This window comes from Bombina bombina, chromosome 8, assembly GCF_027579735.1.
Source record: "Bombina bombina isolate aBomBom1 chromosome 8, aBomBom1.pri, whole genome shotgun sequence".
In the NCBI taxonomy this organism is placed as follows: domain Eukaryota; kingdom Metazoa; phylum Chordata; class Amphibia; order Anura; family Bombinatoridae; genus Bombina; species Bombina bombina.
In genome coordinates, this window is record NC_069506.1 from 22,092,116 (window position 1) to 22,164,204 (window position 72,089).

Here is a 72,089-nt window from a genome sequence, read left to right on the forward strand (position 1 = left end):
TAGTAAACATATGTGTCTATAAATATTATAATAGACCTTAAAGGGGCATATTTCTTTGTTCCCTCTAAAAGAGAATATTTCATTGTGTAATACAGTGTTTTTGTGCTGAATAAACTATATTTTTCCTGTGGGATTTGTCACTTTCAGCCAGTGAGCAATAGATACCGAGATATTCATTGTACACAAAAATGTACTTTATGCTATTGTCACTTTTAATTCAAATGCCTTTTACTTAACCTTTTCCATGCAAAATTATTTTGCCTTGTTTAACTGTTGCTCTTTCATATACAAGTTACACAAATTGTGAATACAATGTGCCTTTAAGATACACAGCAATGGCGTAGTTCAGCGATCAATATCTTATTTTGCTATACTTGCTGGGTATATTGTGCTGTTATTTCAAAATCGCCGTACGGCTTCACAGTGCACAGTGTTTACAAGCTGTCTTTTTAATTTCTCAGATCAGCTACCTTTTTTCACAATTTCCTTTATGATTCCAATCACAATTTGCATTCCATCTAGGCAGGAAACATTGTTATGAAAATAAGAAAAAGAATATGTGACCGTGTGACTGTTCTCAGTGGCCCTAAGTCAAAAAGCAGAACGCAGTGCCAAAGACGTCAGACTGAGATGTGCCATGAAATTAGCCCGGCATTAGTCTTGTTCTATAAGACCTGTCACAGAAACCATATCATGCGCAAGCACAGCCGTTGCCCTCCGTGTAACCGAATAATCTCTTCCGTACTAAGCAGATAAAATGTTCACCCCCTACAGATTGAACTAGAATTGGAAGCGCGCTTCTGACTCCAGACTTAATATTCATAGCCTCAGTGCTTTATTTTTCAATCTAGTTGTGAACTTTATTTCACCCGTTTCGGAAAAAAAAAACACGTCTGGAATAAAAAAGCTTTGCGCCGCAGTGGGCTCGGGCCTGTGGCAGAGAAAAGATTATATAAAACGGATATTAATAACTAATTAAAGCTTGCTACAAATATATTAACAGGCACAATCCTCAGTGTGTATAGAACAGCTCACAGGAAGGTGAAATTTCTGTACATTTTTAGTTCGTTCTTTGGTTTTATGGACTCATTTGTGTGCTGCGTTGTATCTCGTCCCTCCCAGATACAGTAATCATTGACATAACATGTCGGGGGTCAGAGAGACGAAGAGAAAGGGTCAAGTCTTGTGCAATTTATATTTGAAAAGCACTTTAGAATCAATTAGTGTATCGTGCGCTGCATGTGCTCAAATGTGCACACAGCTCATGTATTTTAATGAGGGCTTCGTACCCAGCAGGGGTTCTCTACGTAGGAACTCATGAACAGTCATAAAAACATGCAAACAGATATATCCTGGTCACGCAATGGTGAGAGTTCAAGCTGGCTGAGGTGGGGAAGACTATAAGACTTACTGTACCACAAATGGGGGCTCATACATTAAATTATCTGTAGTCTGTCTCTTGAGTGACCCTGAGAAAAAAACTAAATCATCAAATTAGAAAAATAAGACAAAACTACGCTAAATAAACACATGTAAAAGTGTAAGGAATAAGATACATTTCTCATGACCATATCATCCAGTAGACAATTTTAGCACATTGTTTATATAGAGACTATGGGGCCTAGTTATCAAGCTGTCAACCTCAAATACGCTGGAATTCCGCAGCGTATTTGTGGCGAGGCTAATTCGCCTTAGTTATCAAAGGCTAGAGACCGGCAAAAGTAGAATTTTGTGACGTAAGCTTCGATCCGCCGGACTCAGTCCGACACAGATCGATTCTTATGTCACTACAGATGTTCCGCACACAAGTGCGGCACAATCTGACTACTTTTGCTAGTTATCAAAAAACTAGTAGGTACGCTCGGCACTTTTCTGGCCCAGCGTACCTGGTTTTCAATCCGCCGCCCTGGAGGCGGCGGATCCCATAGGAATCAATGGGAGTCTGACCATAGCGAAAGTACAAGTTCGCTGCTGCCAGATATCCCATTCATTCCTATGGGAGCTGTCTACACCTCACACCCTAATATGTACCCCGAGTCTAAACACCCCTAAGCTGTCCCCCCCCTACACCGCCGCAACTAAATAAAGTTATTACCCCCTAAACCGCCGCTCCCGGAGTCCACCGTAAGCTACTCTATACATATTAACCCCTAAACTGCCGCTCCCTGACCCCGCCGCAACTAAAATAAATGTATTAACCCCTAAACCGCCGCTCCCGGACACCGCCGCAACCTACATTATACCTAGTAACCCCATACTGCCCCCCCAATACCGCCGCCCTCTATAATAAAGTTATTAACCCCTATCCTGCTCATCCCGCACCTCGCCGCAACTAAATAAATAGTTTAACCCCTAAACTGCCGCTCCCGGACCCTGCCGCAACCTATATTAAATTTATTAACCCCTAATCTGCCCCCCCTACACCGTCGCCACCTATAATACATTTATTAACCCCTATCCTGCCCCCCACTACACCGCCGCCACTGTAATAAATTTATTAACCCCTAAACCTAAGTCTAACACTAACCCTAACACCCCCTAACTTAAATATTAATTAAATAAATCTAAATAATATTTCTATTATGAACTAAATTAATCCGATTTAAAACTAAATACTTATCTTTAAAATAAACCCTAAAATAGCTACACTATAAATAATAATTATATGGTAGCTATGTTAGGATTTATTTTTATTTTACAGGCAAATTTCAATTTATTTTAACTAGGTACAATAGCTATTAAATAGTTATTAACTATTTAATAGCTTACCTAGCTAAAATAAAGAGAAATTAACCTGTAAAATAAAAACTAACCTAAGTTACAATTACACCTAACACCACACTATACTTTAATAAATTATTCCTATTTAAAACTAAATACTTACCTGTAAAATAAACCCTAAGATAGCTACAATATAATTAATAATTACATTGTAGCTATCTTAGGATTTATATTTATTTTACAGGTAACTTTGTATTTATTTTAGCTAGTTAGAATAGTTATTAAATAGTTATTAACTATTTAATAACTACCTAGCTAAAAGAAATACAAAATTACCTGTAAAATAAATCCTAACCTAAGTTACAATTAAATCTAACACTACACTATCATTAAATTAATTAAATAAATTAACTACAAATACCTACAATTAAAAACAATTACATAAACTAACTAAAGTACAAAAAATAAAAAAAGCTAAGTTACAAAAAATAAAAAAAATAAGTTACAAACATTTTAAAAATATTACAACAATGTTAAGCTACTTACACCTAATCTAAGCCCCCTAATAAAATAACAAAGCCCCCAAAATAAAAAAATGCCCTACCCTATTCTAAATTTAAAAAAGTTCAAAGCTCTTTTACCTTACCAGCCCTTAAAAGGGCCTTTCGTGGGGCATGCCCCAAAGAATTCAGCTCTTTTGCCTGAAAAAGAAAAATACACCCCCAACATTAAAACCCACCACCCACATACCCCTAATGTAACCCAAACCCCCCTTAAAATAACCTAACACTAATCCCCTGAAGATCATCCTACCTTGAGTCGTCTTCACTCAGCCGAGCAGCGATGGAACCGAAGAGGAGTTCCGGAGCGGCAGAAGTTATCCTTCAAGGGGCGCTGAAGAAATCTTCCATCCGATGAAGTGATCCTCCAGTCGGCGCTGAAGAAGTCTTCCATCCGGGCGATGTCATCTTCCAAGCGGCGCTGAAGAAGTCTTCTATCCATGCGATGTCATCTTCCAAGCGGGGTCTTCAATCTTCAATCTTCATCCCGCCAACGCGGAACATCCTTCTTTCCCGACGGACTACCGACAAATGAAGGCTCCTTTAAGGGACGTCATCCAAGATGGCGTCCCTTCAATTCCGATTGGCTGATAGGATTCTATCAGCCAATCGAAATTAAGGTAGGAAAAATCTGATTGGCTGATTGAATCAGCCAATCAGATTGAAGTTCAATCCGATTGGCTGATCCAATCAGCCAATCAGATTGAGCTCGCATTCTATTGGCTGATCCGATCAGCCAATAGAATGCAGGCTCAATCTGATTGGCTGATTCAATCAGCCAATCAGATTTTTCCTACCTTAATTCCGATTGGCTGATAGAATCCTATCAGCCAATCGGAATTGAAGGGACGCCATCTTGGATGACATCCCTTAAAGGAGCCTTCATTTGTCGGTAGTCCGTCGGGAAAGAAGGATGAAGATTGAAGATTGAAGACCCCGCTTGGAAGATGACATCGCCCGGATAGAAGACTTCTTCAGCGCCACTTGGAAGATGACATCGCCCGGATGGAAGACTTCTTCAGCGCCGACTGGAGGATCACTTCATCGGATGGAAGATTTCTTCAGCGCCCCTTGGAGGATAACTTCTGCCGCTCCGGATCTCCTCTTCGGTTCCATCACTGCTCGGCTGAGTGAAGACGACTCAAGGTAGGATGATCTTCAGGGGATTAGTGTTAGGTTATTCTAAGGGGGGTTTGGGTTAGATTAGGGGTATGTGGGTGGTGGGTTTTAATGTTGGGGGGGTTGTATTTTTCTTTTACAGACAAAAGAGCTGAATTCTTTGGGGCATGCCCCACGAAAGGCCCTTTTAAGGGCTGGTAAGGTAAAAGAGCTTTGAACTTTTTTAATTTAGAATAGGGTAGGGAAGAGCAGCGAGATCGGATGAGTGATAACTCTCACAGTCCGCTGCTCATCGCCCCGTACTTGGTGCGTGGCTTTTTGACAGCTTTTTTGATAACTTAGGCGAATTTTTGCAGGTCCGCGGCGGCGATGTGAGGCGAGCTTAGGCGGGCGTATTGGTCCGGCGAAGGCAGGAAAAGTAGACGCGTTGATAACTACCCCCCATTGGCACCAATTTATCAAGGTCTGTCGAACCTGATCCGACAGTGCGGATCAGGTCCGACAGACCTCGCTGAATACGGCGAGCAATACGCTCGCCGTATTCAGCATTGCACCAGCAGCTCACAAGAGCTGCTGGTGCAACGCTGCCCCCTGCAGACTCGCGGCCAATAAGCCACCAGCAGGGGGGTGTCAATCAACCCAGATCGTACTCGATTGGGTTGATTTCCGGCGATATCTGTCCGGCTGCTCGGAGCAGGCAGACAGGTTATGGAGCAGCGGTCTTTGTGACCACTGCTTCATAACTGCTGTTTCTGGCGAGCCTGCAAGCTCACCAGAAACACGGGGCATCAAGCTCCATACGGAACTTGATACATATGCCCCATTATGCGTGTTGTTGTGGATATAGCGCCAGAGATCTGTAGCTCTGAACAAAGGCTGACTAGCTAGCCTAGAGGGGGATAGTGATGAGTGTATGTGTTCAAAGCACCTCAAAGGGGGCTAGGTGTCAAAGGAGAGGTGGTGTACTAAAAACAAGTTTAATTGCAAACTTTCCTAATTCAACAAATGGAATTAAAGGGACATGAAACCCACATTTTCTATTTAATGATTTAGAAAGAGCATGCAATTTTAAACAACTTTCCAATTTACTTTGATTATCTAATTGGCCTCATTCTCTTGATATCCTTTGTTGAAAAGCATATCTAAATAGGTTTAGTAGCTGCTGATTGGTGGTTGCACATAGATGCCTAATGTGATTGGCTCACCCATGCACATTGCTATTTCTTCAACAAAGAATATCTAAGGAATGATGCAAATTGGATAATAGAAGTGAATTGGAATGTTGTTTAAAATTGTTTTTTCTATCGGAATCATGAAAGAAAAATGTGGGGTTTCAGTTCCCTTTAAGGTAACATTAATAACACAGTTATAAAATCAAATACAATTAAAATACAATAAAAATGTGGATCCACAATCTCACAAATTAAACAATATTAAATATATTAAAAATGCTACATACATTAAAAAATACAGGCCTAGATTTAGAGTTCGGCGGTAGCCGTCAAAACCAGCGTTAGAGGCTCCTAACGCTGGTTTTGGGCGCCCGCTGGTATTTGGAGTCAGTGATTAAAGGGTCTTTTCAGCCGCGGCTTTTCCATACCGCAGATCCCCCTACGCCATTTGCGTAGCCTATCTTTTCAATGGGATCTTTCTAACGCTGGTATTTAGAGTCGTTTCTGCAGTGAGCGTTAGAGCTCTAACGACAAGATTCCAGCCGCCTGAAAATAGCAGGAGTTAAGAGCTTTCTGGCTAACGCCGGTTTATAAAGCTCTTAACTACTGTACCCTAAAGTACACTAACACCCATAAACTACCTATGTACCCCTAAACCGAGCTCCCCCCACATCGCCGCCACTCGATTAAAATTTTTAACCCCTAATCTGCCGACCGCCACCTACGTTATACTTATGTACCCCTAATCTGCTGCCCCTAACCCCGCCGACCCCTATATTATATTTCTTAACCCCTAACTTGCCCCCCACAACGTCGCCGCAAGCTACTTAAAATAATTAACCCCTAATCTTCCGACCGCAAATCACCGCCACCTACGTTATCCCTATGTACCCCTAATCTGCTACCCCTAACACCGCCGACCCCTATATTATATTTATTAACCCCTAATCTGCCCCCCTCAACGTCGCCGACACCTGCCTACACTTATTAACCCCTAATCTGCCGAGCGGACCTGAGCGCTACTATAATAAAGTTATTAACCCCTAATCCGCCTCACTAACCCTATCATAAATAGTATTAACCCCTAATCTGCCCTCCCTAACATCGCCGACACCTAACTTCAATTATTAACCCCTAATCTGCCGACCGGAGCTCACCGCTATTCTAATAAATGTATTAACCCCTAAAGCTAAGTCTAACCCTAACACTAACACCCCCCTAAGTTAAATATAATTTTAAGGTAACTTTGTAATTATTTTAACCAGGTACAATAGCTATTAAATAGTTAAGAACTATTTAATAGTTACCTAGTTAAAATAATAACAAATTTACCTGTAAAATAAATCCTAACCTAAGATATAATTAAACCTAACACTACCCTATCAATAAAATAATTAAATAAACTACCTACAATTACCTACAATTAACCTAACACTACACTATCAATAAATTAATTAAACACAATTCCTACAAATAAATACAATTAAATAAACTAGCTAAAGTACAAAAAATAAAAAAGATCTAAGTTACAGAAAATAAAAAAATATTTACAAACATAATAAAAATATTACAACAATTTTAAACTAATTACACCTACTCTAAGCCCCCTAATAAAATAACAAAGCCCCCCAAAATAAAAAATTCCCTACCCTATTCTAAATTAAAAAAGTTACAAGCTCTTTTACCTTACCAGCCCTGAACAGGGCCCTTTGCGGGGCATGCCCCAAGAAGTTCAGCTCTTTTGCCTGTAAAAAAAAACATACAATACCCCCCCCCAACATTACAACCCACCACCCACATACCCCTAATCTAACCCAAACCCCCCTTAAATAAACCTAACACTAAGCCCCTGAAGATCTTCCTACCTTGTCTTCACCATCCAGGTATCACCGATCCGTCCTGGCTCCAAGATCTTCATCCAACCCAAGGGGGGGTTGGCGATCCATAATCCGGTGCTGAAGAGGTCCAGAAGAGGCTCCAAAGTCTTCCTCCTATCCGGCAAGAAGAGGACATCCGGACCGGCAAACATCTTCTCCAAGCGGCATCTTCGATCTTCTTCCATCCGGTGCGGAGCGGGTCCATCTTGAAGCAGGCGACGCGGATCCATCCTCTTCTTCCGATGTCTCCCGACTAATGACTGTTCCTTTAAGGGACGTCATCCAAGATGGCGTCCCTCGAATTCCGATTGGCTGATAGGATTCTATCAGCCAATTGGAATTAAGGTAGGAATTTTCTGATTGGCTGATGGAATCAGCCAATCAGAATCAAGTTCAATCCGATTGGCTGATCCAATCAGCCAATCAGATTGAGCTCGCATTCTATTGGCTGTTCCGATCAGCCAATAGAATGCGAGCTCAATCTGATTGGCTGATTGGATCGGCCAATCGGATTGAACTAGATTCTGATTGGCTGATTCCATCAGCCAATCAGAAAATTCCTACCTTAATTCCGATTGGCTGATAGAATCCTATCAGCCAATCGGAATTCGAGGGACGCCATCTTGGATGACGTCCCTTAAAGGAACAGTCATTCGTCGTTCAGTCGTCGGTCCGGATGGATGTTCCGCGCTGGATGTCTTCAGGATCCTGCCGCTTCGCTCTGGATGGAAGAAGATCGAAGATGCCGCCTGGATGATGACTTCAATCGGATGGAAGATCCTCTTCTGCCCCGCTTGGATGAAGACTTTGACCGGATCATGGACCTCTTCAGCCCCCGCTTGGGCTTGGATCAGGACATCGGAGGAGCTCTTCAGGACGGATCGGTGAACCTGGATGGTGAAGACAAGGTAGGAAGATCTTCAGGGGCTTAGTGTTAGGTTTATTTAAGGGGGGTTTGGGTTAGATTAGGGGTATGTGGGTGGTGGGTTGTAATGTTGGGGGGGGGTATGGTATGTTTTTTTTTACAGGCAAAAGAGCTGAAATCCTTGGGGCATGCCCCGCAAAGGGCCCTGTTCAGGGCTGGTAAGGTAAAAGAGCTTGTAACTTTTTTAATTTAGAATAGGGTAGGGAATTTTTTATTTTGGGGGGCTTTGTTATTTTATTAGGGGGCTTAGAGTAGGTGTAATTAGTTTAAAATTGTTGTAATATTTTTATTATGTTTGTAAATATTTTTTTATTTTCTGTAACTTAGATCTTTTTTATTTTTTGTACTTTAGCTAGTTTATTTAATTGTATTTATTTGTAGGAATTGTGTTTAATTAATTTATTGATAGTGTAGTGTTAGGTTAATTGTAGGTAATTGTAGGTAGTTTATTTAATTATTTTATTGATAGGGTAGTGTTAGGTTTAATTATATCTTAGGTTAGGATTTATTTTACAGGTAAATTTGTTATTATTTTAACTAGGTAACTATTAAATAGTTCTTAACTATTTAATAGCTATTGTACCTGGTTAAAATAATTACAAAGTTACCTGTAAAATAAATATTAATCCTAAAATAGCTATAATATAATTATAATTTATATTGTAGCTATATTAGGATGTATTTTACAGGTAAGTATTTAGCTTTAAATAGGAATAATTTATTTAATAAGAGTTAATTTATTTCGTTAGATAAAAATTATATTTAACTTAGGGGGGTGTTAGTGTTAGGGTTAGACTTAGCTTTAGGGGTTAATACATTTATTAGAATAGCGGTGAGCTCCGGTCGGCAGATTAGGGGTTAATAATTGAAGTTAGGTGTCGGCGATGTTAGGGAGGGCAGATTAGGGGTTAATACTATTTATGATAGGGTTAGTGAGGCGGATTAGGGGTTAATAACTTTATTATAGTAGCGCTCAGGTCCGCTCGGCAGATTAGGGGTTAATAAGTGTAGGCAGGTGTCGGCGACGTTGAGGGGGGCAGATTAGGGGTTAATAAATATAATATAGGGGTCGGCGATGTTAGGGCAGCAGATTAGGGGTACATAGGGATAACGTAGGTTGCGGCGGTTTACGGAGCGGCAGATTAGGGGTTTAAAAAAATATGCAGGGGTCAGCGATAGCGTGGGCGGCAGATTAGGGGTTAATAAGTGTAAGGCTAGGGGTGTTTAGACTCGGGGTTCATGTTAGAGTGTTAGGTGCAGACGTAGGAAGTGTTTCCCCATAGGAAACAATGGGGCTGCGTTAGGAGCTGAACGCTGCTTTTTTGCAGGTGTTAGGTTTTTTTTCAGCTCAAACAGCCCCATTGTTTCCTATGGGAGAATCGTGCACGAGCACGTTTTTGATGCCGGCCGCGTCCGTAAGCAGCTCTGGTATCGAGAGTTGCATTTGCGGTAAAAATGCTCTACGCTCCTTTTTTGGAGCCTAACGCAGCATTTGTTTGAACTCTCGATACCAGAGTTAAATTTATGGTGCGGCCAGAAAAAAACCCGCGGAGCATTAACAGCCCTTTTACCGCCGAACTCCAAATCTAGGCCACAGTGTATGAATGTAGTGAAGATTGAGACTCCAAATTATGGATGGGATATCAGTGCTGCTTAAATTGCAAATATTGACTTGCAAAATGATAGGGTATTGTGAAGTTGCTTGAAAAAGAGGTGATGCTGTGTAAGCACCCCTAAAAAGTATTTTGGTGTTAAATGCCTTTGGATTGGGTTGGCCAGTTGTGGAAAAAATGTGTGACAAAAATGTGTGATGAAAAATTAAAAAACTTAAAGCGGAGCAAATTCGCAAAGATGCAAAATTCAAAATGGGAATGAAGAGTGGTGCTTCACCAAGATAAAAATGTGATAAAAAGTTGGTTAAAAATGAAAAACGCAAAAAAAAGATAGATTGTAAAAAATTTGCACAAAAAGGTTGACAGAAGAACAAAGTTGTATAATTGTAATCCAATAGACTAGTGGCCTGCACTCAGTCTAGGTTAGCAAATAGTGTGTGTAAAGTTTAAATCAGTTGTTTTATAATGACCTTATTTCCTGGCAGTGAGAATCCTTTATAATTCCTGGAGGTGAGAACCCACCCGACGGTCCTTAGGTGTCTCCCAGTGGGTAGGCTGAAACTCCTGTTCCTTGTGGTAAGAACCCTTGGGTTTGGATCTGAGATCCTGTTGGATATCTTGATCTTATATTTGTCAATGTCTTGGAAAGGTAAAAATCAAATAGTGTAGATGGTACAAAATCATGTGTAGAGATGAAATAGTGCTTACGAGCTGTGGTCAACGCGTTTTGGCCTCCTCAAGGCCTTTCTTAAGACATTCCAAGATACGTTAATAGAAAAATTTCAGGAAAAAAATTACAATAAATTTTCCATCTGTGATTTCTAGCCCATAACACATAGCTAAACTGTAAAAGGCTGGGCCCTCTGCTCACCTGGTGTAACAGGGCGAACTGTGGGTAAACCAAAAAATAAAAATAAACTGATGTTCAAAGTCAGCCAAGTCAACTATGATGATACACAAGATACAGCAAGACATGGTGCTGTGTAATTAAGACAGAGACAAACACAAAGGCAAAAACACAGAGACAGACAGATACAGCGGCAAACAGAGAGGCAAAAGCAGAAACAAACCCAGAGACAAACACATAGGCAAACACAAAGACAGACAGATACAGAGTAAACTGATGTACAAAGTCAGCCAAGTCAACTATGATGAGACACAAGATACAGCAAGACATGGTGCTGTGTAATTAACACAGAGACAAACACAGAAACAAACACAGAGGCAGACACTGACACAAACACAGAGACAAACTAATAGGCAAACACACAGATAAACACATAGGCAAACACAAAGACAGACAGATACAGAGGCAAAGACAGAGGCAAATACAAAGACAGACAAAGACAGAGGCAAACACAGAAACAAATGCAGAGGCAAACACAGAAAAACACAGAAAAAAACAGAGGCAAACACAAAGAAAGACAGATACAGAGGCAAACACTGAGGCAAACACAAAGACAGACAGATACAGAGGCAAACACAGAGGCAAACATATAAACAAACACAGAGGCAAACACAGCGACAAACAGGCACAGAGAAAAACACAGAAAGAAACACAGAAACAAACACAGAGGCAAACACAGAGACAGACAGACACAGAGGCAAACACCAAGACAAACACAGAGGCAAACACAGAGGCAAACACAGAAACAAACACAGAGGCAAACTAAAAGGCAAACACAGAGACAAACACAGAGGCAAACACAGAAAAAAACAGAGACAAACTTATAGGCAAACACAGATACAGAAGCAAACACAGAGGCAAACTAATAGGCAAACATAGAGGCAAACTAATAGGCAAACACAGAGACAAACACAAATGCGAAAACACAGAGACAGACAGATACAGAGGCAAACACAGAGACAAACACAGAGGCAAACACAAAGACAGACAGATACAGAGATAAACACAGAGACAAACACGGAGGCAAACACAAAGACAAACACAGAGACAAACAGAAACATAAACAAACACAGAGGCAATCTAAAAGACAAACACAGAGGCAAACTAATAGGCAAACATAGAGGCAAACTAATAGGCAAACACAGAGACAAACACAAAGGAAAAAACCCAGAGACAGACAGATACAGAGGCAAACAGAGAGGCAAAAGCAGAGACAAACCCAGAGACAAACACATAGGCAAACACAAAGACAGACAGATACAGAGTAAACTGATGTACAAAGTCAGTCAAGTCAACTATGATGAGACACAATATACAGCAAGACATTGTGCTGTGTAATTAACACAGAGACAAACACAGAGACAAGCACAGAAACAAACACAGAGGCAGACACTGACACAGACACAAACACAGAGACAAACTAATAGACAAACACACAGATAAACACATAGGCAAACTCAAAGACAGACAGATACAGAGGCAAAGACAGAGGCAAACACAAAGACAGACAAACACAGAGGCAAACACAGAAACAAATGCAGAGGCAAACACAGAAAAACACAGAAAAAAAACAGAGGCAAACACGAGGGGGCCCATTTATCAAAGGGCTTGCGGACCTGATCCGACACTGCGGATCAGGTCCGCAAGACCTCGCTAAATGCGGAGAGCAATACGCTCTCCACATTTAACATTGCACCAGCAGCTCACAAGAGCTGCTGGTGCAACGCCGCCCCCTGCTGACTCGCGGCCAATCGGCCGCCAGCAGGGAGCTGTCAATCAACCCGATCGTATTCGATCGGGTTGATTTCCGGCGGTTCCTGTCCACCTGCTCAGAGCAGGCGGACAGGGTTATGAAGCAGCGGTCTTTAGACCGCTGCTTCATAACTTGTGTTTCTGGCGAGTCTGAAGACTCGCCAGAAACACGGCCCTTCAAGCTCCGTACGGAGCTTGATAAATGGGCCTGAAAGAAAGACAGATACAGAGGCAAACACAGAGGCAAATACAAAGACAGACAGATACAGAGGCAAACACAGAGGCAAACATATAAACAAACACAGAGGCAAACACAGCGACAAACAGGCACAGAGACAAACACAGAAAGAAACACATAAACAAACACAGAGGCAAACACAGAGACAGACAGACACAGAGGCAAACACCAAGACAAACACAGAGGCAAACACAGAAACAAACACAGAAGCAAACACCAAGACAAACACAGAGGCAAACACAGAAACAAACACAGAGGCAAACTAAAAGGCAAACACAGAGACAAACACAGAGGCAAACACATAGGCAAACACAGAAAAAACAGAGACAAACTTATAGGCAAACACAGATACAGAAGCAAACACAGAGGCAAACTAATAGGCAAACATAGAGGCAAACTAATAGGCAAACACAGAGACAAACACAAAGGCAAACACAAAGACAGACAGATACAGAGATAAACACAGAGACAAACATGGAGGCAAACACAAAGACAAACACAGAGACAAACAGAAACATAAACAAACACAGAGGCAATCTAAAAGACAAACACAGAGGCAAACTAATAGGCAAACATAGAGGCAAACATAGAGGCAAACTAATAGGCAAACACAGAGACAAACACAAAGGAAAAAACACAGAGACAGACAGATACAGAGGCAAACAGAGAGGCAAAAGCAGAGACAAACCCAGAGACAAACACATAGGCAAACACAAAGACAGACAGATACAGAGTAAACTGATGTACAAAGTCAGTCAAGTCAACTATGATGATACACAAGATACAGCAAGACATTGTGCTGTGTAATTAACACAGAGACAAACACAGAGACAAACACAGAAACAAACACAGAGGCAGACACTGACACAGAAACAAACACAGAGACAAACTAATAGGCAAACACACAGATAAACACATAGGCAAACTCAAAGACAGACAGATACAGAGGCAAAGACAGAGGCAAACACAAAGACAGACAAACACAGAGGCAAACACAGAAACAAATGCAGAGGCAAACACAGAAAAACACAGAAAAAAAACAGAGGCAAACACAAAGAAAGACAGATACAGAGCCAAACACAGAGGCAAATACAAAGACAGACAGATACAGAGGCAAACACAGAGGCAAACATATAAACAAACACAGAGGCAAACACAGCGACAAACAGGCACAGAGACAAACACAAAAGAAACACATAAACAAACAGAGGCAAACACAGAGACAGACAAACACAGAGGCAAACACAGAAACAAACACAGAAGCAAACACCAAGACAAACACAGAGGCAAACACAGAAACAAACACAGAGGCAAACTAAAAGGCAAACACAGAGACAAACACAGAGGCAAACACATAGGCAAACACAGAGGCAAACACAAAGGCAAACACAGAAAAAAACTTATAGGCAAACACAGATACAGAGGCAAACTAATAGGCAAACATAGAGGCAAACTAATAGGCAAACACAGAGACAAACACAAAGGCAAAAACACAGAGACAGACAGATACAGAGGCAAACACAGAGAGAAACAGAGGCAAACACAAAGACAGACAGATACAGAGATAAACACAGAGACAAACACGGAGGCAAACACAAAGACAAACACAGAGACAAACAGAAACATAAACAAACACAGAGGCAATCTAAAAGACAAACACAGAGGCAAACACATAGGCAAACACAGAGACAAACACAGAGACAAACTCAGAGACAAACACAGAGGCAAACGAGACAAACAGACACAGAGGCAAACTAAAAAGACAAACACAGAGGCAAACTAAAAGACAAACACAGAGGCAAACACAGAGACAAACACAGAGACAAACAAAGAGGCAAACACAGAGGCAAACACAGCAGAGGCAAACACAGAGGCAAATACAGAGACAAACAAAGAGACAAACACAGAGGCAAACACAGAGACAAACAAAGAGACAAACACAGAGGCAAACACAGAGGCTAACACAGAGGCAAACACAGAGGCAAACACAGAGACAAACAAAGAGGCTAACACAGAGGCTAACACAGAGGCAAACACAGAGGCAAACATAGAGACAAACACAGAGACAAACACAGAGGAAAACACAGTGGCAAACGCAGAAACAAACACAGAGGCAAACACAGAAAAAACACAGAAAAAAAACAGTAACAAACACAGAAGAAAACACAGAGACATACACAGAGATAGACACAGTATCAAACAGAGACAAACACAGAGGGTACTTCTAAGCCCTTGAGGGCCGTCTCTTATCTCAATGCATTTTGACAGTTTTTCACAGGTAGACAGTGCTAGTTCATGTGTGCCATATAGATAACTATCCTCACTCCCATGGAGTTATTTATGAGTCAGCACTGATTGTCTAAAATGCAAGTCTGTCAAAAGAACTTAGATAAGGGGGCAGTCTGCAGAGTCTTAGATACAACACAGAGAATAAAAGTGTATTAATATAACCTTGGTTATGCAAAACTGGGGAATGGGCAATAAAGGTATTATCTCTCTCTCAAACAATAACATTTCTGGAGTAGACTGTCCCTTTAAGAACATACCTAGGTAGGCTCAGCAGCATGCACTATATAGAGCACTATATGGCAGTAGATTTCCAACATTGCTATACATTGTGCAAACACTGCGCAATGTATGTAGCATATAATGTTGGCAAGACTGGTGAACTACTTGTGCAATGCTGCCGTAGCAAGGGGTGCCAATCAATGTGATCGTATGTGATCGGGGGATTGATGTCCGCAGCCTCAGAGGTGGCAGACGAGTTTCCGGCGAGACTTAAACTCCTGTTTCCAGCAAGCCTGAAAGCTCGTGCAGAATCAGGGGTATTAAGGGGCATTCGGCCCTTGATAATTCGGCCCCTTAGAGCTGTTTATTTTGCTATGCGGGTTCTGTATGTGAAGAGAGAAACATGATGGGGCCCATTTTTCAATCTCCGTATGGAGCTTGTGGGCCCGTGTTTCTGGCGAGTCTTCAGAATCGCCAGAAACACTAGTTATGAAGCAGCGGTCTAAAGAGCTCTGAGCAGGCGGACAGGAATCGCCTGAAATCAACCCGATCGAGTACGATCGGGTTGATTGCCACCCCCCTGCTTGCGGCCAATCCCCCTGCTGGCCGAGAGTCAGCAGGGGGTGGCGTTGCACCAGCAGCTCTTGTGAGCTGCTGGTGCAATGTTAAATGCGGAGAGTGTATTGCTCTCCGCATTTAGCGAGGTGTTGCGGACCTGATCCGCACTGTCAGATCAGGTCCGCAACACCTTTGATAAATAGGAGCCACATCCTCAAAATAGAACCTCAAAGATTTTGTATTTTTCTCTCCATGCAGGCGAATGTTTAATTATCAGTTCCTAAGTGAGTTAAATTATTGATTATTAATATCTTTATTTGTAACTCATCAACAAATTCAGCAGCACTAGATCTGTATGTTACTGGCACAGAAATAACAAAACATCACTCCGCCTTTGTTGTTGGCAGCAAAAGAGGGCAAAACCACAAATCTGTTTGGAAAGGATGGCAGAACACAGCTCCTAATTTAGGACAGACCATCTTAAAGTGTTGATTGTTTTTTTTCTCTTGTGCATACATTTTGTATCTGTATTAAAGGGATATGAAACTCAATTTTTTTCTTCATGATTCAGATAGACCAGCAATTTTAAGCAACTTTCTAATTTAATCCTATTATTTTTCTTTGTTCTCTTGGTATATTGAAAAAGCAGGAATGTAAGCTTAGGAGCCAGACCATTTCTGGTTCAGAACCCTTGGGTAGCGTTTGATGATCGGTGGCTACATTTAGTGCTACCCAGGTGAGGAACCACAAATGGCCTAAGCTTTCATTCCTGCTTTTAAAATAAAGATACCAGGAGAACGAAGAACATTTGATAATAGAAGTAAATAAGAAAGTTGCTTAAAATCGCATGCGCTATCTGAAAGAAAAAAAAAATTGTGCTTAATATCCCTTTAAATAATCAAAGTTGCAGGAAATGTTGGATTCGTCTGGTAGACTGGGGATGGACACTAAACTATATCATAACATCCTTTTAACCTTTTTTCCAGCAAACTCTAACAAACAGAGTTTTATGCAAAAATATTCTGAGATAAACATTCTAATCTCCAACAAATCTGTGCCTGCTTGCAATGTAGTTCATTTTATGCAATGTTACAGTTTGCATTGCAATTTGCTGCATATAAATAAGGAAGGAAATAAATATGTGTCATATGACTGGGTTTGCCAATGTGTTTAACCTTTTGTTTTTTTTTGTTTTTAATAAACATCTGAATGATTATTATTCTCTATGGAATATTGCAGTATTTTGTCTCTTGCTCACTGTGATTACTGATGGGATAAAGAGAAAATAATGACAGCACATTGCTTCGCTGGGTGGGTCTGACTTCCGCCTCCTATGTCCCTGCAAAATTATGACCCGAGTCACACTAATCAACAAGTTTTCCCCCAGGTAATTATTTCTAATGTAACAAAATCTTTTTTTTTTTTTTACTGTATGGCAAACAGACAGTAGAAGTGGTCACTGGCAGGTGCAGAACTAGCATTGGGGCAGCAGGGAGGGGGGAAGGCCCATTGCAGTTAGTCTATACATAGCTATGTGCCTATGTCATCATTATCTGACTGTATAGATACTCACTTACATCATTATACAATGCTGCGTGTTTACTGCTAGTTTATAGATATTGGCCTCTAGTTATGAAGCCGTCTACTTACCTGCATTCGCCGGCCCAATACGCCCGACTAAGCTCGCCTCACATCGCCGCCGCAGACCTGAATACGCTCGCCAAAGTTATCAATAAATCTGTCAAAAAGACGCGCACCAAGTATGGGGCGATGAGCAGCGGACTGTGATAGTTATCAATCATCAATCTCGCTGCTCTTCGGCTTTTTTACAGCTTTATTTATACCCCTGTCACTAAGCACTCACACTATACTATACTGTTCTACCCCCTATACCGGCGCCCCCGGAGCCCCCCGCAACTAAATAAAGTTATTAACCTCTAAACCGCCGCTCCAAGACCCCGCCGCAACTATAATAAATATATTAACCCCTAAACCGCCGCTCCCGGACCCTGCCGCCACCTACTTTTATACCTATTAACCCCTAATCTGATGCCCCCTATACCACCGCCACCTACATAAACTAATTAACCCCATCCTGCCGATCCCAGGCCCCAGCCGCAACTAAATAAATTGTTTAACCCCTAAACCGTCGCTCCCGGACCCCGCCGCCACCTACATAATACCTATTACCCCTATCCTACCCCCCTATACCACCGCCACCTATAATACATTTATTAACCCCTATCCTGCCCCCCCTACACTGCCGCCACTATAATACAATTATTAACCTTAAACCTAAATCTAACACTAACCCTAACACCCCCTAACTTAAATATTAATTAAATAAATCTAAATAAAAATTTACTCTTATTAACTAAATTAATCCTATTTAAATCTAAATACTTACCTATAAAATAAACCCTAATATTGCTACAATATAACTAATAGTTACATTGTAGCTATTTTAGGATTTATTTTTATTTTGCAGGCAACTTCGTATTTTATTTTTTATTTTTTTTTAAATAGGTTTTTTATTGAGATTATTGACAAAACAACATCAAGTAAACATGTTACATAAGCATTCAGAAACATTCTTTTAAACCATGACAATATTTAGGAGTTCAAGACTGTACAATAAGCACATATAGGTAAAGAATATTCCCAACATGATATCGCTATATTCCTATGTAACTGGCAAAACTGAAACCTCATTTTCTACTTTTTAGTATTTCCCTCTCTTAATATAAGGAGCCACTTTTGGGCTCTTGTCGCCTATAATGATGTCTAGAGGGAGTAGGGTGATAAGAATAGTCTCTCTTGGACATATGTCTAATCAGAATAACATTGTCAACTGATTTAAAGGAGATATTTAGGGCGCGGAACAATAAGGGTTGTTGTGAAGTAAAGACATATGGTGCTATTGGGAAAGAACTATGATAGAGATGCGGCATAGAAAAGAGAAGCCGCGTAGTTAGTTCTCCTGTAAAAGGAGGTTCTTTATGGTGGTGGGGGGGAGGAGGTGATAATGATAGTAAGCTAAATGAAATCAGAGACTTAAGGGCTTAGAGATTTGTTGCGAATAAAAAGGAGGGTAGGCGAGTATATATAATAGATAACAGGTGCTTAGTGTACTGAGTAGACTGGCTTCAGTATTGCAGGGCAGCATAGACATGTATACATTCATAGAAACATATAGACTACTGGATGTATATCAAAATTACAACTCACATCGAAAGTCAACACTACTAAACAGGTATTGGATCTATGGAAATATATCTATCATTTAATACTATGTTGCCAGGCCTACAATATATGCTGAGTGAAAGCTTTATAAAGAATAGATCTTCAAATAATAATTCTGCATCATACAGTTACAAGCCACAGCCTAAGATAAGCCAATGTTAATATGTAGAGGTGACCAACTCAGTGAATAAGGAATCCCTGATTTGACAAAGCTATATGTATATGTCAATAGCAACTAAATCCTTTACTATCAGGCTAAAATGCCTTCCTGGTAAGAGAGAAATAAAAACAACTCCACTATGAGAAGTGTAGCTATTAGTTAGACATTACAGTAAAAGTAGTGAGTATGGTTTATTCACAAACTTTGAAGTGTTATACCCTGCCGTCCAAACATGGGCCCTATGTCTTAGCAGCAGGCAAAACAATTATATATATGGGTGTATAATTATCAAAGGATTGTACATTTCTAAAGAATATAAAATAAACCACCTTGCTTCCTGGTTTAAGGCAACCAAGCTGCAAATGAACTACATATATATGGGTTTTGGCAAACAAGCATAACTAAACAAGAAACTGGCAAGGTGTAAAAAGGGGCTTAGTTAGAAGAGCATGCTCTAACCAACACCGGACTTGTGAGACTGTAATATTCTTCTCTGCAGCGCTGTTCTTCTCTACAGCGTAAATATCAAAGATGAAATGGCTCTAAAGTTAATAGATATCAAAAGTGAGGTCCACTTAGAACTTATTTAAGTGAAGAGACTATATTTGCAGAAAAGCTCTGCAAACTGTGTCAAACCTAACCAGAAAACAAACTGGTGAAAAACAAGATAGTCAGTATCTTCATAATGCATTAAGTCCACGTAGGTATAAGGTGATCTGTCATAGAGCTAGGGCTGGGTTCCCGTGCAGTGCGGGTCTTCTAATTGTTTCTGGAGCCCCAAAAATGCCTGGTGTGGATTCTGAAGCAATGATCAAACTAACCAATGCCTGTCTGATCAATCGAACCCCACCTGTGAAAGAGTAGCTTCCCAGTAGGCAAGGGGCCCAGTACTCCCATGTTCATGGCCTCGGTACTGTCAGAGAGAGTCCCCCATGTATAGCTTGCTGGCGGCGACCGCTTGCCGTTTGAGCGCCAAGGATGGCCTGCAGTTAACTTGGTGAGTACAGTCATGCTAAGTTCCTCACCTGCAGTGTTGAGCGCAAGGGGTATTCTCTCTGCATGGCCGCCGGCTGCAATCACTGTGTGTCCCGCAGCTGTGGGTGAGTTCGGAATTGAGGTGCGATCTGTATCGATGTGTAGCTTTGCAGGCTGATCAGGGCAATCTACCGACTCAACCTCCATAATTATGCCCGCCTCATAGTCAGCTCGATCACTGCAGCAGCCAGTAGTAAGGTCGCCATATTGGGGAAGTGCAGGCGGGGAACACAGGGGCCTAGGGGTAGGCGACTCCGCATGGTCACCTTGGTCCAGGGTATTATGATCGGCCACCAAGTTAGGAGTGATATGTGCAAACGAGCCTGTCCCAGAATAGCACTCCACTAGAGTCGCTTCCATCTTCGCAAAATGTTCATGTAGGAGATGCGTCACGGCTAGTTCCCAGGCTTTGAGGGCCTTCATCTTGTTCAAATCTTTAAAGAGGTGCTCGTAGTCAGAGGCATCCATTGACACACCACTTGGGTCTGTGGTGACAGAGGGAGCAGAAAAAGCTTTTGTGGGATAAAAAATTATTATTTTAAAGGCAAATGGATAGTTTAAAGTTAGTTAAAGCCAGGAGCTGCACTCAAGAGCGTCTGTCTCCCTCAGTAGTTGGCTCCTCCCCCCAACTTCGTATTTATTTTAACTAGGTACAATAGCTATTAAATAGTTATTAACTATTTAATAGCTACCTAGTTAAAATAAAGACAAATTTACCTGTAAAATAAAAACTAACCTAAGTTACAATTACACCTAACACTACCACTATAATTAAATAAATTATTCCTATTTAAAACTAAATACTTACCTGTAAAATAAACCCTAAGATAGCTGCAATGTAATTAATAATTACATTGTAGCTATTTTAGGATTTATTTTTATTTTACAGGTAACTTTGTAATTATTTTAACTAGGTACAATAGTTATTAAATAGTTAACTAATTAATAACTACCTAGCTAAAAGAAATACAAAATTACCTGTAAAATAAATCCTAACCTAAGTTACAATTAAACCTAACACTACACTATCATTAAATTAATTAAATAAATTAGCTACAAATACCTACAATTAAATACAATTAAATAAACTAAACTAAATTACCAAAAAAAAACAAACACTAAATTACAGAAAAAAAAATATTACAAGAATTTTAAACTAATTACACCTAACCTAAGCCCCCTAATAAAATAATAAAAAAAATAATAATAAAAGTCCCTACCCTATTCTACATTAAAAAGTAACCAGCTCTTTTGCCAGACCTTAAAAGGGCTTTTTGCGAGGCATTGCCCCAAAGTAATCAGCACTTTTACCTGTAAAAAAATACAACCCCCCCAACATTAAAACCCACCACCCACATACCCCTACTCTAACCCACCATGAATCAGCCAATCAGATTTTTCCTACCTTAATTCCGATTGGCTGATAGAATTCGAGGGACGCCATCTTGGATTACTTCATTTAAAGGAACCATCATTCGTCGTTAGTCCGTCGGCCAAGAAGGATGCTCCGCACCGGAGGTCTTGAAGATGGAGACGCTCCTTGTCGGATGGATGAAGATAGAAGATGCTGCTTGGATGACGATGTCTGCCTGTCCGGATGTCCTCTTCTGCCCGGATAGGATGAAAACTTCTGCCGGTCTGGATGTCCTCTTCTTCTCCATCGGATGAAGACTTCGGCCCAGCTGGGTGAAGACGAATCAAGGTAGGGAGATCTTCAGGGGGTAAGTGTTAGGTTTTTTTAAGGGGGGTTTGGGTGGGTTAGAGTAGGGGTGTGTGGGTGGTGGGTTTTAATGTTGGGGGGTTGTATTTTTTTTACAGATAAAAGAGCTGATTACTTTGGGGCAATGCCCCGCAAAAAGCCCTTTTAAGGGCTGGTAAAAGAGCTGGTTACTTTGTAATGTAGAATAGGGTAGGGACTTTTATTATTTTTTTTATTTTATTTTGTTAGGGAGCTTAGATTAGGTGTAATTAGTTTAAAATTCTTGTAATATTATTTTTTTCTATAATTTAGTGTTTGTTTTTTTGGTAATTTAGTTTAGTTTATTTAATTGTATTTAATTGTAGGTTTTTGTAGTTAATTTATTTAATTTATTTAATGATAGTCTAGTGTTAGGTTTAATTGTAACTTAGGTTAGGATTTATTTTACATGTAATTTTGTATTTCTTTTAGCTAGGTAGTTATTAAATAGTTAATAACTATTTAATAACTATTGTACCTAGTTAAAATAAATACAAAGTTACCTGTAAAATAAAAATAAATCCTAAAATAGCTACAATGTAATTATTAATTACGTTGCAGCTATCTTAGGGTTTATTTTACAGGTAAGTATTTAGTTTTAAATAGGAATAATTTATTTAATTATAGTGTTAGTGTTAGGTGTAATTGTAACCTAGGTTAGTTTTTATTTTACAGGTAATTTTGTCTTTATTTTAACTAGGTAACTATTAAATAGTTAATTATTTAATAGCTATTGTACATAGTTAAAATAAATACAAAGTTGCCTGTAAAATAAAAATAAATCCTAAAATAGCTACAATGTAACTATTAGTTATATTGTAGCTATATTAAGGTTTATTTTATAGGTAAGTATTTAGTTTTAAATAGGATTAATTTAGTTAATAAGAGTAATTTTTATTTAGATTTATTTAATTAATATTTAAGTTAGGGGGGTGTTAGGGTTAGTGTTAGACTTAGGTTTAGGGGTTAATAATTTTATTATAGTGGCGACGGTGTAGGGGGGCAGGATAGGGGTTAATAGGTATTATGTAGGTGGCAGCGGGGTCCGGGAGCAGCGGTTTAGGGGTTAAACAATTTATTTAGTTGCGGCGGGGTCCGGGATCCACAGGATTGGGGTTAATTAGTTTATGTAGGTGGCGGCGGTATAGGGAGCGGCGGTTTAGGGGTTAACATGTGTATTATAGTTGTGGCAGGGTCCGGGAGCGGCAGTTTAGGGGGTAATAACTTTATTTTGTTGCGGCAGTGTAGGGGGCGGCAGATTAGGGGTTAATATGTATAATGTAGGTTGCGGCGGGGTCTGGGAGCGACGGTTTAGGGGTTAATAAATGTATTTAGTTGCGGCGGTGTAGGGGGGGCAAATTAGGGGTGTTTAGACTCGGGGTACATGTTAGGGTGTTAGGTGCAGACATCTCCCATAGGAATCAATGGTATATCGAGCAGCAGCGAACATGAGCTCTCGTTGCTGTCAGACTCCCATTGATTCCTATGGGATCCGCCGCCTCCAGGGCGGCGGATTGAAATCCAGGAACACTGGCCCGGAATAGTGGCGAGCGTACCTGCTAGTAGTTTGATAACTACCAAAAGTAGTCAGATTGTGCCGAACTTGCGTTCGGAACATCTGTAGTGATGTAAGCATCGATCTGTGTCGGACTGAGTCCGGCGGATCGAAGCTTACGTCACTAGATTCTACTTTTGCCGGGCAGTAGGGCTTGATAACTAAGGCGAATTCCAGCGTATTTGCGGTTGACGGCTTGATAACTAGAGGCCATTGTGTCATACAGCAGAGCATATTCATAAATACATACTCATCATGTTTATACAGAGCAGTGTACTAATTATACAGCACAGTGTGCTCATTGTGTGTGTGTGTGTATATATATATATATATATATATATATATATATATACACACAGAGTATATATATGTATCTATACACCCATAGTCATCTTACAGAGAAAAATGTATATTATTATTGCTCATTACCATGTTACATTAGCTGTGGACCTAAAAAACTTTTTGCACCTGGGCCCTCTGTTGAGTAGGGCCAATACTGGTTGCAGGCAAAAAAAGCTGATTGCTTTAAGGCTGTGACACACTGCAAGCAATGCAGCGCGAGGCGAAGCAGCTTCTTCGCACTGCGTCGCATCGCTTCTGAAGATCAAATATTTCATCTCTGAGCGCTCAACTACGCGGCCTGATGCAGAAGAGTGCTCAGAGATGAAAAGGCAGGGCACACTGAGCGTGTAGTGCCGTGCACAGCTGCATCTACATGCTGCGCGTTGCTCCGCTTGCAGTGTGTCACAGACTTTAGAATGGTGTTTTTCAAACTGCAGGGCGCACCTCTCCAGCGGGAATCTAGAGCAGATCGGGGGAGCAGGAGCAGATATACTTTTTTTTTTTCCTGTGCAACTTTTTTTTCTCAGGTGAGTACCTGCTAAATAGTGCAGGGCGGCGCTAAGGCAAGTGACTGGCTGGGCTTACTTAAAGTACCAACATTTATTTTTCATTCCTTGCTACTACTCTTTCCCCATCTGTCCTATCTCTAAAATCCTGCATGCAGTACAGTGATTGCTACAGTGCTTGGGCAGACAGGGTGGATGTGTAAGGAGCGTTGAAGGTGTGTAGCCCTGTCACGGTCCCATCGTGTGGCACAAATTAATGACAAGAATGAAGCAGGAACTGTGTGAGTCTCTATCATGGTCATGTTATGTATCTGTGTGAGACAATGGCCCCTATTTATCAAGGGCTGGCGGACCTGATCCGACACTGCGGATCAGGTCCGCCAGACCTTGCTGAATACAGCGAGCAATACGCTCGCCCTATTCAGCATTGCACCAGCAGCTCACAAGAGCCCATAGGGACCTATCTATCAAGCTCCGAACGGAGCTTGACGGCCCATGTTTCTGGCGAGTCTTCAGACTCGCCAGAAAAACAAGTTATGGAGCAGCGGTCACAAAGACCACTGCTCCATAACCCTGTCCGCCTGCTCTGATTGGTTGGGTTGCCAGTGAGCTGGGATTTGTGTTGGTGATAAGTGATTTGGTTGGATTGCCAGTGAGCTGGTATTTGTGTGGGTGATAAGTGATTTGGTTGGGTTGCCAGTGAGCAGGGATTTGTGTGGGTGATAAGTGATTTGGTTGGGTTGCCAGTGAGCTAGGATTTGTGTGGGTGATAAGTGATTTGGTTGGATTGCCAGTGAGCTGGTATTTGTGTGGGTGATAAGTGATTTGGTTGGGTTGCCAGTGAGCTGGGATTTGTGTGGGTGATAAGTGATTTGGTTGGGTTGCCAGTGAGCTGGGATTTGTGTGGATGATAAGTGATTTGGTTGGGTTGCCAGTGAGCTGGTATTTGTGTGGGTGATAAGTGATTTGGTTGGGTTGCCAGTGAGCTGGGATTTGTGTGGGTGATAAGTGATTTGGTTGGGTCAAAAAGCGTTGAGCCATATACAATAATAAAAGCTGTTTATTTTATATGAAGAATTTCCGCTTTTTTGTGATTACGTCGATATTTGGATTCTAATCAGTGAGTATACTGCACACAACGGCTCTGTACATATACATCATTGGAGTTTTTGTATCCCCAGTGGAGCTGAGCGACTCTATCTCTGAGGAGTTTGGTGGATGCGTGAAATAATTTGCTTGAAAAGAGAGATACCCCCAGGCCCTGCGCCCCATACATTATACTAGGGCTCACAAAACCATAATTAAAAAAATGTATAAAACTAATAAATGGAACATTAAAATAAAAATACACAGTAAAAAATTGCATTGTTTAATCACATTAAAAATTGAAAGTAAACTGTAAAAAAAATCATGTTTCATGGGGGGGGGGGGGGGAAATCACAATTGTTAGGTACCATACTCTAAAAGCATCACAATCTGATCTGTATTAGCTGCCGGATTTCATTTTTAAAATGTCCTCAATTATATTCTATGGGAGACATCTCGCCACTTGTTGGGACAGCCCCCTTTTTTTTTAGAAAATTCCAGGGCTGCCTCTGCTATTGTCAATGTGGTTTTTCACGCCTTCCTGACAAAGTCACCAAGACATGCACAGCCTAACACACAAACGCAAGTCCTACAGTGACATACACATAGATACATATACACTTACACAGCCTAACACACAAACGCAAGTCCTACAGTGACATACACATATATAAATATATATATATATATATACACAACCCATACATTCCCTACACATAGTTCAAAGAGCTTCTCTTTCTTGGTGTTAAAATGCAATATTTACAGGCAGTAAAAGAGACTCAAGATTCTTAATGAAGAATGAATATAAAATATTTAAAATAGTATCTAAATTAATGGCAAGAGATTACTAACTGCTGTGTATTACACTCTAATAGATTCAGTATTTACACAGCTACTTTAATCTCAGCCAGCAGCACAGCAAATAAACAATAAGCATTTGAATTTTCATTTACACATCTTGATCTCTAGGGCAGCTTTTCTACCTCTGCTCTCGCTGCCTCTCCCACCTTGATTTTTTGCTCACACACTGTGAGGGCCAAAGAGTTGACTCTTTGTCTAAAGTGATGTCCCACGTGGCTGCAAGTTGGGCTTTAATTCAGTTCAATGTCTGTCAGGTAAATCTCTTGAGTTCGTCTTTTAACTGTTACATTGAAACCAACAAAACAAAGAGCTTGACAGCTACAGATGGACTTCAGGAAAAAGGGTGGAATCTTTACGCTCAATACAGTTCATGCAGCTTCATTAAAAATTGAAGCGTTATCTGCTTGTCCTTTCATTTATCACTACGCAGACGTTTATAGAAACACTGATATGTGCAAAATCCTCATTTGTTTATAAAAACCTTTATACCTTCTTAGGTGTGATCACATGAGGCAATGCAATTCCTTATGGTAGCTGTTATATACAGTATATATATATATATTTCTTTTTCAGCTAGTGCTAAAGACTGAACACATAGGTAAAATATCAGGTCCTGAGGTCCCACTTATGTCACTATAACCCTTTAAACTGCACTAAAATAATTACCCATTTCCCAAAATAATATACACACACAAATATAATTTCATTGTCGCGTTTATTAATAATTTAACTTAGACTTTGTGAAGTCATAATAACAGGTGGCGGCTATCACAGATACCAGACAGCTAAGGCTACCCCCCACCCCCCTACAACCTCACCCCTGTCGTTTCTCAGTGGTTTTCTCTCTGGAAGCTTTTGTTTGCATGGTTTTGTGTTCCAAACTTGTTAAGAGAAGAGCCGGTCTATGACCTGGAAAACCCTCCTAGGCTGGCTTGGCTCCTGGAACTCCTGGTCGGCCGCCTCACAATGGACACCCGCCTAACCCCTCTCAGGCTGTCCGGGCTCCTTAAACTCCCAGTCAGCCACAGGACAGCAGAACACCCACTAACTTTACCCCTGGTCGCTCCAGCAACCATGTGCCCCAGAGCTCCGCTCTTTTGGGGATTAGTAGCCCCTAGGGAGGACAAGAGGTGGGGGAATTACCGGAGAGGAGCTGCTTTGGGAACCGGGGGTTTTGGACACCTCTACCCCCATAACTTCAACGGGCTGTATCTCTGGTCCCCAATAAAGAATCACGCCGCTTTTTGGACTGCGGCATCTGGGGACCGCGAGCTTTCAAATGACACCCGATCCCCTGGGATCACCACAAAACCGTCACCACTGTGTCCTGGGATTCTGTGGGACTATGGTTGCTATAGAGGCGCCAGTCAGTCTGGAGGGGCGGGAAAACTGTGGCATTGTCTCCCTGTCTTATCAAGATGAGCTGTCTGTATAAAAGGAGTGTGTGTTTTCAATAAAATCAGTTCTTATTTCACCTGAATGCTAGTATGTCTAGTCATTTAGGTGGGCTCCTGCTAGAATCACTTTCCTGGGCTACATAGCAGCCTGTTCCAGGCAAAGGAAGGACATCAGGGGTGGCTACAGGCTGTGGTCACTTGCCAGCTACATAGCTGCAGCCGGCAGGGAGGAAGCAGGACCCGTTTGGCAGAGCTACCCAGTCAGGGTAGCCGGGGTATCCGTCACAGCGGCATTTGAGGCCCTAACAAAAACTACCCCATATAACTAGAGGTACGGACTCTGTACTTCAAAAATTAGGGCCATGATCTCCCTTCACTAGGAGATACTAGAATACAGCCACTCCAATCTTTAAGGCCCCAGGGTAATGAGCCCTACAGCAAACTACTACAAGGGGAGCTCCAAAACTAAAGCCAAGGCCTTACAAAGACTAGGCCAACTAACCCTATCCACACCTCCAGCACTAAAGACTAGTCACCTTAAGGAAGCCATTCGGCCTTGATGACCACCACAACAACCTGAAATAAAGAATAAATAAAGGGGAGGGAGGGTTGGAGGAAACTTCGCTGTAGAAGATCCAATGAGGAAGAGGAACCCTGTCTCCCTGGCCTTAAATCTGGTGAGTAAAACCCAACCCTCGTAGTTACAACCAACATACATACAGGGATTTTTATTACCACTAGGTGGCCCAGGCCCTTAATTCCATTTCAGGAATACCTTACACTACCCTTCTGGAATTTTACTAAGTATCACAGTGTTTAAACAACACCATTAGAAAGCAATGCTATGAGACTACTATAGCTATTACTAGGGCTCACACTAAACACCAAGTGCCTGATGATCAAAAGTTTTCCACCAAAATTGTAAAAAAACTGTTTTAGACTTGCAGGGACAGTCTTGGTGCAATTATCAAAGAAAATGGCCTGTTCCTGCAAGTGACAAGCTGTCTCACATAGAAATAATGAGAGCTCTCTGCTATGTAAAAGTTTGCATTGGTGCATGAAGTACCATGTACCGTATGTTTAAACTTTAATATACAAATCAATTACTTTGTTTTCAGTGCACTGTACCTTAAATTTGCTGTTATTTTCATATGATAGGTTTTCAGGGGTGTTTTGAGTATTTTGATAAAAGCTTGCCACCTTTTAAGTTTTGTATTTTGTATTTGTTTTACGTATATCCAGGGTACTTAAATTACGACTTTCACTGAGTTTATTTAATATGATTTATTCATGTGTAATTTACATACAAATTTGACATTTTTTTTATAAAAGCAATGGCCTAGATTACTAGGCAATGGCCTAGATTATTATTATTATCGGTTATTTGTAGAGCGTCAACAGATTCTGCAGCGCTATAAACAAAGGGGGAGTACAACAAAACAATTATAGGGATCAAATGGGTAGAGGGCCCTGCCAAGAGTTGTACTGTTGTAGTCAGCTCTTAAGAAGGTGATCTACAAACAGCTGGACTCTTAGGCTTACATGCTAAGGGGGTTCAGGGGATAGCAAGGGAGGAGTGGAATTGGTATAAAGTAAGGTTAGCATAGGTTGTATGCATCCCTGAACAGTAGAGTCTTTAGGGAGCGCTTGAAGATTTCAAAACTATGGGAAAGCCTTGTGGAGCGAGGCAGAGAGTTCCACAAAATGGGAGCCAGTCTGGAGAAGTCCTGTAAACGGGAGTGCGATAAGGTAACCAGAGAGGAGGAGAGTAGGAGGTCATGAGCAGAGGGAAGGGGATGGAGGGAGAGTATCTGGAGACCAGCTCTGAGATATAGGGGGGAGCAGTGCAGTTGAGGGCTTTGTATGTCAGGGTGAGAATTTTTTGTTTGATCCTAGAGGCAAGAGGAAGCCAGTGAAGGGATTGGCAGAGAGGTGCAGCAGATGAAGAGCTACGTGTAAGGAAGATGAGTCTGGCAGAGGCATTCATTATGGATTGTAAAGGAGCTAGGCAGCAGGTGGGGAGACCAGAGAAGGCAGAGTTGCAGTAATCGAGGCCGAAAGAATGAGAGAGTGGATTAAAATCTTAGTTGTGTCATGTGTAAGGAAGTGTCTAATTTTAGAGATGTTTTTAATAGGGAAGCGGCAGGCTTTAGCCAAGGACTGAATGTGAGGAGTGAAAGAAAGATCTGAGTCAAATGTGACCCGAGACATCGGGCATGCGGGGTAGGGGTAATGATGAAGTTGTCGACAGTTATAGAGAGATTGGGGGTGGAGATTTTTGGAGAGATTTAGCTTGAGGTAGTGAGAGGACATCCAGGAAGAGATGTGAGAAAGACAGTTAGTGACACGGGTTAGCAAGGAAGGAGATAGGTCTGGTGCAGAGAAGTAGATTTGGGTGTCGTCGGCATACAAATGATATTGGAAACCGTAGGACTTTATTAGGGAACCTAGTGATGACGTGTAGATTGAGAAGAGAAGGGGACGGAGGACAGAGCCTTGCGGTACTCCGACAGAAAGTGGTGACAGGGCAGAGGAGGCCCCAGAGAAGGCTACACTAAAGGACAGGTTTGACAGGTAGGAAGAGAGCTACAAAAGGGCTGTGTCACAGATGCCGAAGGAGTGGAGGGTTTGGAGCAAAAGAGGGTGGTCAAAGGCTGCGGACAGATCAAGGAGGATAAGCAGAGAGAAGGGGCCTTTTGATTTTGCTGTAAATAGGTAGTTGGTGACCTTAACAATAGCTGTTTCTGTGGAGTGATGGGGACGAAATCCAGATTGCAGTGGGTCAAGAAGGGAGTTTAACGTAAGGAAATGGGATAGGCTTGCATATACTAGTTTTTCGAGAAGCTTTGAGGCAAGAGGGAGGAGGGAAATAGGGCAGTAGTTGGATGGGGAGGTAGGATCAAGGGAAGGTTTTTTGAGGATAGGTGTGACCAGTGCATGTTTCAGCGATGAGGGAAATATACCAGTGCTGAGGGAGAGGTTGAAAATGTGTGTTAGTATAGGGGTAAGGGTAGCAGAGAGGGAGGGGAGTAGCTGTGAGGGGATATTGTCAAGGGGACAATTAGTGAGGTGAGAGCGCAGTATAAGTGCTGAAACTTCTTCCTCAGTAACAGGGGAGAATGAGCTAAGTTTAAGGTTATGTTGGTTGTGGTTGAGTGAGATCATTTGAGGGGGGGAGAGAATGGAATTATGTTGAGAGCCGATTTCATTTCTGATGTAGTCGATTTTGCTATTGAAGTGGCTGGCAAAGTCTTGAGCTGACAGGGAAGTTGTATTAGGAGGTGGGGGAGGGCGGAGGAGAGTATTGAAAGTGGAGAACAGACTTTTTGGGTTTGAAGAAAGATTAGAGATAAGAGTAGACAAGTAGTGTTGCTTATGGAGATTAAGGGCAGAATAGTAGGAATTCAAGATGAATTTGTAATAAAGAAAATCAGCTGAACTCCGAGATTTTCTCCAGTGCCGCTCAGCAGTACAGGAACATCTGCGTAGGTACTGTGTCAGAGGAGTATGCCAGGGCTGAGGATGAGTGTGTGATTTCCGAGCTATGGTAAGAGGGGCTAGATTGTCAAGGACAGATATGAGAGTGGAATTATAGTGGCAGATAGATTGTTTAGGGCAGGAAAAGGAGAAGAATGAGAGGAGAGGTTTGAGGGAATTGGCAAGCTGTTGCTGATCTAATGGCATAATGCTTCTGTGAAGTTTGGTGTGAGGAGCAGAAGGAGGGAGAGTTGTAGGGAGGGATGATATGTTGCAAGTAAGGAGATGGTGGTCAGAAAGAGGAAAGGGGAAGTTTGTGAAGTTTGAGAGAGTGCATCGATAGCTAAAGATCAGGTCAAGAGAGTGACTGTCTTTGTGAGTGGGAGAATCAGTCCATTGTGACAGACCGAAAGAGGAAGTGAGTTGCAGAAGTTGTTTTGCAGATGAGGCAGTGGGATTGTCAAGAGGGATGTTGAAGTCACCAAGAATAAGGGCAGGGGTGTCTGAGGAAAGAAAATAAGGTAGCCAGGCAGCTAAGTGATCTAGAAATTGAGTTGAGGAGCCAAGGGTCGGTATATGACTGCAACACGTATAGAGAGGGGAGAGAATAAGCGAGTTATGGGGGTTTCGAATGAGGAAAATGTGTGGGAAGAGATAGGTTGTATTTGTTGAAAGGTGCAATGAGAGGAAAGTAAAATACCTACACCACCTCCTTGTCTATTACCAGTCCTAGGAGTGTAGCTGAAGTGGAGACCCCCATGTGACAGAGCAGCAGTGGATGCTGTGTCTAGGGGAGAGAGCCAGGTTTCTGTTAGGGCCAGAAGGTTGAGGGAGCGGGAGATGAAGAGGTAATGTATAGAAGTGAGCTTGTTGCAAACAGAGCGAGAGTTCCAGAGTGCGCAAGTGAAAGGGGTAGTGGCTTTTGATGCAAGAGGAATGTGAGTAAGGTTTGCAGAGTTTTGTTTTCTGAGTCTATGGAACGGTACACATGGATGTGCATGGCTAGGCAGTGGTTGGGGACCAGGATTAGGGGAGATGTCACCAGCAGTAAGTAAAAGCAAGAGGGAGAGTGACATGAGATGAGATACAGATTTGCAGTAGTGAGACCACTTTTGAGATGAGCTGCAGGGGGGAGAGAGAGTGTTTAGGAATAGGTAAAGTTCATGAGTACAAAAGTAAGGTGAGTTTAAGAGAGATGGGCTAATGAACAGTGCAGGTGGAGAGGGAGAAGGAGTAACTGAATAATGTAGTTTGTTATAGATACAAGAGGTAGCAAAAATGATTATGAGTATATTGAGCATTTTTACAAAGGAAACAATGAGATACATAGAACATAACATTACAAAAGTACTTGCCTTGTGTCTTGCCCCTTGCCCAATCCTTGTTCAATTCTTGTATAATTCTATTGTTGATGCCTCACTTATAAAATGTTCCCTTAATTCTTGTATAATTCTATTGTTAAGGCCCCACTTATAAAATGTTCACTTAATTCTTGTATAATTCTATTGTTAATGCCTCACTTATAAAATGTTCCCTTAATTCTTGTATAATTCTATTGTTAATGCCTCACTTATAAAATGTTCCCTTAATTCTTGTATAATTCTATTGTTAAGGCCCCACTTATAAAATGTTCACTTAATTCTTGTATAATTCTATTGTTAATGCCTCACTTATAAAATGTTCACTTAATTCTTGTATAATTCTATTGTTAATGCCTCACTTATAAAATGTTCCCTTAATTCTTGTATAATTCTATTGTTAATGCCTCACTTATAAAATGTTCACTTAATTCTTGTATAATTCTATTGTTAATGCCTCACTTATAAAATGTTCACTTAATTCTTGTATAATTCTATCGTTAATGCCTCACTTATAAAATATTCACTTTGAAAATGTGAACATATGTTGTTATAGCAATGCACAGCCCAAACTAGTATGAAATATATGCAGGCAGGGCAGTCAGCTGAGTCCACTAAATTTAGTTGATTGCTAATCAAAGACAATTGGAAAGTTAGTTTCTGGTCTGGTCAGGTTGAGATGTTAAGTAAACAGAAAATAACATTAAGAGGAGGTTAAATCTATGGCATAAGACAGCTATAGATTTTAGAATAATAGCAAGTATTGATAAGGATTGAGCATCACATGGCAATTAACAAAACATTAGATGTAAGACATTGGATAACAGTACAACAAATGTAGGACTAAATTAACAACCATTTGCTCTATGTAAATATTCACGTACCAAAAGAGAGTTACAGGAGTGGACAAAAAACACCAGAGTGCAGTGAATAGTTTGCAGAATGACAGGGAATATATTCACGTACATGAAAGAAGAAGAGAGAGAATAGGGTTAACTTGATGTAGTGTGCATTTCTTCAGCAGATGTCAATAGGCAGCATGTTGTCTTAATAAGCAGCACTGTGGTGAATACTGAGTATAATTCTTGTATAATTCTATTGTTGATGCTAAATTGATTAATAAATTATTAGTTTTGTGGCAAACCCGTTGCGAAAACCCTGCGTGCAATATGGCTTTTTCGCAATTTGCATTGCGCCGCCATTACAAGTATTAAAATAACTTTCTTTTCACTCGCGTTATGCCACGTTAACCCACATACCGCACACAAACCAAGTTCCGACTTGGCATGCGCGTGCACATATTCCCCCATAGAGATCAATGGAGAAAAATGTTGGGAAAAAAAACTTACATCTGCGATTGCAAAATTACCATCACATTTTTGCATTCCCCATTAAATTCTATGGAGAAAAAAAGTGGACCAAAAACCCTATCATAAACCCCTAGTCTAATAACCCCTAAACCGCCATCTCCCCACATCGCAACCACTAAATTAAACTTTTAACCCCTAAACCGCCATCTCCAACAACAAAATTTATCAAAATTACACTATTAACCCCTAAACCGCCACCCCCCACATCACAACCACTAAATTAAACTTTTAACCCCTAAACCGCCATCCCCAATAAACTAATAACTAAACTCCTAACCTAACACCTCCTTACTTAACCCCAATTAAAATACACCAAATTTAAATTAAAAATATACTAACTACCTTAAAAAAAACAAAAACTTACCTGTAAAACAAAATTAACACCTAGAGGTCAATTTATCAAGCTTATGGAGCTTGGGGCGCGATCCGATATACGGCGTACTTTTCGGCGCAAGCGAGGTAAACCGCGCCGCCCGTAGTTTGACCTCGCACATCGTGGGTATTACATATAAGGCGCCGGCAGTTGCTAAAGTGCCGTTAGTCTGAAAAACTAGCGATGTCCAGAAATAAGCGGAAGTACAAATTTCTGGAGTCGCCAGTGACTTACGGCACTTTAGAAACTGCCGGCACCTAAAAAAACTACCTAAAATATTAAATCTCCCGTAACTGTCTAACACGCCTCAAAAAATAGCAAGACACGTATACCCCTCAATAAATGTATTAACCCCTAAACCGCCATAGCCCACACCGCAATAAACCTATCCTAGTATTAACCTCTATTGGCTATTCAAATCAGCCAATAGAATTACAGTAGCTCTTATTCTATTGGCTATCCAAATCAGCCAATAGAATTACAGTATCTCATCCGATTGGCTGATTTGAATTTGAAGGCTCAAATCAGCCAATAGGAATTCAAGGGACGCCATTTTTAATCGCGTACCTTGAATTCCTATTCAGTGTACAGCGGAGATCGTATGAAGAGGATCCTCCACGCTCCATGGCTCCGCGGTCTTCAGTTCCAGAGTCGCCGGTCTTCAGTTCCAGCGTCGCTGGTCTTCAGTTCCAGAGTCGACGGTCTTCAGCTCCACGGTCATCGGTCTTCAACTCCTCCTTTCCACGCCGGCTGGTTCCTGGAAGTAGAAGAGTTCGCCGCTTGGAAGAAGACTTCACCGCCTGGAAAAGGACCTTCTCCACCGGTCTTCAGGACAGGTAAGGACCACTTGGGGGTTAGACTTTTTTTAAGCGGGGATCGGGTGGGTTTTAGAGTAGGGGTGTGTGGGTGGTGGGTTGTAATGTGGGGGGGATTGTTCTTTTTTTACAGGTAAAAGAGCTGATTACTTTGGGGCAATGCCCCGCAAAAGGCCCTTTTAAGGGCTGGTAATAGAGCTGATTACTTTGGGGCAATGGCCCGCAAAAGGCCCATTTAATTTAATATTTTGGGGGGCTTTTTTATTTTATTAGGGGGCTTAGATTAGGTGTAATTAGATTAAACTTCTTGTAATATTTTTTTATTTTTTTGTAATTTAGTGTTTGTTTTTTGTAATATAGTTTAGTTTATTTAATTGTATTTTAGTTTAGATAATTGTAGTTTATTTAATTAATTTATTGATAGTGTAGTGTAAGGTGTATTTGTAACTTAGGTTAGGATTTATTTTACAGGTAATTTTGTAATTATTTTAACTAGGTAGTTATTAAATAGTTATTAACTATTTAATAGCTATTGTACCTAGTTAAAATAAATACCAAGTTACCTGTAAAATAAATATAAACCCTAAAATAGCTACAATGTGATTATTAATTATATTGTAGCTATCTTAGGGTTTATTTTATAGGTAAGTATTTAGTTTTAAATAGGAATAATTTAGTTAATAATATTAATATTATTTAGATTTATTTAAATAATAATTAAGTTAGGGGGTTTTAGGGTTAGACTTAGGTTTAGGGGGTAATATATTTAATGTAGGTTGCGGCGGTGTAAGTGGATCAGATTAGGGGTTAATATATTTAATATAGGTGGCGGCGGTGTAGGGGGGTCAGATTAGGGGGTAATACATTTAATGTAGGTGGAGGCGGGGTCCGGGAATGGCGGTTTAGGGGTTAAACACTTTATTTATTAGGTATTGCGGTGGGGGATTGCGGCTGACAGGTAGATAGATATTGCGCATGCGTTAGGTGTTAAGTTTTAAGGCATTTTAGGGAGTTACGGGGCTCCAATACTCAGCGCAAGGCTTGCTACGCCTGCATTTTGTGGCGAGGTGAAAATGGAGTAAGATGTCTCCATTTTTGCAATGTAAGGCCTTACGCTGTATATTGGATACCAAACTGCGCGTGTTTTGTATATCAGTCTATGGGCCAAAAAACTACGGGCGAAGGCAGAAATATACGAGCGTAACTTCTATGTTACTCCGTATATGTGATAACAAACCCTCGCAAAATCTGGCGTCACCGGCTTCTGCGGGCGACGCTGCATATCGGATGGGGCCCTTGATGCCCCGCTGCTCCATAACCTGTCCGTCTGCTCTGAGGCTGCGGACAGAAATCAACCCGATTGAATACGATCGGGTTGATTGACACCCCCTGCTAGTGGACGGTTGGCCACAAATCTGCAGGGGGCGGTATTGCACCGGCAGTTCACAAGAACTTCTGGTGCAATGATAAATGCCAAGAGCGTATGATGTCACCATTTATCGATGTGTAGCGGACATGATCCACAATATCGGATCATGTTTGCTCGCACACTAATAAATAGGCCCCTAACCTTAAACTAAAAAAAAACTAACATTACTTGTAAAAAAAAAAAAAATACAAAAAATAAAAAACCTACATTATAAAAAAAAATAACAATACAGAAAAAAAAAAACATTATAAAATTTAAAAAATCCTAACAATACAAAAAAATAACAAACAAAGTTATGCAAAATAAAAACAATTATTCCTATTCTTATACCCCCCCCCCAAAAAAAAAAACCTGATCTACAAATAAACTACCAATAGCCCTTAAAAGGGCCTTTTGTAGGACATTGCCCCAAAGCTTACAGTTCTTTTACATAAAAAAATAAAACAATTAACCCCCAACATTACAAGCCCCCCAAAACCCAAAAAAACACCTAACTAAAAAAAAACTAATCTACCCATTGCCCTTAAAAGGGCATTCAGATCATTTTCTGCCCAATAAAAAATAAAAAAAGCCCTAATCTTAAAAAAAAAAACAAAAAAAAAAAACCCAACCTAATTACTAAACCCCAAATGATGAAGGGTGGTGCTCCATCTTCCTCCCGGTGACAATCCATCTTCATCCATTGCAGGATCACCTTCTTCAATCTTCATCCAGGCCACGGTCCATCTTCTATCTTCATCCTGGTGACGGCGGCAAAGTCTTCTGTGAGGTCATCGGCAGCGTCGGTACTCCTCTTCATATAACTAGTGACTTTGCAACTGCATGTGTTTAACTCTTACAAAGGAATTAAACTCATAAAGTCCCACTTGAGAGCTGCAAAGCACTCCAGGTCCCAAGCGGAAACTGATGTTGACATAATCACCAACAGTAACCACAGGAACCAGCTGTGTGACTTCCACTATTGATTGGATCAGAATTTTTTTTCAAACAAATTCCATTATTTTATTCTATGGGGAATATTTATCAAAGGTCTGGTGGACCTGATCCGACAGTGCGGATCAGGTCTGCCAGACCTTGCTGAATGCGGCAAGCAATACGCTCTCCGTATTCAGCATTGCACCAGCAGCTCTTATGATTGGCCACCATCAGGGAGGTATCAATCAACAGCGATTTCTGTCCTCCTGCTCAAAGCAGGCGGACAGGTTATGGAGCAGCGGTCTTTAGACCGCTGCTTCATAACTGGTGTTTCTGGCGAGCCTGTAGTCTCGCCAGAAACACGGGCCCTCAAGCTCCATCTGGCCCCTATGTGTTTAACACCCTCCAAATGGTTTAAAAAATAGGCAAAGTTGCATTCCTGGAACATGCCCATTCTGCTGTAGATAAGTGATTGAAGCATACGCGTGTATGCCTGCTAATGATTGGCTTACCAAATGTATCCTTATCCAGACTGAAACAGTAGCACAGCTTTGACTATATATTTAGCCTCTTTTCAGGATAAAATATAGAATTTGATAGTCAAATCAAGGGCTAGATTACAAGTGGTGCACTAATGATGGTGTGGGTCACGATACTCAATATTGCTGGACTGAGCTAACATTAGCGCACAACTTGATATTACAAGTCCATGAGAAGGGTTAGAACAGCTGACATTGCTCTAGCACAGCCTATACTTTCGACCGTGACAAGTTGTGCTCATATTACAAGCTGAAAGTTAAAGTTTGCTCTCGAGCGAAAGCCAAAACTGTGCTAGAAAATTTATCACCACTTGAGACCTGAAGTAAAGTGTAAGGGGCTGATTTATCAAATGTTGGGCGGACATGATCCGCTGTAGCAGATCATGTCCGCCCGACATTGATAAATGCCGACAGCATATGCTGTTGGCATTTATCTTTGCACAAGCATTTCTTGTAAAATGCTTGTGCAATGCCGCCCCCTGCACATTTGGCCGCTAGCAGAGGGTGTCAATCATCCTGATTGTATACGTTCGGGATGATTGCTGTCCGCCACCTCAGAGTCAGAGGCGCCGAATGAGTTAAGGAGCAGCGATCTTACCACCGGGGGTAGATTGCAGTAACCACTGCTTGATAAATCTACCTCTAAGAGTTAAAAAAAATATTCACAAAACACTAAAAAAAAAATTAAAACAAGGCATTACACTCCTATATACACTTTTTTTTTTTAAATAGTAATAAAAAGGTTTAAAAATGGTTAATAAGGGATATAGTATATTGCAAGGTGTTTGACTAGAAAGGAATCCAATGTATATGTGTATATAGATAGATAGATAGATAGATAGATAGATAGATAGATAGATATACTGTATATGTCTAAATATGTGTATGTGTGTATATATAGCACGCAAGCAATAACTAATAGGCATTTCTTCAGCACGCCCCATTGAATTCTATAAGAAAAAGGAGTTAGCATGGTCGCACTATCAAAAGTTCTGAAGTTAGCACGTCTGAGTCTTGCGCTCGCATGCTAACTTTTTACTTTTAACTTGTAACACACGCTACTTCAGCCACACTTATTTTTCACTTTGAGCTCAGTTGGTGAGTGAGTGGAAAAAAATAGTGTGCCACTTGTGTCCCAGAGTATTATATTTGTTCACTAGAATGTACCATTAATTAATTTATTTTGGTTAGGGTCTTGAGGTGCAATAGATGTCTACGTTTGTGGAGGGGTGAAACATTGCGGGGGTTTTGTGACTATGACAGGCACTTAGGTAATATACCCTGCTCAATATAACAAAAGTTATTATCCCATTATCACAATAATTTTATTCTGCACTTATGCAGTTCTATGTATTTAATGATTCTTTAATTGTCCTAATTATCCAGCAAGTCTAATCCCACTAGGAACAACCTTCAACCATTAAGAGGCCAGTTTCCATACAAACAATTCATGCACCTCTTGTGAATACCTACACCCACCCAGCTCACAGGCGACTATTTATCAACAGATTCTGAAATTCTTGTTTTATCTCCTCATATCCAGCTCCAAAACGTTTCTGCTGAGCTACCTATTAAGGGTCTACTTTATCTTTGCATTCCCTGCTCTTGTGAAGAAGTCCTGGAGACATAAATGACTCATAAATAGAAAACCAAGTGTTTCAACTATTATTTTTATGTTCCGGATGCTATTTATAAAATAGTGTGAGGCCGGGCAGTTGGCAAATCATCCTAACTAATGGATACATGAAAGGAATTGTCAAAGTACAGATGGAATTATAATTTCACTAAAAGAATGGGCTTCGGCTTTATGTAAAACTGTCAAATCAGGAGGTTGGTTGTATAGAAGCTACAAAAAGGGCAGATTGATTGCTAAATAGTCGTCCAGTGAATTTGAACATAAACAAGACACTAAGACCAGTTATTATATGATGTTTTACAGCAAAAACGGCCCAGGGGTCATAACCTATTATGTCTGCAACTTTTGCCCACAAAGCCACCCATGTACCAATTAATCCATTCTAAGTTTAACTAGACTACAAAGGCTGAATGCCACCTGATGGCTAATTCATGCAGGAAAAGTACCAAAAGCTTAGACACCTTTGTCACAGAAATTAAATGAGTTCTTCTTCAGCCAGAAAAGAAAGAGAACTTAGAAGTGCACAGCTCAGGTTCTTAAGGATAAAAGAGCATTAATACCTTTAATATACAACAATCAGGACTTGTAATAGAAAGTAAAAAAAAAAAGAAATAGTGTCCTGCCTGTATCCTTCTCATTTTCAGATACTCTAATGAAAAGCTAGCCCAGCCGGTTAAGGACTGTTTAGCATTTCAATACATTTAATATCCTTACAGATAAGGGCGCGAGGGATATTACCAAAAGCCTTTAAAAAAAATAGACTACCTCTTTAGCTTGCACCTTGTCTGCTAAAGGGGTGCGCTGAATTCCAATTCGGAAACATTTGTCTTCAACGAGGCAAAATGATGATACAATTTTATGTAAGCAGATAGGATATGAATACATGAGGGTTCAGCTGATGCTCTGAAAAAGAAAGTGGCGTTTGGCCGCAAGGATCCTGACCTGAATTAATCACTGCATGGAACAGATTCATAAAGCAATAAATTGTCAGAAAGTAAGTGCAAGGCTAGCAGTTAAAAAATAAGTGGCTTTATATAAAGATCTGTACAGGGGAATACACAAGCTGACCATAGGGCTGGTTAATGGCTGTTTCTAAGCCACAGATATATTGTATAAATTATACTTACATTATTATTTTCTGCTTTTTCTTGCAGATACATATAGTGGCCTATTGTGACCTAATCATCACAAATCTGTCATTACAGAAGTGTGACATGATACCATGCACATAAGGAAGATCTTGTTAGTTACTATTCCCAACGTATAATGCTTTAGTTATCAAAGTCTTTTTTTGTGCTCAGAGATTTGCGCTTACATTACGAGTTGAAAGTAAAAAGTTTGCGCTCTCGTGTACGCAAAATTGAGGTAACAAATAGAAGCTATGAACACAAAATCACATTCCCCCATAGCCTTCAATGGAGCTGAAAAAGTTGAAAAAAAACTAACACCTACAAGTCGCACAAATACGATCACACTTATTTAAAAGCGTAACATAAGAAGATAATATTGCATATTTCATATTCCAATGTTCTGCACGTAGCAGAATATGTTCTATTTATTCTTAAAGAGATATTTAAATATATAGCTTAAGGATTTTTGCACAAATATATATTTATACCTATCTATCTATCTATCTATCTATCAATGATTATATAAAGGTATAGATATATACAGATATATATATATATAGTAATCTCTGTTTAAAAATACTTAGAATATACTCTGCTATGTGCAGAATATTGGAATGTGAAATATTTACAGTATAACACTTTATTAAATATGAATATCTACTTGACTACAAAGGGCACCAATGCACATATATGTTTGGGCCCTTATATGTTTTTAATGTAATTTCTTTAAGAAATATTATTATGAGCGTAACTGTACTTTTAAATGTAAATTTGATGTGTTTTGTGCAACTTTTTTATCGAGCGTGACAGTTAACCCGAGCTCTGAGCAGTAATCATTCTGGAGTAAATCACGATTGTGCTCACGTGTTCACATTAACTTTCAACTTGTAATATGAACAGAATTTAACTTGCGCACAAATGGGCCGAAAACCTGATAACACTGGACTCGTAATCAAGCTCATTGTCTGGTCATTCTATAACCATTTATCTTAACTCAATATACAAAGACGCATAAATGGTATCGGTATGAAAGGGCCACAGCTCGTTTATTAACATATAACTTCAATAACAATAATGTAAGATAAGGAATTAAATGCACTATCAGGCAGACTTGAGTTACCTTATATAAAATATCATCAATACCCCACTTTGAATTAATCACACAGAGACAGAATATTGAGAAAGGGAAACTTAGGTTGTGTTTATTAAACAGACAACAATAACAGCTGAACTCAACTGAAATAAGCAACTTTAGGTAATAGTTTGTGGCTACAATGAGCTCTGACAAAAACCCAGAAGGTCAGCAGCCCAGGTGTACAGCTCAAGAGGAGCCCACGGCTACTATGCCCCATTACAGGAGTGTTTGTTAAAGGGACACTAAACCCAAACATTTTCTTTCATGATTTAAGAAGAGAATACAATTTTAAATATTATTCCAGTTTACTTCTATTATCTAATTTGCTTCATTCTTTAGATATCCTTTTTTGAAGAAATAGCAATGCACATGGGTGAGCCAATCACACAAGGCATCTATGTGCATCTACCAATCAGCAGCTACTGAGCATATCTAGATATGCTTTTCAGCAAAGAAAATTAAGCAAATTAGATAATAGAAGTAAATTGGAAAGTTGTTTTGGGGTTTACTATCCCTTTAAGGGTTAAATACCTCTAATGAACTAGAAAGCAACGCTAATCTCGATCCTTGTTCTCAAACCTCCTGGACAAGCTAGCAGTAGACTTAGCATGGCGGATATCTGAGAAGGATGCAGGTTAGCCCGACTCTGCAGCATGCTAGATAACACTACAGGGGACCTTTTTCACCTGTAGCAAAGGAACCTTTATTAGAATTATGGGGACATATCTATCAAGCTCCGTGTTTCTAGCGAGCCTTCAGACTCGCCAGAAACACCAGTTATGAAGCAGCGGTCTAAAGAACGCTGCTCCATAACCTGTCCGCCTGCTCTGAGGAGGTGGACAGACATCGTCACAATTCAACCCGATCGAATACGATCAGGTTGATTGATACCCCCAAATCTGCAGGGGGGGCGGCGTTGCACCAGCAGTTCACAAGAGCTGCTAGTGCAATACTGAATGCGTAGAGCGTATTGCTCTCCGCATTCAGCGAGGTCTGTCAGACATGATCCGCAATGTCGGATCATGTCCGACAGGCCTTTCATAAATAGGCCTCATTGGGACCAATTTATGACGGTCCGAATGGGGCCATATACCGCGTGACCCTTCAGGTTAACTCGTACGCTTCCTCTGAGGCTGCGGACATCAATCTGCCCAATCTCATACGATCAGGTTAATTGACACCCCCTGCTAGCGGCTGATTGGCCGCAAATTTGCAGGGGGCGGCATTGCACAAGCAGTTCACCAGAACTGCTTGTGCAATGCTAAATACCGACATCGTATGCTGACGGCATTTATCGATGTCTGGCGGACATGATCGCTACAGCGGATCATGTCCGACAGATACTTGATAAATCGTCCCTATGGTCTTCAACACCATAACTTTAAAATTAACTTTAATTCACAGATTATGTAAAAACAAATTACCAGCATTTGCTTCCAAATAAGATGTTTGCTACTGTAAACAGCAACTATGCAATATTTACTAACACATACCTTACATCCTGTAAAATAAGAGCTAATTGCGTAATTGCTCTCTAGAGGACAAATACAATTTAGTAAAGCTTCTGCACATTGCAACCGAATTAAAAAATAAAATATGTTATAGTGCGGTCACTTTAGTTATTAGATTATTCTAGTTAGTTGTTAAAGCATTTCACGTGACATTAAACACTACCTGAATATGAACAAGATGTAAATGCTGAGCCACATAGGCTTGGAGCGTCTTAAAGGGACAGTCTACTCCAGAATTTTTATTGTTTAAAAAGATAAATGATACCCTTTATTACCCATTCCCCAGTTTTACATAACCAGCAGTTATATTAATATAATCTTTACCTCTGTGATTACCTTGTATCTAAGCTTTAAAATGCACTGAGATAAGAGGCAACCTTCAAGGGCTTAGAAATTAGCATAGGTTTAGCTTTCAACAATGAATATCAAGAGAACAAAGCACATTTTATGATAAAAGTAAATTGGAAAGTTGTTTAAAATTGCATTCCCTATATGAATCATGAAAGTGCAATACTGTCTTGACTGTCCCTTTAAGGGTTATGGCCTGTAGGAAAAGAAAAGAGGGGGGAGTGTGTGTTTGCAACTATGTTTCATTTAAGGGGGTGTAGGCAGACTTACCTTTCATTAGCAGGAAGCTACCAGGCCTAATCCTCTTCTCCTCTGAAAGAACTGTGAGTTACCCTCCCAGATGTTAAGGATAACATTGTGAGTATTGGCAGCTTCCATAGGTTACTTTACTATAGCTTAGACAGGGTTACTCTGCATAGTCTTTGTAAGCATGTGATCTGGCTCCCCCTAGATCCAAGAACCAGGTTAAAATGGCCAGATAATATCTGGGGCCCCCTAAGGGTTGAGGTACCTACCACAATCTATCAGAGCTAGGTTGCAGCCTTTATTGGTGTCAGAGATATTGGGGGGTGTGATGATCAAGCTGCTGGGAAGAGGCAGATCCTGCAGGTGGTGGCCTGGAGTGCCCTTCCCTCCTTTACAGTAGGTCATGAGAACACCAGAAACCTCTGTTTGGGTAACGTGTGCTCCTAACAGCCTCCAGTAAGGCCGTTGACCTCTGGCTGTTCTGAGTAGTTGCGGGCTCACTTCTTGCCATACAATGTTAAAAAGTTTTGTCAGTTATAATATATTATTTTTACTAAACTCCTCTGGCATCCGCCTTGTCTTCCACTCTAGTGTCTCTGTATCTTGTCATTATAATTGGTAAGTTTATGGGTTTGTGCTATAGTATGGGAGCATGTGTGGTCACTCAGACAGTGATCACACTAGATCCTTATGCATTTTTATATGTTATAGAAACAATAGCAATATATATTTTAATCCATTATTTACCTGTAAAAGTTTAAATGCAGACATTAAACAATCTCCCTTAAACCATCACCTCCATAAACCCATGGGTGCCACCATATTCTTACTTAGGTTTTGTGCTGGAGCCCTACTGAGAGGTGGTACACGTGAGAAAAAAGGAAATACTGGTTTGATTTTGTCAGTATTAGCATGTTTAGCAATAAGATGGTACTTTACAGAAGCCATCTCGTATGCCCACACTTTAATCACAACACAATTCCACCAACCCTCTGCACTCACATTGTTTGATTCGGCAACATCAAAGTGATATTTTTTTCTGTAAAAATAATAAGCAGTAGTTGCTAAAATATAATTAATTTTTCATAGTTTGACTATGTTCAGTGGAGGCAAACAGTTGAAAAAGTAAATCAAGAGTGGTTATTTGGCAGCAGAAGCTTGTTTTAATTTTAGTCACAGATATTGGTCAATTGTAGTCACAGATATTGGTCAATTGTAGTCACAGATATTGGTCAATTGTAGTCACAGATATTGGTCAATTGTAGTCACAGATATTGGTCTATTGTAGTCACAGATATTAGTCAATTGTAGTCACAGATATTGGTCTATTGTAGTCGCAGATATTAGTCAATTGTAGTCGCAGATATTGGTCAATTGTAGTCGCAGATATTGGTCTATTGTAGTCACAGATATTGGTTAATTGTAGTCACAGATATTGGTCAATTGTAGTCACAGATATTGGTCAATTGTAGTCACAGATATTGGTCAATTGTAGTCACAGATATTGGTCAATTGTAGTCACAGATATTGGTTAATTGTAGTCACAGATATTGGTCTATTGTAGTCACAGATATTGGTCAATTGTAGTCACAGATATTGGTCAATTGTAGTCACAGATATTGGTCAATTGTAGTCACAGATATTGGTCTATTGTAGTCACAGATATTGGTTAATTGTAGTCACAGATATTGGTCAATTGTAGTCACAGATATTGGTCAATTGTAGTCACAGATATTGGTCAATTGTAGTCACAGATATTGGTTAATTGTAGTCACAGATATTGGTCTATTGTAGTCACAGATATTGGTCAATTGTAGTCACAGATATTGGTCAATTGTAGTCACAGATATTGGTCAATTGTAGTCACAGATATTGGTTAATTGTAGTCACAGATATTGGTCTATTGTAGTCACAGATATTGGTCAATTGTAGTCACAGATATTGGTCAATTGTAGTCACAGATATTGGTCAATTGTAGTCACAGATATTGGTCTATTGTAGTCACAGATATTGGTTAATTGTAGTCACAGATATTGGTCAATTGTAGTCACAGATATTGGTCAATTGTAGTCACAGATATTGGTCAATTATTGTCACAGATATTGGTTAATTGTAGTCACAGATATTGGTCTATTGTAGTCACAGATATTGGTCAATTGTAGTCACAGATATTGGTCTATTGTAGTCACAGATATTGGTTAATTGTAGTCACAGATATTGGTCAATTGTAGTCACAGATATTGGTCTATTGTAGTCACAGATATTGGTCAATTGTAGTCACAGATATTGGTCAATTGTAGTCACAGATATTGGTCAATTGTAGTCACAGATATTGGTCAATTGTAGTCACAGATATTGGTCTATTGTAGTCATAGATATCGGTCTATATGGTGCCATAACTTGAAGGCTACTGAGTGCTCTGTAGCCTGTATAATCGTAAGTCACACTATACAGACCACACACTCACACATACATTTTGTTTGCATTTAGAAACCTAGGAATAGCAACATTTTCTGATGCCAGAGTTAAAGGGACACTAAAGTCAAAATTAAACTTTCATGATTTAGATAGAGCACACAATATAAACAACTTTCCAATTAATTTCCATTATCTATATGCAGACTTTCTGAGGCACCATCTCCTTCTGAGCATGTGCAAGATTCACAGAATATAGGTCGACACATTTTGTGATTGACTTATGGCTGTCACATGATGCAATAAAAAGTAAACTAACTTTAAAACGTGTCAGAAAGAAATCTACTACTCATTTGAAATAACTCAGTGCTTTTGCATTATCATTTTATTTTGCATTTACTGATTATGCTATTCTACTGTGTTTAGTGGTCCTATTGGTTCCCAATGAAACTATAAAAATATGCAAATTCAAATATTAAATTGTTATGCTTTGTACCATTTATTGGGAAGTTAAACACTGGGATTAACATAAATCTTGTTGCCATTCATTGCCTAGCTCCCTGTTACCAGTCATATCACAACAAAACAAGGCCATGTTATTTGTCCTCACAATGTCCTGCAATGTAGTGTTTAACCCCTTCACCCAAAAAGACGTGTAAATATACGTGGTGTGGTACTTTGTTATCGTACTGCACAACATATATATACGTCTGAGCTTCAGGCGGCGGATGAGTTAAGGAGCAGTAGTCTTACGGCTGCTGCCGGAAGGCTCACACAGAATAAGCAGCGTCCACTGCTTCATAAATGTACCCCATAGTCTTGACAGGTAAAAAAAAACAAAAAATAAGGCTCTATTTCTGTTTAAATGGAGTGGTAGCAAAAATGCTAAGTATTATACAGTATTTTGGGCAAGTTTTTCTCTGAAAGGCCCGGTAATGAAGGGGTTAATCACTGATATAGGATACGAGTCCCAATTTTATCCTAATTGCCTTGATTATATTCATTCTCTTTGGTGATCCCTAATGAATGATAGTGATTATGAAGAATAGCACAGGCACTGGAAAAAGGTCACATCGGGGGGGATAGAGTCCTTTAGCTTAGTGAATATTTGATAAAAAAGTGCTGTCCCCTTTACCCGCAGAGCATCTGTGTCACAAGAAGGGGCATGTCATGGAGAACACTGTCTGCTGAGATTTATAAAGCCATAAAGCCACAGCAAATAATATGAAAGCCAAAGGTAAACAGTGTGAGACTTCAGGCTTAGTGACGCTTGGACGGGCAGTGTTTGATGCTTGTAAAGGATTTTCTTGATAAGTCTTCAATCCTTCAATAAGCAATGAGTTGAATGTTGCAAACATCATTATGACCAAAAATGATCTCAGCCATTATTACTGTGAATGTAAGTATCATATGCATGAATATTTATGCCAGCGACTGTTTAAATAACCTTACCCATCTGAACAGTGAGACTCACATAGAGCTCCCGGGCTCATCTGCTACAACTGACACTACTGCCGCTTAATAATTGTAATGGGTTAATTCGTTCTAACAGCTCGTTTAAAATAGACCGTGTGAAATAATAGCTATGTCCTCACCTGCGACTTTAATGCCACAGATATGTTTATGTTCCTGGAAAATACATTTTGGGCATAAACACTGCACAGCTGGGAATAGCCTCATAATACTGTAATTGTACAATGTTAGTTATAGAAACAACTCGCCGAGAATGTGTAAGCACTGAGCAGTGTTTAATTAATGGGATATGTAGCGTTTACAAGGATTTGGGTAAAGTTGAGGCGCTAAAAAAAGAACTAAGAGTTAAAAATCAATGGAGGAGTATATAAAGGTATGGGAGGGGTGTATACCCTCTGGAGGTGAATTTTACCTAGATGTTATTGGGAACATAAAACTTCTGATGTTTAAGCGGATATATAATTCTATATAATATGGAAAAGAGGATCAAAAATGCAGATTTTCGATACACCCCTCCCATATCTTTATATACTCCTCCATTGATTTTTTACTCTTAGTGCTTCTTTAGCGCCTCAACTTCACCCAAATCCTTGTAAAAGCTTTCATTATACTATCTAGGAAGGAGATAGTCTGAAGAAGAGGTATAAGAGATATTAAATCTAGCCTTAATACTTATACATTCAACACATTTAATTAAAGGGATATAGAGGTCAACATTAAAGGGACAGTTCACTCAAAAATGTTCTCCCCTTTAAATTATTCTCAATGGTCCTTTGTACCTGCTAGAGTGTATTACATTGGTTACAAGTAGCTCCTTTACTCCTATTTCAGCATTTGAAATAGCTGATTTAGACTGTGGTATAGCTACCTATACTAAAAGTTTTGATACTGGAGTATATGCTATTGACAAGGCAAAGTAAACACAGCCAGCAGAAGAAGTTACACTCTCAGTGGGATGCCGGATAGTTACGTAATAAAATGATAATTTTCCATCGTTCTCTCTTTGTATTGAGCTTTGGTTTTCCAGACAAATATAAGATAAGGAAGCTAGTGTGTGTACACAAAGTGATAACATAATGAGATCTGATATTACCTGAAGCTCAACCCATTGTAATAGGCTGTGGTTTAAAAGCAAAAAAACAGCTACTTCATATACACAAATAACACTGAAAATGCAATTTCTCAAATATTTTATACTCTGCAGTTGGTATAACAAGTTATTTAAAATACATTAATGGAAAAACAATTTTACAGTGTACTGTCCCTTTAAAATTTTATTATATATTTAAAACCTTAATGACTACTGATGTACCCTGTACATCGGCGGTCATTCAGATGTGCACATATGTGCGCCATGATGCATCTGGAAGTAAGGCATGCAGTTCTAGCACAGCTTCCCTAGCAAAACCTTTAACGACCACAGACGTACAGGGTACGCCGGTCATTAAGGGGTTAAAAAAGAAAACAACTTTCTAGTTTACTTCTGTTCTCAAATTTACATTTCTCTTGGTATCATTAATATCATTTCCTTTGACTGAGAACTTAGGTTCGGGATTGTGCATTTGTCTTGAGTACAGTACTATATATCATTGTTACGCAAATTGTAGCAAATTCTGCAGCTATATAGTGCTCAAGACTCTCGCACAGTCCTTAGACTACCGCAGTATGCTCTCAAGCAAAGGAACTACATTTCAACAAAGAATACCAAGGGCCCGATGTTGTAAAAATGGTCAGAATAGTGCTATACTATAAAGGGAGCCGCATTGCAAGTGTTGTTGCCGTTGAATTGTTATAAATAACTGAAATTAGTATCTCGCTAAGAGGTGTTTTACTATATTTTGCTGTGGGAGGAGAGGATTTTCTGACACTGGCAGAATGACAAATGCAGCCACCTGCAGAGAAGGTGTAATGTAAATAATCCCTTTAGACAGTACCGAATGACAATACAAGTCACATGTCCATACAGATATTTCAGCACCTGTGTAATGTAATGAGTGCATGCTGCAGGGTCAGCCCCCAAACCCCAAAATAATACATAAAAGTCACTAATAAAGCGTCTCTCCTTAGAGTTCAAGGGGTCGATTTAACAAGGGCTGAATGGCTCCTGTTCCCCCTGTTTCCGCGCATGCCTTCAGGTTCGCCAGAAACAGGAGTTAAGAAGCAGCGGTCTTAAGACCGCTGCTCCTTAACTCGTCCGCCACCTCTGAGGCGGCGTACAGCAATCCACCTGATCGTGTACTATCGGGCTGATTGACACCCCCTGCTAGCTAACCGCCAGCTATTGTTAAATCAGCCCCCAAGACTTTGGCTCCATTTATTAAGCAGCGCATGCTTCTTTTGAAGCCCATCATTTCTGGCTCACCTGAAACCAAAGATAAGAATCAGCGTTCTTTAGGTGGAGGATTGAAAGCCCCTGCTAGCGGGCGATTGGCCAACAGTGAGCAGGGGGCGTCATTGTGCAATGATAAATTCCGACTGAGTATGCTGTCTGCATTTAGCGATGTCGAGTTGACACGATTCATTATTGCGAATCATGTCCGCTCGACAAATGATAAATCAACCCCATAGTCTATTTTTATCTTTAAGATGCAATAAACCACTGTGAACTCTAAAGAGTTCTTCTTCATTAGTGACTTTTAATAAAAAAAATTAATAAAAAATTTACCGAAACTCAACCTCTTTTCCTACAATACAATAGTGAAACTAGTACATTAATAATACAGATATATGAGTTGGGGAATTGTGGGTATATTGTACAGGTGTAGATACTGAGTTAAATGTTTGTATTATACTGTAAAATACTATTATGTATTTAAAGTAATTCATATAAATAAACACGTTTTTAACTTTTGGGGGTATATTTATTAATGTGCGAACGGACATGATACAATGTAGCGTATCATGTCCGCCGCACATCGATAAATGCACAGGTGCTGAATATTAAATTCACCCTGTACTATATTGAAAACTCATAATTAACACATTATTTGATGTTTTACTTTGTGAATTTAATGTATTTTTGAAAATATACACTCATTTCAAATCGGATGACTGCAACACACTTCAAAAAAGTTGGGACAGTCGACTGTTTATAACTGTGTAACATCACCATTTCCTTTTAAAACACTTATTAAGCGTTTGGGCACTGAAGACACCAGTTGGTTAAGTTTAACAAGCAGAATTTCCCCCCATTCATCCATTATGCATGTCTTCAGCTGCGCAACTGTATGGGGCCTTCATTGTCTTGTTTTGCGCTTTATAATGCGCCACACATTCTCAATCGGAGACAGGTCAGGACTGCAGACAGTACATGCTAGCACCCGCACTCTCTGCATACGCAACCATGCACTTGTAATCCGGGCAGAATCTGGTTTGGGGTTGTCCTGTAGAAAAATGTAGGGATATCCCTGGAAAAGATGACGTCTGGATGGCAGCATATATTGCTCCAAAATGTATACATATCTTTCTGCATATATGGAGCCCTCCGAGATGTGCAAGTACTGACACCCCCCATACCATGAGAGATGTTGGCTTTTGGACCATGAGATGAGACCGAGTCCAGAGAAGTTGGCGACGCTTCTGGACAGCATTGATGTATGGCTTCTGCTTTGCATAGTAAAGCCTTAACTTGCATCTGTGGATGCAGCAGCGAATGGTGTTGATTGACAAAGGTTTACTAAAGTATTCCCGAGCCCATGCCAGTATATCCATTACAGACTCATGACGGTTTTTGAGACAGTGAATGTTTTAATGTGTTTTGAATAGAAATATTTAAAATTCCTATGTTCTTCACTATAAATATATATACGGATGCATAAGTAAGATATATATTTTACAAAATAAATTATATATATATATATATATATATATATATATATATATATATATATATTTAAAAATAAAAAGAACATTTTCTTCCTTGTAAATAACATTCCTATTAACTTAGCTGAGCTTGCTCAGTGTTGAATTAGCACGTGACCGATAACTAATAGGCATTTGATCAGCGCGGCCCATAGAAGTGTATGGGGAAAAGGCATATCAGAAGTCCTGAAGTTAGTGGTACTTTTCTACTTTCACCTTGTAATAATTTTTTACATTGAGCACAGCTAGTGGTAGAGCGAAAAAAAAAAGCCCGCTACTTATAATCCCCATATCGGTAAACCAATGATAAGAGGAATATAAATGCAGCCACCAATCAGGAGCTAGCTCCCAGCTCCTGAGCCTATCAAAGTATGCTGATTTTCAAAAAAGGATGGCAAAAGAACAAGGCAATTAGATAATAGAAGTAAAGTTGTTTAAAATTGCATGCTCTATCTGAATCATGAAAGAAAATGTTGGGGTTTTATGTCCCTTTAAATAAATGGGATATTGTGATCTATGAATGTTAGCTAAGAGCATATTTTGGATAGATGAGAAAAGGATAAAATGAGTTTAGGTAGATAAGTGGAATACAGGGCAGGACTAGTGGGGAAATGCTATGTTAGAAGCAGCCTGAGAATATATGATGTACAGAAAATGAGATCTAAAGTGGTTATAAAGTGTATGTTGCATAGTAGTTGATATTATGAGCTGAAGACGCCCAATGTATTGTAAACCAGGAACCTGTAAATGCCCTTTTAAGTAAAAGTACATGCTCTTAGTTTTTTCTTTCCATGTTAAAATCCACCTATAATGCTGGTATTGGTTCTGCTGTCACTATAAAGTAATGTGATTATGAAGCACTATATCAGTAAATATATAATATAAGAAATTGTGTTCAGTTGGTCATCTCCTGTCCTCCACAGAATGTCATTATGAGAAAGTTAAATTATAAGCAAACACTGTATGTCTGTAACTCTGTATAACATGATTAAATCAGCTGTAATATACAGTCACATTTTAATATCCGGCTTTGAATTGGAAATGACAGAAAGTATATTATAAAGCAGTGGCAGCAAATCATTACTACAGCTCTGCGGCTCTCAGCATATGCCTAGCTGCTGAGGGGCTTGACAAATGTGACCTGCAATGTCACCCTTCCCGAGATGTTGGTCTGACCTTTGTGAACAAATACTAGCAAGTTATGAAGAATAGGACTTACTCTAACCCTAGGCTTTACTTCCGTAATAATACCCAAAAAGAAATGTGCAGCCATAGGTGTCTGTTGAAAACTTTCCATCAATGGGACAAAACATAAAGGGGCCTATCTATCACGCTCCGAACGGAGCTTGATGGCCCGTGTTTCTGGCGAGTTTTCAGACTCGCCAGAAACACAAGTTATGGAGCAGCGGTCACAAAGACCGCTGCTCCATAACCCTGTCCGCCAGCTCTGAGCAGGCGGACAGGAACCGCTGGAATTTAACCCGATCGAGTATGATTGGGTTGATTGACACCCCCTTGCTGGCGACCCATTGGCCGCAAGTCTTCAGGGGGCGGCGTTGCACCAGCAATGCTGAATACAGAGAGCGTATTGTTTTCCGAATTAAGCAATGTCTTGCGGACCTGATCCGCACTGTCGGATCAGGTCCGCAAGACATTTGATAAATAGGCCCCAAAGGGCCAGATTACAAGTGGAGTGGTATTTAATGCTCCCGCTCGCGTGCTTACTTACGCTAGAAGTAAGTTTTTTGCGCACATCAGGTAGTGCACGTATTAAAAGTTGAAAGTAAAACATTTTAACTTGTGCGCAAAAAGCCTAACTTCGAATATTGTGCACTTAAAGGGACAGTCTACCCCAGAATTGTTATTCTTTTAAAAGATAGATAATCCCTTTATTACCCATTCCCTAGTTTTGCATAACTAACAGTTATATTAATATACTTTTTACCTCTGTTATTACCTTCTATCTAAGCCTCTGCAGACTGCCCCCCTTATTTAAGTTCTTTTGACAGACTTGCATTTTAGCCAATCAGTGCTGACTCCTAGAATCTTCAAGGTCTAAGAAATTAGCATATGAACCTCCTAGATTTAGCTTTCAATTAAGAATACCAAGAAAACGAAGCAAAATTATTGATAAAAGTAAATTGGAAAGTTGTTTAAAATTATACACCCTATCTAAATCATGAACGTTTTTTTTTTTTACTAGACTGTCCCTTTAAACGTATTCCCCCATAGTAGTCAATGGAGCAAAAAAAAGTGCAGAAAACCTAACACCTTACTCGCGCAATAACCCAATTGGATATTCTCAAGTGTGCTAATACTGTACATATAATATATATATATACATTGCATAAAAAATCAGAACCAAACCAGGATTTTCATCAAATATATTAGTCAAATTTATTGACGTTTCGGGGAATTGTATCCCCTTCTTCAGAACAATAATACCACATACAAACAGTGCTTAAATATAGTGCAAACAACAAAGTAGTACCTCCCCCTTCCTGTGAAAAAAGCACCAAACCAGCATAATTTCCGGTAAATGTTAGACATAGTGACCCTGGAAGTTTACAACAACTACTTCCGGGTAGTGTTCATTACATATGTTCATAGCACTTCAAACATTGATTTCGGAAGTTAACCTGAACAACTTCTGGGTGACGTGTGACAAAATAAATACAAAGGTTGTATCGCCATTATTAAACATAACATCAACCAACCTCAAGACATCTTCTAATGACAACCATGCCCTGTGTGTGTCATAACCGCTCACTTACAATACCAGCAGGTCGTGGTGTGTAATAATGTGCGTCCGCATCCAACTTCTACTGAAAGTTACGTCACTTCCAGTTATACACATACCGTAACAACACCATAATGACATCACTTCTGGGTGAAACCTCAAGCCTAACGGACGCACATTTTGCCACTGTGTTAAATCTTATATACAGGTTTGTGAAAGATAAAATAACATCAGTAATATATAGTCATAATTACCTAATGATGTGATAAGTATCAAAACACTACAAAAGTGACCTCAATAAAGAGAACATTAGGTGAGTAAACTGTGTGACATAACAATCAAACAACCTAGTAGCAACATTGTACTGCTACAAACTACTATTGCATACTAAAACATAATAAAGGATTTTCAACTAACAAAGCATACTAGCATCAGGATCCAATTGGTGTATGGATCCTGCTTAAGGGCTTAATACATAATTCCGCTTATTTAAAAAATATCACAATTCATAATGGCACAGTGTTAAAGGAATCACCAACTTATGGGACTAGAGCTTCTTCATATCTTATCTCAATCAACTCTGTCAAGATTCAACCATTCCCATAATGGCCAAAAATTTACTATCAATCATTCAATAACGTGCACCACCACACATGTGGTATATATGTTGATTTGCCCATGTGGCCTACATTATGTAGGGAAGACTCAGGGGACTATTCTAGAATGTATTGCCAACCATCGAATATCAATATGGCAGGCCATAAAGAAGGGTATGTCAGGACAACCAGTGGCCTGTCATTAGATGGAGGCGAAACATCCTGTATCCTCAGTCAGAGTGATCTTAATCGATCATATTCCCAGGCCACAATGAAGCGGTGATAGAAACAAACTGCTTCTAAAAAGAGAGGCGAAGATTGATGTTCAGGCTGGACACTATACGCCCAAAGGGACTAAACTCTTTGCCCGATTTTGGCTCTTTAACATAAGGAGTATGGGGAATGTGTTACGGCTCGGGTAGGGAGTAAGCATGGTTATGGATGGGGACGATATTGAGGTAGTTTCCAGTCTATGGACTGGTGATATGCCTTTGATGTTTGTCAGTGATATTGTGATATTTTTGAATAAGCGGAATCTGTATTAAGCCCTTAAGCAAGATCCATACACCAATTGGATCCTGATGCTAGTATGCTTTGTTAGTTGAAAATCCTTTGTTATGTTTTAGTATGCAATAGTAGTTTGTAGCAGTACAATGTTTACTCACCTCTTTATTGAGGTCACTTTTGTAGTGTTTTGATGCTTGTTACCACATCTCAAGAGATGCCTGATGAAACAGCTAGGTTTAAGCTGTGAAACGCGTTGCAATCTGTTGCCTATATTATTTTAATCACTTTGGGTAATGCACATACCCATTGGTTTTTAATATTGGTTTTAATAAAAGTTATGTTAAATATCATGGAAGCCTAAGCTTTATTGGACCTATCCTTGGCACACCTGGGCCTCTACATCCTCTTGAGGATCAGTTTGCTGGGAAACTGTAAGATCTCAGCTTACGCCACTTAGCACAAATAGTGCTGCTTTGTTTGTGAGTTTATTTTCACTCTATGATTTGACATTGTTGATTCTACTTGCAGTATTACACTAGGAGGTGCCTTCTTTTGTGATCTTCATTCACAGATTCTCTGGATTTGCTGTTTTGTAAGGAGGAGAGCTGCCGTAACCATGAACATTCATTTACTGCTGGAATACTATCCCTTCATTACTTCAGTACAGAAGATCATTTTGGGACTTTTTCCTCTAATATAACAATACCTATCAAGGACTCAGATAAGATTATATTTGTATTACATACTGTACCCTAATTGTACTGATCATGTATTGTATTTATAGGTGTGTGAACTGTTTATTTAATGCAATTAGACTTAATATCATATGTGTTCACATTTATTTTAACACTAGTTTTGTTCAGATGAGCGTCCCCTAGAGTTGGACACGATAGTGTCTTCAACAGGTCTTTGATATTTAGGTTTTGTGCTGCCCCCTCCCCACCCTCACCTGTAATGTGATTTTTTTCCCCATGGCATTTCAAAAGTAAATGTTCAAGTGTGCATTTGTTGATATTTGTGTGTCTGTGAGTTTACTTGTGTGTGTATATAATGAGTGTGTGTGTGTGTGTGTGTGTTTATGGTGTGTAGTGCAGTGTGCATACAGCAGTATTAATACAGTTACTGACAGAGCACAATAAGTACACTGACATATACAGCAGTAATAATACAGTTACTGACAAAGCACCATGAGTACACTGGTGCAAACAGCAGTATTAATACAGTTACTGACAGAGCACCATGAGTACACTGATGCACATAGCAATATTAATACAGTTACTGACAAAGCAGCATCAGTTCACAGTGACTGACAGAGCATCATAAGTACACTGATTCATACATCAATATTAATACAGTTACTGACAGAGCACCATAAGTACACTGATACATACATCAATATTAATACAGTTACTGACAGAGCACCATAAGTACACTGATACATACATCAATATTAATACAGTTACTGACAGAGCACCATAACTACACTGATACATACATCAATATTAATACAGTTACTGACAGAGCACCATAAGTACACTGACGCATACATCAATATTAATACAGTTACTGACAGAGCACCATAAGTACACTAATACATACAGCAGTATTAATACAGTGAATGACAGCGCACCATAACTACACTGATATATAAATCAGTATTAATACAATCACTGACAGAGCACCATAAGTATACTGATGCATACAGAAATATTAATACAGTTACTGAAAGAGCACCATAAGTATTCTGATGCATACAGTATTAATACAGTCACTGACAGAGCACCATGAGTACACTGATTCATACAGCAGTATTCATACAGTTCCTGACAGATCACCATAAGTACACTGATACATACAGCAGTATTAATACAGTCACTGACAGAGCACCATAAGTACACTGATACATACATCAATATTAATACAGTTACTGACAGAGCACCATAAGTACACTGATTCATACATCAATATTAATACAGTTACTGACAGAGTACCATAAGTACACTGATGCATACATCAATATTAATACAGTTACTGACAGAGCACCATAAGTACACTGATGCATACATCAATATTAATACAGTTACTGACAGAGCACCATAAGTACACTGATACATACATCAATATTAATACAGTTACTGACAGAGCACCATAAGTACACTGACGCATACATCAATATTAATACAGTTACTGACAGAGCACCATAAGTACACTGATGCATACATCAATATTAATACAGTTACTGACAGAGCACCATAAGTACACTGATGCATACATCAATATTAATACAATTACTGACAGAGCACCATAAGTACACTGATACATACATCAATATTAATACAGTTACTGACAGAGCACCATAAGTACACTGATGCATACATCAATATTAATACAGTTACTGACAGAGCACCATAAGTACACTGATACATACATCAATATTAATACAGTTACTGACAGAGCACCATAAGTACACTGATACATACATCAATATTAATACAGTTACTGACAGAGCACCATAATTACACTGACGCATACATCAATATTAATACAGTTACTGACAGAGCACCATAAGTACACTGACGCATACATCAATATTAATACAGTTACTGACAGAGCACCATAAGTATACTGATGCATACATCAATATTAATACAGTTACTGACAGAGCACCATAATTACACTGATATTCCAATGCAAACCTGGTAACAATAAATTGTCACCACTAAAGGGGGCGCAATATATACCAAATATTAAAGACCAAATGTTACAAAAAAAGAGAATTAAATATATACCACATGTATAATACCACATATTAGAACAATTGTACAAATAGATACTTATAATACACTTATGATTATAAAACTCAGACTAGTAAGTCCTTGAAGATAATCAGTAGCTGTGGGGATATTCTCAGTGGGTTGACTCAATCCTCCAATGATGTCTCAGTCCTCTGGTATAACTTTTCTCCGATGGCAGCTGCTCCTCCCCAAACAGACGTCAAAACAGATCTAGGAAAATGCAGAAAACAGAAGGGCGCCTCCTAGTGTAATATAGTACAGACTATTTACATATGCTCAAATGTAATCGACAGGTACTCACAAGCGTGGCAGCACCCACTCGTGCTAAGTAACACCTACTGGGATCTCTCAGTGTCCCAGCTCACTGCTCAAGGGATCCCGTACGCTCCTCCGTCCAGGGTGTTGACTCCAGAAATAAAAAAGCTCAGGCTCTCAATCAAGTGAAATAAACAATTCACTTTAATAAAATCCAATGTAAAAGACACTGTGTACAAAAGTTCCACTATGCATTAAAATCGTGCATCTAGTTTCTCAGCTGACACCACACGCTGTCTCCTCAGGCATCACAGATGCACGATTTTAATGCATAGTGGAACTTTTGTACACTGTGTCTTTTACAGTAGGTGTTACTTAGCACGAGTGGGTGCTGCCACGCTTGTGAGTACCTGTCGATTACATTTGAGCATATGTATATAGTCTGTACTATATTACACTAGGAGGCGCCCTTCTGTTTTCTGCATTTTCCTAGATCTATAATTACACTGATGCATACAGCACAGCAGTATTAATACAGTTACTGACAGAGCACCATGAGTACACTGATGCATACAACAGTATTAATACAGTTACTGACAGAGCACCATAATTACACTGACGCATACAGCAGTATTAATACATTTACTGACAAATCAGCATAAGTTCACAGTGACTGATAGAGCATCATAAGTACACTGATTCGTACAGCAGTATTAATACAGTTACTGACAGAGCACCATGAGTACACTGATGCATACAGCAGTATTAAAACAGTTACTGACAAAGCAGCATAAGTTCACAGTTACTGACAGAGCACCATAAGTACACTGATTTATACAGCAGTATTAATACAGTCACTGACAGAGCACCATAAGTACACTGGTGCATATAGCAGTATTAATACAGTTACTGACAGAGCACCATAAGTACACTTATGAAGTGGCATATTTAGATTTTGTGCTGCCCTAGGCACCCAAAATTCTGCTCCCCCTCCCCACCCTCACCTGTAACGTGATTTTTTTTTTCCATGGCATTTCAAAAGTAAATGTTCATGTTCAAGTGTGCATGAGTTGATATGTGTGTGCCTGTGAGTGTACTTGTGTGTGTATATAATGAGTGTGTGTGTTTATGGTGTGTAGTGCAGTGTGCATACAGCAGTATTAATACAATTACTGACAGAGCACCATGAGTACACTGATGCATACAGCAGTATTAATACAGTTACTGACAAAGCAGCATAAGTTCACAGTGAATGACAGAGCATCATAAGCACACTGATTCATACAGGGAGTGCAGAATTATTAGGCAAATGAGTATTTTGACCACATCATCCTCTTTATGCATGTTGTCTTACTCCAAGCTGTATAGGCTTGAAAGCCTACTACCAATTAAGCATATTAGGTGATGTGCATCTCTGTAATGAGAAGGGGTGTGGTCTAATGACATCAACACCCTATATCAGGTGTGCATAATTATTAGCCAACTTCCTTTCCTTTGGCAAAATGGGTCAAAAGAAGGACTTGACAGGCTCAGAAAAGTCAAAAATAGTGAGATATCTTGCAGAGGGATGCAGCACTCTTAAAATTGCAAAGCTTCTGAAGCGTGATCATCGAACAATCAAGCGTTTCATTCAAAATAGTCAACAGGGTCGCAAGAAGCGTGTGGAAAAACCAAGGCGCAAAATAACTGCCCATGAACTGAGAAAAGTCAAGCGTGTAGCTGCCAAGATGCCACTTGCCACCAGTTTGGCCATATTTCAGAGCTGCAACATCACTGGAGAGCCCAAAAGCACAAGGTGTGCAATACTCAGAGACATGGCCAAGGTAAGAAAGGCTGAAAGACGACCACCACTGAACAAGACACACAAGCTGAAACGTCAAGACTGGGCCAAGAAATATCTCAAGACTGATTTTTCTAAGGTTTTATGGACTGATGAAATGAGTCTTGATGGGCCAGATGGATGGGCCCGTGGCTGGATTGGTAAAGGGCAGAGAGCTCCAGTCCGACTCAGACGCCAGCAAGGTGGAGGTGGAGTACTGGTTTGGGCTGGTATCATCAAAGATGAGCTTGTGGGGCCTTTTCGGGTTGAGGATGGAGTCAAGCTCAACTCCCAGTCCTACTGCCAGTTTCTGGAAGACACCTTCTTCAAGCAGTGGAACAGGAAGAAGTCTGCATCCTTCAAGAAAAACATGATTTTCATGCAGGACAATGCTCCATCACACGCGTCCAAGTACTCCACAGCGTGGCTGGCAAGAAAGGGTATAAAAGAAGAAAATCTAATGACATGGCCTCCTTGTTCACCTGATCTGAACCCCATTTAGAACCTGTGGTCCATCATCAAATGTGAGATTTACAAGGAGGGAAAACAGTACACCTCTCTGAACAGTGTCTGGGAGGCTGTGGTTGCTGCTGCACGCAATGTTAATGGTGAACAGATCAAAACACTGACAGAATCCATGGATGGCAGGCTTTTGAGTGTCCTTGCAAAGAAAGGTGGCTATATTGGTCACTGATTTGTTTTTGTTTTGTTTTTGAATGTCAGAAATGTATATTTGTGAATGTTGAGATGTTATATTGGTTTCACTGGTAAAAATAAATACTTGAAATGGGTATATATTTGTTTTTTGTTAAGTTGCCTAATAATTATGCACAGTAATAGTCACCTGCACACACAGATATCCCCCTAAAATAGCTAAAACTAAAAACAAACTAAAAACTACTTCCAAAAATATTCAGCTTTGATATTAATGAGTTTTTTGGGTTTATTGAGAACATGGTTGTTGTTCAATAATAAAATTAATCCTCAAAAATACAACTTGCCTAATAATTCTGCACTCCCTGTACATTAGTATTAATACAGTTACTGACAGAGCACCATAAGTACACTGATTAATACAGAAGTATTAAAAGAGTTACTGACAGAGCACCATAAGTACACTGATTAATACATCAGTATTAATACAGCTACTGACAGAGCACTAAAAGTACACTGATTCATACAGCAGTATTAATACAGTTACTGACAGAGCATCATAAGTACACTGATACATACAGCAGTATTAATACAGTGACTGACAGAGCACCATAAGTACACTGATACATACATCAATATTAATACAGTTACTGACAGAGCACCATAAGTACACTGATACATACATCAATATTAATACAGTTACTGACAGAGCACCATAACTACACTGATACATACATCAATATTAATACAGTTACTGACAGAGCACCATAACTACACTGATACATACATCAATATTAATACAGTTACTGACAGAGCACCATAAGTACACTAATACATACAGCAGTATTAATACAGTGAATGACAGAGCACCATAAGTACACTGATACATACATCAGTATGATTACAGTTACTGACAGAGCACCATGGGTACACTGATACATACAGCAGTATTAATACAGTTACTGACAGAGCAGCATCGGTTCACAGTGACTGACAGAGCACCATAAGTACACTGATACATACAGCAATATTAATACAGTGACTGACAGAGCACCATAAGTAAACTGATTCATACAGCAGTATTAATACATTGACTGACAGAGCACCATAAGTAAACTGATTCATACAGCAGTATTAATAATGTTACAGACAGAGCACCATGAATACACTGATGCATACATCAGTATTAATACAGCTACTGACAGAGCACCATAAGTACACTGATGCATACAGCAGTATTAATACAGTTACTGACAAAGCACCATGGGTACACTGATGCATACAGCAGTATTAATACAGTTACTGACAAAGCAGCATAAGTTCACAGTGACTGACAGAGCATCATAAGTACACTGATTCATACAGCAGTATTAACATTTACTGACAGAGGATCATAAGTACACTGATTCATAAAGCAGTATTAACAGTTACTGACAGAGCACCATGAGTACACTGATGCACATAGCAGTATTAATACAGTTACTGACAAAGCAGCATAAGTTCACAGTGAATGACAGAGCATCATAAGCACACTGATTCATACATTAGTATTAATACAGTTACTTGACAGAGCACCATAAGTACACTGATTAATACAGAAGTATTAAAAGAGTTACTGACAGAGCACCATGAGTACACTGATGCATACAACAGTATTATTACAGTTACTTGACAAAGCAGCATAAGTACACTGATTCATACAACAGTATTAATACAGTTACTGACAGAGCACCATGAGTACACTGATGCATACAACAGTATTATTACAGTTACTTGACAAAGCAGCATAAGTACACTGATTCATACAACAGTATTAATACAGTTACTGACAGAGCACCATGAGTACACTGATGCATACAGCAGTATTAATACAGTTACTTGACAAAGCAGCATAAGTACACTAATTCATACAGCAGTATTAATACAGTTACTGACAGAGCACAATAAGTACACTGACATATACAGCAGTAATAATACAGTTACTGACAAAGCACCATGAGTACACTGGTGCATACAGCAGTATTAATACAGTTACTGACAGAGCACCATGAGTACACTGATGCACATAGCAGTATTAATACAGTTACTGACAAAGCAGCATCAGTTTACAGTGACTGACAGAACATCATAAGTACACTGATTCATACAGCAGTATTAACATTTACTGACAGAGGATCATAAGTACACTGATTCATAAAGCAGTATTAACAGTTACTGACAGAGCACCATGAGTACACTGATGCACATAGCAGTATTAATACAGTTACTGACAAAGCAGCATAAGTTCACAGTGAATGACAGAGCATCATAAGCACACTGATTCATACATTAGTATTAATACAGTTACTTGACAGAGCACCATAAGTACACTGATTAATACAGAAGTATTAAAAGAGTTACTGACAGAGCACCATGAGTACACTGATGCATACAACAGTATTATTACAGTTACTTGACAAAGCAGCATAAGTACACTGATTCATACAACAGTATTAATACAGTTACTGACAGAGCACCATGAGTACACCGATGCATACAACAGTATTATTACAGTTACTTGACAAAGCAGCATAAGTACACTGATTCATACAACAGTATTAATACAGTTACTGACAGAGCACCATGAGTACACTGATGCATACAGCAGTATTAATACAGTTACTTGACAAAGCAGCATAAGTAAACTAATTCATACAGCAGTATTAATACAGTTACTGACAGAGCACAATAAGTACACTGACATATACAGCAGTAATAATACAGTTACTGACAAAGCACCATGAGTACACTGGTGCATACAGCAGTATTAATACAGTTACTGACAGAGCACCATGAGTACACTGATGCACATAGCAGTATTAATACAGTTACTGACAAAGCAGCATCAGTTTACAGTGACTGACAGAACATCATAAGTACACTGATTCATACAGCAGTATTAATACAGTTACTGACAGAGCACCAATAAGTACACTGATAAATACAGAAGTATTAATACATTTACTGACAGAGCACTATGAGTACACTGATGCATACAGCAGTATTAAAACAGTTACTGACAGAGCATCATGAGTACACTGATTCATACAGCAGTATTAATACAGTTACTGACAGAGCACCAATAAGTACACTGATAAATACAGAAGTATTAATACAGTTACTGACAGAGCACTATGAGTACACTGATGCATACAGCAGTATTAAAACAGTTACTGACAAAGCAGCATATGTTCACAGTTGCAGACAGAGCACCATAAGTACACTGATTCATACAGCAGTATTAATACAGTCACTGACAGAGCACCATAAGTACACTGATTTATAAAACAGTATTAATACAGTTACACTGATACATACATCAGTATTAATACAGTTACTCACAGAGCACCATAATTACACTGATTCATACAGCAGTATTAATACAGTTACTGACAGAGCACCCTAAGAATACTGATACATACAGCAGTATTAATACAGTGACTGTCAGATCACAATAAGTACACTGATACATACATCAGTATTAATACAGTTACTGACAGAGCACCATAAGTACACTGATTCATACAGCAGTATTAATACAGTGACTGACAGAGCACCATAAGTACACTGATACATACAGCAGTATTAATACAGTGACTGTCAGATCACCATAAGTACACTGATACGTACATCAGCATGATTACAGTTACTGACAGAGCACCTTAAGTACACTGATTCATACAGCAATATTAATACAGTTACTGACAGAGCACCATAAGTACACTGTTACATACATCAGTATGATTAGTTACTGACAGAGCACCTTAAGTACACTGATTCATACAGCAGTATAAATATAGTTACAGACAGAGCACCATGAATACACTGATGCATACAGCAGTATTAAAACAGTTATTGATAGAGCACCATACATGTACTGATGCATACAGCACTATTAATACAGTTACTGACAAGCACCATGGGTACACTGATGCATACAGCAGTATTAATACAGTTAATGACAGAGCACCATGAGTACACTAATGCATATAGCAGTATTAATACAGTGACTGACAGAACACCATAAGTACACTGATACATACATCAGTATGATTACAGTTACCGACAGAGCACCATGAGTACACTGATTTATACAGCAGTATTAATACTGTTACAGACAGAGCACCATGAATACACTGATGCATATATCAGTATTAATACAGTTACTGACAGAGCACCGTAAGTACATTGATGCATACCGCAGTATTAATACAGTTACTGACAAAGCACCATGGGTACACTGATGCATACAGCATTATTAATACAGTTACTGACAGAGCACCATGAGTACACTGATGCATACAGCAGTATTAAAACAGTTACTGACAAAGCAGCATAATTTCACAGTTACTGACAGAGCACCATAAGCACACTAATTCATACAGCAGTATTAATACAGTCACTAACAGAGCACCATAAGTACACTGATTTATAAAACAGTATTAATACAGTTACTGACAGAGCACCATAAGTACACTGATACATACATCAGTATTAATACAGTTACTGACAGAGCACCATAATTAAACTGATACATACATCAGTATTAATACAGTTACTGACAGAGCACCATAAGTATACTGATACATACAGCAGTGGTGTCAGAGGTGTCCCACCTGTCCGCATTCAAAACACTTGAGGAAGTCTGTGCGTCTGACCTGGCGAGCAGGGATCAGATTAGGTTTCAGTTGTCAGGTAGGTACTGGGGCCCGGCCTGGAGCCAGGGTGGTGTGGGTCTGGTGCCGGTCACCAGTCCTTGGTTTCCTATCCTTAATCCAGTCCTAATTCTCGGAGGGGATGCAGGAGTAAAATTGCTCCAAGAGGATGAGCTGCAGTGCCTTCTCCAGTGTGTTTACTTGGCAACCTGTAATCCAGGAGTTCAAGGAGCGGGCTAACCGGTGGGTCCACTCAGTATATGGCTGTCCATCTTGTCTGTGTAGATCCCTGAACTTTTGTCGATGGGCCTCTGGGGTGAGCCTGTGCCGGGTAAGGATGCGTTCCTTCACCCGGTCATAGCCCTTCTCCTCCTCGGTACGAACAGTCTAGAAAGCTTCTGCCATCTTGCCGGCCAGCTTTCCAGCCAAGATTGGGACTCGGTCTGTCGCGGCAATCCCTTGCACTGGGTCTCGAAGTACTGGAGGTAGCAGTCAACCTCTTTGGCTCCATCATCCTTAAATGCCCAGAAAGCCTTGTAAGGTAGCTTCCTGGGTCTTGGTTCAGGTTCTCGAGGGCTAAAACGGCTCCCCCCAGATCTTTCTGGAGCTCCAGCATGCAAATCTGGCTGGCCTCGGATATAGTCCTAGCGACAGTTTCTGGGGATGGGTTGGGTCCCAGGAGGGATATTCTCCATTGGATTTGATCATCCAGGCTGGAGGTAGTAGTCCCCTGTGGAGGAGGTGTCCGTGGTGTCGCTGTCTCGGCTACCACCCGCTTCCATATTGGGGCCCCTAGCCTAGTTATCTGCCATCAGCTTGGCTATGATGGCTTCTCTTGTCTTGCTGCTGGTAGCTATTCCTCTAGTATGCATCAAGGCTTTCAGTGCTTCTTTCTGGAGCTGATCATAGTGCTCCATCCATAGAAATCTTCAGGTGGTTTGAACGTTCCAGGTATATGGAAGCATCCCACCGCTGCCACAACTGTGACGGATCCCCTACTACCCCGACTGGGTAGCTCGGCCAAAACAATCTTCCAACACCTGGAACCAGCCGCTATGTAGTGAAGAGAGAGTTATTTCAGCAATCCCCACCCAAATAACTAGACAACTAGCATGTAGGTGGAACAAAGAAGAACATTTTATTGGGACAAACACACAACATTTATACAGGAACTCAGCTTGATAAGACAAATGACAATCCCACAGTTTTCCTGCCGTTCCCGCCCCTCCAGACAGGCTTGCGCCTCCATAACAGTCACAGTCCCACAGAGTCCCAGTACCCAGGGGCAGTGGTTTCGGGGTGATCCTGGTGGAGCAGTGGCACTTCCAGGGTGTCATTTTAAATGCACTCAGTCCCCAGATGCCACAGTCCAAAAAGCAGCATGATTCGTTACTGCCAGAGTTACAGCCCGGTAAAGATTGGGGATAAGGGTGACCAAAACCCCCAGTTCCCCAAATAGCTCCCCTCCAGCAATTCCACCACCCCTTGTCCTCCCTAGGGGCTACCCATCCCCAAAATAGCAGAGCTCTGGGGCAAAGGGCCGCTGGGGCGACCAGGGGCAAAGTTAGCGGGTGTCCTGCTATTCTGTGGCCGACCAGGAGTTCCAGGAGCCAGGCCAGCCTAGGAGGATTTTTCCAGTCAAAGACCAGCTCTTCTCTGACAAAGTAGGAACACACAAAAAACAAGCAAGCATACAGCTAGATTATGAGTTTTTGTCGGTAATGGTGTGTGGGGCTAACAAGCCTTTTTTTCTCACTGTTCACTTAAGACAATGCTGATATTACAGGTTCTTCAAGCCGGCGTTAGCCTCAGAAAAGTGAGCGTTGAGCAAAATTTAGCTCCACATCTCACTGTAATACCACCGTTGCTTACGGTAGCGGTGAGCTGGCTAAACGTGCTCTTGCACGATTTCCCCATAGGAAACAATGGGGCAGAGCTGGCTGAAAAAAAACCTAACACCTGCAAAAAGCAGCGTTCAGCTCCTAACGCAGCCCCATTGTTTCCTATGGGGAAATAAAAGTTATGTCTGCACTTAACAACCTAACATGAACCCCAAGTCTAAACACCCCTAATCTTACACTTATTAAGCCCTAATCTGCTGCCCCGACATCGTCGCCACCTACATTATATTATTAACCCCTAATCTGCCACTCCGGACACCGCCGAAACCTACATTATACTTATGAACCCCTAATCTGATGCCCCCAACATCGCCAAACCCTACATTTTATTTATTAACCCCTAATCTGCCCCCCCAACGTCGCCGCAACTATATTAAATTTATTAACCCCTAATCTGCCGCCGCCAACGTCGCCGCCACTATAATAAATTTATTAACCCCTAAACCTAAGTCTAACCCTAACACCCCCCTAACTTAAATATAATTTAAATAAATCTAAATAAATTTACTACAATTAAATGAATTAAAACTAAATACTTACCTGTAAAATAAACCCTAACGCCTAGATTTAGAGTTCTGCGTTAGCCGTCCAAACCAGTGTTAAGGGGTCCTAAAGCTGGTTTTGGCCACCGGCTGGTATTTAGAGTCTTGTAGGTAAGGGTCTAACGCTCAATTTCCAGCCGCGACTTTTCCATACCACAGATCCCCTTACGTCAATTGCGTATCCTATCTTTCCAATGGGATCTTTCTAACGCTGGTATTTAGAGTCTTGGCTGAAGTGAGCATTAGAACTCTAACGACAAGACTCCAGCCGCAGAAAAAAGTCAGGAGTTAAGAGCTTTATGGGCTAACGCCGGTTTATAAACCTCTTAACTACTGTGCTCTAAAGTACACTAACACCCATAAACTACCTATGTACCCCTAAACCGAGGTCCCCCCACATCGCCGCCACTCTAATAAATTTTTTTAACCCCTAATCTGCCGACCGCACACCGCCGCAACCTACATTATCCCTATGTACCCCTAATCTGCTGCCCCTAACATCGCCGACACCTACATTATATTTATTAACCCCTAATCTGCCCCCCCAATGTCGCCGCTACCTAACTACACTTATTAACCCCTAATCTGCCGACTGGACCTCGCTGCTACTCTAATAAATGTATTAACCCCTAAACCGCCTCACTCCCGCCTCAAAAACCCTATAATAAATAGTATTAACCCCTAATCTGCCCTCCCTAACATCGCCGACATCTAACTTCAAGTATTAACCCTAATCTGCCGACCGGACCTTGCCGCTACTCTAATACATGTATTAACCCCTAAAGCTAAGTCTAACCCTAACCCTTACACCCCCCTAAATTAAATTTAATTTAAATCTAACGAAATAAAATAAATCTTATTAAATAAATTAATCCTATTTAAAGCTAAATACTTACCTGTAAAATAAACCCTAATATAGCTACAATATAACGAATAATTATATTGTAGCTATTTTAGCATTTATATTTATTTTACAGGCAACTTTGAATTTATTTTAACTAGGTACAATAGCTATTAAATACTTAATAACTATTTAATAGCTACCTAGTTAAAATAATAACAAAATTACCTGTAAAATAAATCGTAACCTAAGTTACAATTAAACCTAACACTACACTATAATTAAATAAATTAAATAAATTACCTACAATTATCTACAATTAAATCAACTAAACTAAATTACAAAAAAAACACTAAATTACAAAAAATAAAAAAATTACAAGAATTATAACAAAGCCCCCCAAAATAAAAATATGCCCTACTCTATTCTAAAATAAAAAGTTAACAGCTCTTTTACCTTACCAGCCCTTAAAAGGGCCTTTTGCGGGGCATGCTCTTTTGCATTTTAAAAAAACATACAATACCCCCCCCAACATTACAACCCACCACCCACATACCCCTAATCTAACCCAAACCCCCCTTAAAAAACCTAACACTAAGCCCCTGAAGATCTCCCTACCTTATCTTCACCACGCCGGGTATCACCGATCCGTCCAGAAGAGGGTCTGAAGTCTTCATCCTATCCGGCAAGAAGAGGTCTAGAAGAGGGTCCGAAGTCTTCATCCTATCCGGCAAGAAGAGGACATCCGGACCGGTAGACATGTTCATCCAGGCGGCGTGTTCTATCTTCATCCATCGGCGCGGAGCGGGACCATCTTGAAGCAGCCGACGCGGATCCATCCTCTTCCGGTGACTCCCGACAAATGAATGTTCCTTTAAGTTACGTCATCCAAGATGGCGTCCCTCAAATTCCGATTGGCTGATAGGATTCTATCAGCCAATCGGAATTAAGGTTGGAAAAATCTGATTGGCTGATTGAATCAGCCAATCGGAATTAAGGTTGGAAAAATCTGATTGGCTGATTGAATCAGCCAATCGGAATTAAGGTTGGAAAAATCTGATTGGCTGATTGAATCAGCCAATCAGATTCAAGTTCAATCCAATTGGCTGATTGGATCAGCCAATCAGATTGAGCTTGCATTCTATTGGCTGTTCCGATCAGTGCCTTTTATACAATGACCAATACAGTACCATCAATACACTAACATATACAGGGGCCTATCTATCAAGCTCAGAATGGAGCTTGATGGCCCGTGTTTCTGGCGAGCCTACAGGCTCGCCAGAAACAGCAGTTATGAAGCAGCGGTCACAAAGACAGCTGCTCCAAAACCCTGTCCGTCTGCTCTAAGCAGGCGAACAGACATTGCCGGAATTCAACCCGATCGAGTACGATCAGGTTGATTGACAACCTCTGCTGGCGGCCCATTGGCCGCGAGTCTGCAGGGGGCGGCGTTGCACCAGCAGCTCTTGTGAGCTGCTGGTGCAATGCTAAATACGGAGAGCATATTGCTCTCCGCATTCAGCGAGGTCTTACGGACCTGATCCGCAGGTTCAGGTCCGCAAGACCTTTGTTAAATAGAGGCCATTGTGTCTTTTATACAATGACCAATAGAGACCCATCAATAAACTAACATATACAGTGCCTTTTATACAATGACCAATACAGACCCATCAATAAACTAACATATACAGTGCCTTTTATACAATGACCAATGCAGACCCATCAATAAACTAACATATACAGTGCCTTTTATACAATGACCAATACAGACCCATCAATACACTAACATATACAGTGCCTTTTATACAATGACCAATACAGACCCATCAATACACTAACATATACAGTGCCTTTTATACAATAACCAATGCAGTATCATCACTACACTAACATATCCAGTGCCTTTTATACAATGACCAATACAGTACCATCAATACACTAACATATACAGTGCCTTTCAAACAATGAAAAATACAGATCCATAAATACACTAACATATACAGTGCCTTTTATACAATGACCAATACAGTATCATCAATACAATTACATATACAGTTCCTTTTATACAATGACCAATACAGTATCATCAATACACTAACATATACAGTACCTTTTATACAATGACCAATACAGACCCATCAATACACTAACGTTTACAGTGCCTTTTATACAATGTCCAATACAGACCCATCAATACACTAACGTATATAGTGCCTTTTATACAATGACCAATACAGTATCATCAATACACTAACATATGCAGTGCCTTTTATACAATGACCAATACAGACCCATCAATACACTTACATGTACAGTGCATTTTATACAATGACCAATACAGTGCAATCAATACACTAACATATACAGTGCCTTTTATACAATGACCAATACAGTATCATCAATACACTAACATATACAGTGCCTTTTATACAATGACCAATACAGACCCATCAATACACTAACATATACAGTGCCTTTTATACAATGACCAATACAGACCCATCAATACACTAACATATACAGTGCCTTTTATACAATGACCAATACAGACCCATCAATACACTAACATATACAGTGCCTTTTATACAATGACCAATACAGTATCATCAATACACTAAAATATACAGTGCCTTTTATACAATGACCAATACAGACCAATCAATGCACTAACATATACAGTGCCTTTTATACAATGACCAATACAGACCCATCAATACACTAACATTTACAGTGCCTTTTATACAATGACCAATACAGACCCATCAATACACTAACATATACAGTGCCTTTTATACAATGACCAATTCAGACCCATCAATACACTAACATATACAGTGCCAT